The sequence below is a fragment of the Symsagittifera roscoffensis genome, unplaced genomic scaffold, assembly GCF_963678635.1.
Source record: "Symsagittifera roscoffensis unplaced genomic scaffold, txSymRosc1.1 SCAFFOLD_303, whole genome shotgun sequence".
Classification (NCBI taxonomy): domain Eukaryota; kingdom Metazoa; phylum Xenacoelomorpha; order Acoela; family Convolutidae; genus Symsagittifera; species Symsagittifera roscoffensis.
Window position 1 is genome coordinate 1 of NW_026971165.1, and position 70,030 is coordinate 70,030.

General features: G+C 37.9%; 1 protein-coding gene and 1 pseudogene across 1 annotated transcript; one reads left to right on the top strand and one right to left on the bottom strand.

Annotated features, from left to right (window-relative positions):
- Positions 1-19: 19 nt before the first annotated feature.
- LOC134856233 (uncharacterized) lies at positions 20-2,542 on the top strand. The gene is made up of 3 exons (XM_063872578.1): positions 20-285; positions 571-862; positions 1,842-2,542. Exons 1-3 carry the CDS (start codon positions 44-46, stop codon positions 2,133-2,135), a joined length of 828 nt encoding a protein of 275 aa, XP_063728648.1. The 5' UTR covers positions 20-43; the 3' UTR covers positions 2,136-2,542.
- Positions 2,543-24,270: 21,728 nt separating this feature from the next.
- Positions 24,271-49,910, bottom strand: LOC134856232 (putative ammonium transporter 1; annotated as a pseudogene).
- Between the last annotated feature and the right edge of the window lie 20,120 nt (positions 49,911-70,030).

Genomic DNA, 70,030 nt, shown 5'->3' on the forward strand with positions numbered 1-70,030 from the left:
TTGTTATTTTATAGGATCGAAATCGCTTGCGTTGCGCGACCCAATGACAATGGCAATGGCATGCAGCCCTACTTCAGCCAAGAGACGCAAGCATGACACCACATCTTCAGGCGATGGAAGTGACCCTAATTGCAGCAATGACGTGTTCTACATTCCAGTGAAGGGACAGTACTACTACAATCTGGTCTCTGCTCTCTATAAGCAACTGTGTGTGCATAATGGAGATGTGGCCTTGTTTGAGGAGCTGCAAGGGAGTTTGGGATCTACACAGTCAGCTAACAATCAGTGAGTTTTATCCTCTTCATTTGATGTGCTCCAGTGTTTCAGCCAGCTATTTGAAGGCGCTTTTGAAATCTGCCGCATTGCTTTTCAGTTTGATCTAGTAGCTTTTGACTGGTGTTAAATAAAATGAAGTAGAAAGGTAAGAAAAATTTTTCTTAACAGTAGCAAAAACTTTCAGTATAAATTAGATTTTGAAGAATTTTTTTGGGGGTTTAATTTTTCTTGTTGATTTTGAGTTTTTTAAGTATAGCTGAAAGAGATAAAGTAACATATTTAATTCTGTTCTAGAGATAACGAATCAGCCCTCTCTTCTCTCATTAAAACCGACCATCAAAATGAGAACCAACACAACTCCGAAGATAACAACGCGCCACCGTCCACCCCCGCATTGGCCGAGACACCGCCAGCCTCTCCGGGTCCACAGGACGACAACTTAGATTTGAATTTCGGAGATCACGGAGATTTCGCAGATACAAGTATTGCGGCTTTTTTGAACCGTATCGGATGTAGCTACGCGATTGAGTGTTTCATGTCGAGAAATATTTTACATACGGGAGAGCTGGCACATCTAGCAGATCACGTTAGTTTATTCCTAAGTATTTGATTTGAACCGAATTGATTGATCGCTGATGATGCTTGCGATTAGTTGGAAATCATCTAAATATAACGAATCAAAAAGTAAAAAAAAATCGCTCGGAAAATATTTGCTTAAGTGAAGCTATAACAAAAGTGAAGCTATAAAAAGTTAGGTTTATCGCTTTTTCAGTTTTTTGGCATAAACCGATCACTTTTGATATATCAATATAATATCAAGTAAATACCAATATTGTGATTGCTTGCCGAACAGCTGTCGCAAAAAAACGTTCTCTAAATTTTAAATTGCATTTAGATATCAATAAATCGAATCCAATCAAGACCTTACGTTGAATTTTAAATAAACGATTAAATAAACAATCTTTTGCACGTAACATGAGTTCTTATACAAACAATAGAAATACACAAAAATGATGTTTTTAGATTTCATAAAAAAAATGGTCACTTTTTCCAAAATAAGTTGATTTTCTTTTATTGGGTTGTCAAATTTAATTATACACTCAGGGGTGGATTTAGGGGGGGGGCGGACGCCCCCCCCCCCCCCCCCAGGGATTCGACCCCTGCCGACCCAAAGGCCCCCCCCCCTTTGATACTTTTTAAGAAATCCATTTTTGGCCGACCGACCCTAAAATTTTTCTAAAGGCGCCTTTGGCGCCAATATATACTAATTTTGAGGGTGGAGCGCACGCCGAAAAAACCCGATTTTTTGGTCAAAATTTTCCAAAAAGTGTCTAATTTTCCAAAAAGTGCCTTTTTTGGACTGTTTTTTTAAATTTTTGCCTGCGGCGCGGAAAATTTGGCCAAAACAGGAACTAAATCGTGCTTAGGGAGAGCTCAAATCAATTCGGTCGACCTAAAAAAAAAGGTCGTTAAAATTTTTTGAAAATCCGCCCCCTCCCCTCGAGAAAATCCTAGATCCGCCCCTGTATACACTTGATAGTTTTGATACAAAATTTATATTCCAGGAAATCATTGGAATGAATCTTGATGAGGTGACCCAAAGCAAAATTCTACAAGCGAAGAGAGATCTAGCTGCCAATGGTAGTCTAACCAACAGTACATACCCCTCTCAGCAGTTCAGCAATTTCGACGACCCAGGAGATCAATTAATGGTGGTTAGAACAGCGTCGAATTCCTCCATGACAATCTTACCAAATGGTGACATGCGCCAAACTAGATACACTCTCCATCACTCGGTATCCTTTCTGAAAAGCGCGGGAAACTCTTTCGAGTTGAAGAACAACTCAAGTTTGATATAAAGGTCACAATCTTGGACAAACTGCAAAAAATGAAAAAACTGTTTCGACAATTAAAGAAGTCGAGTCGAGATTTAACAAGTGCAACAATCGTTTTTATAGAAACTAAGTTAAAAGCAATTTTTGTGTCGCAGTAAAACTCAAATTTAACTTTAATGCTAAAGATACTTAAACTTATAGAGGTATTTTGCATATGCATTTATAAAGTTATGGTTTTATTTATATCTTCCTTTATTTTTTGTTTCACTTCGTTCATTTGTCTTTCTAACTATGATCTTACGAAATTATCCATATCATTTTGTGTTTTTACCCTTTGTATCTGTGCTCAATTTGTACAATTTACGGTTCTTTGTGCGTTTGTTTTCTATTTGAGATTCGTGCGCACGCGTCGGGCTGTTCCAAATGCCTCTTTCTACGTGTTCATCGATTTCATTCTTGCGTAGAAACATTCCTGCGTTATATTGCAAAGATAGTTTTTCATTTGCAACTCGCTCATTTTGAATAGAAATCGGATCTAGGACTAGAAACTGTTTTTAGGACCAATTTGGTTGAGCAGTTCGAATTCTGTTGCTTTTTAATGCAAAAATAGGTATCACAACACAAATTGGTATTACATGCTCAGTTGGTGACAAGTTTAAGTTAAAATAGCAAATCCTTCTTTAATACCGTCCATTGCAAGTTATTGTGCTGTAAGTTTAGTATTAGTTTTCTAATCTTTACCTGAAGACGAGTAATCGAATTTCAAGATTGTCAAATATTTCCGTCAGACATGGTTTTTGACTTACTGTGTATCGCGGAAGTCAACGGGTAATTGCTAGATTTGGCAATTCTGTTGAATATTGACTTGATTTAGCGATTAACTACTAGTTTTAACGATAGCCTTGAATTTTAAATGAAAACAAGACTGCTCGTATCAGGGCGAAGCCCTGAATGTTCCGACTGCCTTTTAAGGTTTATGGAGCAGCAGTAATAGCATGAAAAAATTAAATGAAATAAAATAAAATGAATTTTTTTTTTCTAAAATTTGAAATTTTTTATGAAAATCATTCCCCCACACGCCATGTAAAGTACAAAAAGTGAGATTTCGTTCCTTGCAACAAATCAGTTATGGCAAATAAGCTTCGTTCAACCAATTTGGAACGATTTATAAGACGGACTAAATCTCCGCTTACGCGTTAATAGCGAGAATTATATCGCGCGTTAATTGTCCCAAATTGCTCAAAATGACCAAAATGGCAATATTTAAACCCTCATAACTCTACGAAAAATGATCACAGGTGAAATATCTTTTCAAATTTAGGCTCAGGACAACAATATCTTTTGAATGATAAAAAAAAATCCGTCAAAAATGGCTAGTTGAAAAGTCGAAATTTGTCTGAAGAAAAAAAAACCCACCCCGAGCACAAATATTCCGTTACTTTCGTACCGAAAGTCGGAACAATTAGCGTGATGTGGCGATGAAGTCAAATATTTTCAAAGATAGCCTAGAATAGCCTATAACTCACTAGCGAAGCGTAGTGTGATACCACGATGCAATTTTTTCCAACCTAAGTCACAAATAAAAGTGTTCATTAAATGTATTGCCTTATTTGGTGGCACTTTTTCTATAATCACGATCTATAGCGTTGGAAGTTTCATAGGATCTGTTCTCAGCTCTATCGGTGACTAGTGTTTGCCGTTAGTTGAGCGTCCGTGACTCAAAGGGAAGGACGTGAAATTCCTATGTTACAAGGTGGAGGTTCAATGCCGCACTTCGCACTAGTTATTGTTCCGACTTTCGATACGAAAGTAACGGAATATTTGTGCTCGGGGTGGGTTTTTTTTCTTCAGACAAATTTCGACTTTTTATTTAGCCATTTTTGACGAAATTTTTATAATATCATTCGAAAGGTATCGTTGTCCTGAGCTCAAAATTGAAAAGATATTTCACCTGTGATCATTTTTCGTAAAGTTATGGGGCTTTAAAGATTGCCATTTTGGCCAATTTGGGACAATTAACGCGCGATATATTTCGCGCTATTAACGCGTAAGCGGAGAGTTAATCCGTCTTAGAAATCGTTCCAAATTGGTTTAACGAGGCTTATTTGCCATGATTGATTTGTTACAAGTAGCGAAATCTATCCTTTTGTACTTTATATGGCGTGTGGGGGGATGATTTTCATAAAAAAATTAAAAATTTTTGAAAAAAAAATTTTCTTTTTGTTTTATTACTTTTAATTTTTTAATGATATTACTGCTCCATAAACCTTAATGCCCAGTCGGAACATTCAGGGCTTCGCCCTGATACGAGCAGTCTTGTTTATCTTTGGTGGCAGTTTCGCCGGATAGGCGTCTGTTGCTTATCTTTGGTGGCAGTTTCGGCGTCTGTTGCTTAATGGAAAGGACACGAAATTCTTATGCTACATGTTGAAGTTCAAAGCCGCACTTAGCACTAGTTGTTCCGACTTTCGATACAAAAGTAACGGAATATTTGTGCTCGGGGTGGGTTTTTTTTTCTTCAGACAAATTTCGACTTTTTAACTAGCCATTTTTGACGGAATTATTTTATATCATTCAAAAGGTATTGTTGTCCTGAGCTCAAATTTGAAAAGATATTTTACCTGTGATCATTTTTCGTCAAATTATGAGGGTTTAAAGATTGCCATTTCGGCCATTTTGACCAATTTGGGATAATTAACGCGCGATATAATTCGCGCTATTAACGCGTAAGCGGAGGTTTAATCCGTCTTATAAATCGTTCCAAATTGGTTGAACGAAGCTTATTTGCCATAATTTATTTGTTACAAGGAACGAAATCTCTCTTTTTGTACTTTATATGGCGTGTGGGGGGATGATTTTCATAAAAAATTTCAAATTAAAAAAAAAATTCTTTTTATTTTATTTCATTTAATTTTTTTATGTTATTACTGCTGCTCCACAAAACTTAAAAGGCAGTCGGAACATTCAGGGCTTTGCCCTGATACGAGCAGTCTTGTTTTATTTATATTTGGTTGCATTTTTGCCGTATAGCATTGGCAATTTATTAACATCTATAACTGCATCATTGTAGCTAGTGTTGCGATATTTTCCATAACATGTGGTGCAAATGCTAGAACGTGATACTCCAAAGTCGCAGGTTCGAATCCGTCACATAGCAAAAGTTTTACAAATTTGAGGCTTCTTTCTTTCTTTTTTATTTAATCTTTAGCCGCTTTTTTGTTTTTTCACTTGTGTTTGCGGAGCGCATATTTGCCTCTGTATTGAAAATAGAGTAATGTGTTGATGTAGTTAAATTGTTTCAACGATATCCTAAAATTGATTATTTATTTTTAGGTCGTTTTGAGTTGCTATGGGCTCAATTTAACAATTATAAATTACTCTCAGCTGGACTATAAGAATGTTCTGCTTCTAGACTATTCCTCATGTTTTTTTTTTACAAAATCAGCACTCTAGGCAAGTTCAAATTGAATCAACTTCAAGGCTAGACAGTAACCGCCAAATTTTTGTCTGAACTTGAGTTTTTACGTTTCTAAAACGAGCGAATTAAATACACCAAACCTCTCTTTTGTCATGAAATAGCAATAATTTAGCTTCAAACTTTTGCAGTTTTTTCTAGCTGCTCGACTGGGATATGGAAATAGAGTTTGAATTTGAGCTTGATTGCTCGACTAGTTTAAGCTTTTCCGAACCGATTCTCGCCGTGAAACATTACTGAAGTTTTTCAAAGTTTTATCACATTGAGGATGTGCCGATTAAGGCTATGGAATTGGTCTGAAATGATTTGAGTTTCAATAACCTGGTGATATTGCTCAAAAGTTTCACTTAACGGAAAGCGATTCATGTTATGAAATATTTCAAAAGCTACTCAACATTTTTCAAACTTTCATATCGCTCGATGAGCTTGCTTGAGAACCTTAAATTTTTGAGAATCAATTCAAGCTATGGAAACAACTTGATTTTTTTCAAAGTTATATCACTCAATGAGCTTGCGATATATCACTTCAGGAGTTCTAATTTGAATCAATTGACGCCTGTTCCAATTATTTACAGATCTTACTCATTCATGAGGCAATAAAATTGGGAGACTTTAGAACGTACAATGCAACCCCCCTCCGCTTTTTTTTTCCTTTCTATTGTGCTCCATTAATTTTCTGAATTCAAACTATTTAAATCATCACTTTCGGAAAATCAGGATTTAAAAGGTCAGCGATCGTCGATTTGTTTTCAAGCTTTTTCAGATATGTTTTTAGTTCTAATTTGCGACACCGTTGCGACCCTATATTCAATTTAAGTACCAATAATGTTGAATTAGTTTTCATTGAAAACATAAGAAACCTCGTGTAATAAGTATAGAATTCTGATTTTCTTGTTGTTTTTGTATCTCCTTTTTGTCGTTCTTTTGTTTTTTAGAAAATTTTGTGGAAACTTTGTGAAAAAGTTGTGATAAACTTATTAAATAGAGAGTGATGAAACACTAGTTGCCATTCTTTGGGCACTGACTACTAACTTCAGCATATTATCCTTGACACCAACAGCACCATTATTCCTGGCATTTTCCTGGCTTCACACAATGTCAACACCAATGCTTCTGATGCTGCCCGACGACTTCACGAAACTCAATCCCGAACAAAAAGATAAGTACTACGTTCAAATATATAACCTTGTCAATGTACTAGCAACATCCAGTAATCCTCCAAACAGTAATCAAAACGCAAAAGGACTCAGAGCACCTATTGATTTTGCTGCCAAAGTAATCCCCACTGATACTCAAAACTTGATTATTGGTTCGAGTTTTTTAGCGGAGTTTGACACGAAGGAGCTGCCCAAAGACGTGGCCGTTCATTCTTACCGCGGGTCATTTTGCAGCGAGAAACAATCAGTTGTGAAAAAGTACGACGATACTGAGCTGAAATCAGTAACCTTCCAGGACGGCACCAATTCACTCACAAGGGAACTACACAAACCTGTAGATGATATATTTGAAACTTTTTGCGCCACCATTAGTGAAATTGAGACAAAGTTTTCACCTACAATAATCAATATATGCCAAGTCCCGCCTGTGAAATCGGGACCCGATTCTGTAAGTGGTAAACGTATAACTGAATTCAACAGCCTTATTGCTCATAAATTTAAGAAAAAAAAGTATCAAATTGTTCCTATATACGATAAAATTGTCAGCATAAACGACTATCAGTCAATCTTCTTTGATGAAGTACATTTGATGCGTTCTGTTAGTACTTTAAAAAATGCAATCATGGAAAAGGTGCTACCATTATCCAGCTTATCACCTCGAGTTGTTTCTCCGAATACTTCCAACTCTAGGGGCCCAGCGCACCCTCAGAGGAATCGTATGAAACCTGGTTCAAGCCAAGTCTCGTGGGGCCCCGAGCACCCAAAGAGTCTTGCGAGCCATGGTTTCAGCAACAATCAAACCTACAATTATATGAATACCAATCGTAGTAATTATGACTTACGCCATAATAGATACTATCCATACTAATGCTGTTTTAGTAGTCTATTACCCAATGATCTGGATCTATCAAATTTATGTTTAGCCAATGGCTTTTAAAGACTCTCCTTATTTTCTCCCTTTTAACTAGCCTTCCCATTAAGTACAATGAACCCAACAGCACCGCACTACTCAAAACTAGAAACATGACGTCTAACCTCCACTTTAGATTCACAGCTGGCATCTATTGCGCAGTTGTGATACTAACCTTTCAGATTGGAATATTGGAAATCCTGCTTCTTCAATGTGGGGACATCGAAGTCAGTCCAGGTCCCGCACTTTCATAGGAAATCCTGGCAAACAAAGCAAAGGAACACCACAACTTCCTCAAATATATAACTCTAAATTGTAGAAGCATAAAGAACAAACACATGGAAATGCGTTTCTTGTCAGAAATAATTGACTCAAACACAATTATCGGTCTTACGGAAACCTGGCTTGACGAAACATGCGATCATCAAACTTATTCATTCTGCAAAACAACCCATGAAATTTTTAGATGCGACCGTAACAAAAAATGCACTGGTCAACACGCAGGTGGTGGTACTCTTCTTCTTATTCCGAAAAAATTTAACCCTAAGATTCGAGAAGATTTAAATTATCTACGTCCCTCCCATTTTGAAGGACTCTGGGTGGAATATAGCCCAATCATCTCAAAAAAATCAAAAAGACAGATAATTGCTATTGCCTACAATCCACACAAACAATTCAAGGAAATTTTTATAGAAGATACACTAAAGGGTATCGATTACGCTGCCTCCGAAGCGCGAGATGTTACGATTTTGGGAGATTTCAATATTAACTACTTGAATAAACATGAAGCTAAATTTCTCAGCGATTCTATTAAACCATACAATTTGTCAATAACCAATAAGTCGATACCGACATACAACTCTAAAAACAGCCAATCCATTTTAGATAACATTATAGCAACCAAATCTCTTTGTAAAGAAACTATTGTAGCAGAACCACCTATAAACACGGACCATTTAATAACAATGTGTATTAGCAAACTAAAACGATTCGAAAAAACCATTCCAATTCGAACTTTTCGCTTCAACAAAACCAATTATTGTAAAAATAGGTTCTGCGAGGAACTTAAACAGAGTCCATGGTTTCTCGTCTACCAAGAAAACGATATCTCTAAAATGTTAATAAAATTTGAAGATATTTTCTCGCATGCCCTAAACGCTCACGCACCACTAGAGCAGAAGTATATCCGAAATAAACCGCAGCTACAGCTGTCTGGTAAAGTACTTAACTCAGTCAATAGACCTTTAAAACAGGAAAAAGAAAATCTTCTAAAGGCATATCAATTATCAAGAACAGATGCCAATTTTGAAAACTATAAACGAATAAGAAATAAATACAACAATCATCTAAAACATTTATACAAGAAAGAGAAAACAGCTCAATTCAAAATGCTTGACTGTCCAAAAAAACAATGGAATTTCATAAACTCTATCAGGAACACCATGAAACAGTCAACGCAAATAGGTGATCTACGGAATTCGTTTGGCGACACTATAATTGAAAATAAGAAGAAAGCAAATTTCCTTAACTATAGGTTCTCAACATTAGGAGAATACAAAAACGCAGATCCTCCCATAGATGTACCAACTGAGTACAGTGTACACAGCAAAACAAATAGGCACTTTCAATTCAGGTTCATAACTCACAAAGAAATGAAAGATGCAGTTTTATTACTTCCCTTAAACAAGCCATTAGGACCAAGCAAAATCCCTGCTTGGGCTCTAAAAGACAGCATTAATACTGTAAACCCAATTCTTACGATGATTATCAATGAATGCATCTCGAAATCCGTATTCCCATATACCTTAAAAAAGGCACACGTTTTTCCCATATTCAAAAAAGGCGACTCGACAGATCCAGTAAATTATCGTCCAATTTCTATTACACCCACTCTATCGAAGTTGTTTGAAAAAATTTTTTCATCCCAAATTCACGAATTTTTAGCAAATTCCAATATTCTAAATCCAAAACAATTTGGCTTTCGTCCAGGTTATTCAACTAATGATGCTCTTTTATACACAACAGAAAAAATCAGATTCCATCTCGATAAAAATAACATAGCAGCGGCTGCATTTCTTGATTTATCTAAAGCATTTGATTCACTCTCTCATTCAGTCCTTGAAAGGAAACTAAGTCACATTGGCTTTGAACAGTCAGCAACAACTCTTATTAAGTCATTTCTAGAAAACAGACAGCAATTGACAATAGTAAACGGCGAACACTCAGATTGGCTTAAATTAGAGCAAGGTGTTCCCCAAGGTACTGTACTAGGACCACTGCTGTTCAACTTGTATGTAAATGACTTACCACAAACAATAGACAAATCATGTACGTTAGTACAATATGCCGACGACACGACTCTGCTTAGTTTTCATTCAGATCCCGAAACAGCAACAAAGAGCATTGAAAACAATTTCAATAAAATTCTCTTGTATTTTCACTTAAATCGATTAATGATTAATATAGACAAAACTCAGTTCATTGTATTTTCTGCACCGTCGAAAAAGAAACTAACTGAAAATCTTTCATTGAAAGTTGGAAACTATCAAGTTAATTTAACAGAGACAGTTAAATTTCTCGGCGTCAATATTGACATAAGCTTAACATTCGACAAAGAAATTAACAAAATTTTACAAAAAATGGCTACAGCAATCCAAACGATAAAATGCATCCGTGACGAAATCCCTCTGCGTACTAGAATTCTCCTGTTAAATACTCTTGTACTGAGCCATTTGCACTATCCATGCATGCTCTTAAACGGATGTACGCAAGATAATATTGAGAAACTCGAAAAACAAATAAAATGGGGAATCAGGATAATAATGAATATAAGCAAACGAGATTCCGTTACACTTCTAAGGAAACAGCACAAAATTCCTACTGCTCGGAATATTATCGAGTACCGATCAGCACACTACCTTCACAGGTTATGCCGAAACGATGCCCCAGCTTTCACGCATATAAGATTCCCAAATTCTGAATTCCGCTATAACCATCGAACTGGAACATTACTGTTCCCTTTAACATGTAAAACTGATTTCCTTCGTAAGTCTTTCTTATTTACATCAATCAGGAACCTTAACACAATAATCCGAACCTTGTTTAATCGAAAACTGCCGTACACATTGACAAAAACTCTGATTAAAAATTTCATCATAGGAAAAGATGACACCCTGTTACCCAATAAGGAGAGTCTTTCCGTATCCAAGGACATTTATTTTGTTAAATCAAATATTTGATTCAACCTCGTAGTAATTTATGTTTTTTCTTGTTATGTTATATAACCATTGCGTAATATTGTACACTAGATTCTTATACAATCAGTTCTGCAACTGCATAAGTATATTGAAACAATAAAGTGTCCCCTCTCTCTCTCTCTCTCTCTCTATAGGTATTCCACGAACCCTTCAAACAGTTTTTTTTCATATCCTCTTGCGATATCTGCACACTGGCGCAACAATTGAACGGTCAAAATTTTTCTACAGAATTGATTCACCTGATTATTTTGAGTTGTTGTTATGCATACTATTTTAATGAGCCAGCTTTGTATCTCAGAGTCTTTTTGGAAGTCTTTTACTTATGTACAAATTTTTTTTTGATCGCTTGGATTGATTTTTGATATTTTGGCAGGCAAGGAGCAACGCTAGTAAATATTCTTATCGTTATTATAAATATGTTTTGCAATAGCTGTCGGAGGACATTGAATTACCTTTGTTAATCGCCTCGCAGGCACTGATGTCGCTCGAGATCACTTGATAGTTGATTGTTCTTTTAAAAAAGTCCCATATAGTTGATCACAGTTAGCTCAAAACTAATAGCTCACTTTCAATAGTCAGACAGTTTTTTTAGGCTGTACCGTTCCTGTTCACTTATTTACACGTTCCTGTTCAGTTATACTACAAGGCCATGTTTTTTTCCAATCCTAGTCGACAAAATTGGTTATCAAAAATTACTCTGCCAATCCTGACATTAAGACAATCAAAAGAACATGATGAGGGGATCTCCCCTGCATAAGCTGCTACGCTTTTATTTTTGTAGAAAACGATTTCTAGCCTTAGGCACACGTCTCTCATCACGATAGTCATGCGTTTGAATCCCACTTCGGTCACGGTTGGAGGGTCCCAGAGTCATCCGCCTCCTCCCACACGGTGGGTCCTGCACTGAGCTGGACCGGGGGTTAACAAAAAGCCTTAGATGATGCCCAACGTTTGAAAGTTTTATCGTTTCTTGGAAACTTCCTTTTTCATCGAAAACTACTTTGCCAAAAATCTGAGATCAAGTGTTCAATCGCACTAACTGGTGTTCTAAATTCTCCCTGCATGAACGGATACACCCTGTTTTTTTTAGTAGAAAAAGTTATAGCCATAAACTTAGTTCATTTTTTCATTTTTAAGGTTTGGCGATTCAAACGATTTTGTCATTTTTAAGTTTTGGCGATTGGAAACTTACGCTTTTCTTTAAAATACCCCAGACCTCAAAAATGGCTCTAAAACACTCGAAATATTCCAATTTTTGAACTGAAATTTGACCGTTTTTTTTCTAATTTTTCAAAGTTTTCTAAAACAAAATATCCCTTCGAATTTTAGGTAACGGTTTCAATCGAAAAATTATGCTCTAGGATGTTTACCTGCATAGCGGCTAAGCTCTAACTTTTGTAGAAAAGCTATGTTGGGCTCAGCAAATGTCCTTTTTTAAATTTCTCAAAAACGACCCTGTCAAATCTCATGTTAGTGTCCTAGTTGAAAAGAAAAGGAAATTGAAATTTTTCTGCAAAAGTAGCGACGCCCTAAGTTTTTGAAGGACCTTAGTTTTGGACCTACAAAGTCTTTTTTTAATTTTGACCTTTGGTGGCTTTTGTCGAAAACTACTCTACTAAATCTGAAAGAAAAGGTTCAATTTAAAAAACAGGTGCCGGGAACTATCTAAGCATGACAACTAATCCCTGATTATTGTATAAAAAAACAATCTTGAATCTGGAAATGTTCATGTTTTGAAATATTGACAGATTTTTGGAAACTTTTTCAATTATCTCAAAAACTACACCGCCAAATCTAAGATTAAGTTTAATTAAAAACTATAGGCTGGGAAATTTTTCTCAATATCTGTTGCGCTCCAAATGACGTATAAAAGATGAAAGCAATGTTAAACTTATTAGACTTAGCAAAAGTCCTTTTTTCTCGTTTTTGGAATTTTCTCAGATTTTTTTGGAAACTACGGTACCAAATCTGAAATAAGTTTCAATCGAAAGAACAAAGTATCCCCTATATTAGCAATTTCTCCATTTTTTGTACCAAATCTGCTATGGAATCCGCCATAACAAATAGGATCATTTGATATATTGACCCATTTTTGGACCTCGTGCAATTTCCCATACACGACTGTTTTTTTTTAATTTGACTTTTGGAGGCGTTTGTCGAAAACTACCCAACCAAATCTGAAATAAAAGGTTCAATTTTAAATGCAGGTACTGAGAATTTTCTTCGCATGACAACTCAGCCGTGATTATTTTTTATATATAAAAAAATAATATTGAATGTAGAAAGAGTTCATGTTTTGAAATATTGACCGTTTTTTTTTGGAAAATTTTTCAATTATGTCGAAAACTACACTGACATATCTTAGATTAAGTTAAATTAATTGACCTTTTTTGGATTTCGTTCAATTTTCCAAGGGCGACTGTGCGTTTTCTGAAACTAGGAAATCAATCAAATGGAGATGTTGTAATAATCTTTCCTGAGTAAAAGTTTTCTCCATAATTAATCCGAATATTTAAAATAGCGATGAAGTTTATATTCGGGTGTGTTTCAGTGTTTTTTCTTTTTTGTTGCCACGCTAAATCAGGTACCGCAAATAATCATCGGAATGGATCGAGTTAAAGCTTTTTCAGTCGTGATTTGAGCAATATTAAGAAATTTTAAGAAACTTGTCTCACTGTCGAGAAAATATGGTTGAATGGTTTTGAGTTATTGTCAAATTTCCAGCGAGTCAAGCGATCGAATAAATTTCCTTCTATATGAAAAGTAGTAACTTAGGCTAAAATTGATTTTACTAAAAATAGAGCTCTAGTTTTGGAAGCTTCAATTTGAACTTTTAAGTGCAAAAAATGAAGAAAAAAAATCTTTTTTTTTGTTTATTTATTTTGTGAACAATTGTAGTCGTTTATGCCTAAATTAACTAAATTTTTACGCGTTCTTGTAGTTCTATCATCACACGGCGTACAATTCTGAGAATGTGGTCGGAACATTTTGTGCTGCTTGCGCAGCAAACCGGCTATCCTTGTTTTGATGGAATCAGCTATGGACTTGGCAAGTGTCCAAAAGTTCCCATTTTTTTAGTTACGCATTATCTTCGACTTATCTTACGCATTATCTTACGCATAGTTCCAAAAGTTACGCGTTATCTTCGACTCTGAACATGTTCTTAAAAATTTTCAAAGACAAGACCAAAATCACGCTGGACTTTTAGTAATTTTTCAGTCGACTGTGGTGCAGATGCGATGACGTGAGACTCATATGTACAGGTTCAATCCCGGTACATTCAATTACTTGTGCTCAGAAGAGAATTAGCAAGTTATTAGCAATTGTAGCTGCTTCATCAATAAATAGTGTTGGTAAGTTTCCAAACGGCTGTGGCGCACATACCAGAACTTCTAATCTGCAGGTCATAGGTTCGATACTGGCTCTTAGCAAATGTTTTTCAAAGATTTTTCTCTATTTTACTTTGTTTTTGGCTTTTAGAGCTAATATATCCCGTTTTCTTGCTTGAGATTGCGAAGTGCAGGTTGCAATCTATGAATCGATTATCTCTTTTTTCAATGCACAAGTCTTTTTCTCCATTTTCTATATATGTAATATTAGTTTGATTTTCAGCTTTTTTTTTCCGCAAGAAATTTGAATAGACTTTTTATGACTTCACTTACAAGGTAACTACTTTTCCCAAGAAATTGGTTCGTCAGACCAGTATCTATCTCTGCCATATGTGTTAAATCAAGTTGAAACTTACTAAAACTCATAGTTATCAACATCTTTCAACCCCATCACCCTACCCCCTGAATCTGTTTCTTTACTGAATCATAATAAATTTAATGTACAACCGGGCAGATTTACAGTTGAGAGGGCCCTTTCTTCAGGGTTTGGCTACTTTGTCCACAAAAAAGATCCCTCCTCTGATAAAATCCAATTTAATGCCTTTGACGCCAACATATACTAATTCAAGGAAGAGTATCCGCCAAAAAACTAATGGTTTTGTCCAAACCTTTAGCAAACGGCCCAAAAATGTTGTGTTTGGCCAGTTGCTTTCACAAAAAAGAAGTTAAAACTTGGACAGTTTTTGTTGATTTAGTAGTAAAAATACAAAACTGAAGAAAATTTGTTCTAAGATGGAGCCGACAAACTTATCATTTTAGTGTTTTGAGGCAAACCTAGTAACTCTTCTATGTGATATAAAAAAATTAAGGTCAAAACAGTTAGAAATCGAAAAGAATCACTAAAAGTACACTGAGCTGAAATTTTCTGTCACTGTTTTTGTAAGTCGGAAACATAACTAACAGATATTTGGAAAAGTAAACTATTTTAACGAATGCAACGCAAAAATGTTTCACAGAAAAACTTTTAGCCGGAATGTCAGTCAAATTATAGACTCTTTCATGACAGCTCTTTTTCATCGAAATCACTTAGTTTGAGAAATTTGATCAATACGTATTTTTTAGTTCCTCTGTGAAATTTTAAGAGCTGAAGTTTTAAAATCTCCGTTTTTGAAGAAAAATAATGTAAAATTTAAAATCCCTTTTTTGGAACTACCAGAAAAGCAGATTTTTTTGGGTCATTTGCAACTTTATTTTACGAACAGCGTAATTTTTCCGACTTTCAAAGAAAAGAATTATTTATGCTTGGGGTAGTTTTTTTTTATTCAGTCAATTTTTGGCGATCGAAATAATAGTTTCAACAAAAAATGTTGAGACCCCATTGAAGATATCTACTACCTGAAATCCAATTTCAAAAGATGTTTTACCGACGGTCATTTTCATCAAATTTTTTGGAGTTTGAAAGAGCCAATTTGGTCATGCTCTGAACTAGTTTATGCGCGCTTTGAAGAATTTATCCATAACTCAGAAAGCCTAACGCGTACTATTTATGCGGACAAAATATTTTGTACAATTAAATCGTTTAAAATAGATTGAGGCTAGCTAATCTTTCGTAATACTTTATACTTGTACACTTGATCTTTCATATTGTCCAAAATTTGTAATTTTTTGCAATTTTTTTCCCCAAAAACTGTTCGATATAGATTGAGGGACAGTCGTAACATTCAGGGCTTTGCCCTGATATACGAGCAATCTTCTTTTCTTTTCGTTTTGTAAACGTGTAACGAGTATTTTAAAAATAAAAGCAAATCCGCGAAGAAATAGATTCAGCACGAACAACTACGACGTTTCTTGGAATAAAACCACGCGATTAAAATACGTATCATCATATTATTCAAGAGCACGTTGCCTGAAACAAAATTCAAGAGCACGTTGCCATGTTTTTTTTTTCCAATCCTAGTCGACAAAATTGGTTATCAAAAATTACTCTGCCAATCCTGACATTAAGACAATCAAAAGAACATGATGAGGGGATCTCCCCTGCATAAGCTGCTACGCTTTTATTTTTGTAGAAAACGATTTCTAGCCTTAGGCACACGTCTCTCATCACGATAGTCATGCGTTTGAATCCCACTTCGGTCACGGTTGGAGGGTCCCAGAGTTATCCGCCTCCTCCCACACGGTGGGTCCTGCACTGAGCTGGACCGGGGGTTAACAAAAAGCCTTAGATGATGCCCAACGTTTGAAAGTTTTATCGTTTCTTGGAAACTTCCTTTTTCATCGAAAACTACTTTGCCAAAAATCTGAGATCAAGTGTTCAATCGCACTAACTGGTGTTCTAAATTCTCCCTGCATGAACGGATACACCCTGTTTTTTTTTAGTAGAAAAAGTTATAGCCATAAACTTAGTTCATTTTTTCATTTTTAAGGTTTGGCGATTCAAACGATTTTGTCATTTTTAAGTTTTGGCGATTGGAAACTTACGCTTTTCTTTAAAATACCCCAGACCTCAAAAATGGCTCTAAAACACTCGAAATATTCCAATTTTTGAACTGAAATTTGACCGTTTTTTTTCTAATTTTTCAAAGTTTTCTAAAAAAATATCCCTTCGAATTTTAGGTAACGGTTTCAATCGAAAAATTATGCTCTAGGATGTTTACCTGCATAGCGGCTAAGCTCTAATTTTTGTAGAAAAGCTATGTTGGGCTCAGCAAATGTCCTTTTTTAAATTTCTCAAAAACGACCCTGTCAAATCTCATGTTAGTGTCCTAGTTGAAAAGAAAAGGAAATTGAAATTTTTCTGCAAAAGTAGCGACGCCCTAAGTTTTTGAAGGACCTTAGTTTTGGACCTACAAAGTCTTTTTTTAATTTTGACCTTTGGTGGCTTTTGTCGAAAACTACTCTGCTAAATCTGAAAGAAAAGGTTCAATTTAAAAAACAGGTGCCGGGAACTATCTAAGCATGACAACTAATCCCTGATTATTGTATAAAAAAACAATCTTGAATCTGGAAATGTTCATGTTTTGAAATATTGACAGATTTTTGGAAACTTTTTCAATTATCTCAAAAACTACACCGCCAAATCTAAGATTAAGTTTAATTAAAAACTATAGGCTGGGAACTTTTTCTCAATATCTGTTGCGCTCCAAATGACGTATAAAAGATGAAAGCAATGTTAAACTTATTAGACTTAGCAAAAGTCCTTTTTCTCGTTTTTGGAATTTTCTCTGATTTTTTTGGAAACTACGGTACCAAATCTGAAATAAGTTTCAATCGAAAGATCAAAGTATCCCCTATATTAGCAATTTCTCCATTTTTTGTACCAAATCTGCTATGGAATCCGCCATAACAAATAGAATCATTTGATATATTGACCCATTTTTGGACCTCGTGCAATTTCCCATACACGACTGTTTTTTTTTAATTTGACTTTTGGAGGCGTTTGTCGAAAACTACCCAACCAAATCTGAAATAAAAGGTTCAATTTTAAATGCAGGTACTGAGAATTTTCTTTGCATGACAACTCAGCCGTGATTATTTTTTTATATATAAAAAAATAATATTGAATGTAGAAAGAGTTCATGTTTTGAAATATTGACCGTTTTTTTTTGGAAAATTTTTCAATTATGTCGAAAACTACACTGACATATCTTAGATTAAGTTAAATTAATTGACCTTTTTTGGATTTCGTTCAATTTTCCAAGGGCGACTGTGCGTTTTCTGAAACTAGGAAATCAATCAAATGGAGATGTTGTAATAATCTTTCCTGAGTAAAAGTTTTCTCCATAATTAATCTGAATATTGAAAATAGCGATGAAGTTTATATTCGGGTGTGTTTCAGTGTTTTTTCTTTTTTGTTGCCACGCTAAATCAGGTACCGCAAATAATCATCGGAATGGATCGAGTTAAAGCTTTTTCAGTCGTGATTTGAGCAATATTAAGAAATTTTAAAAAACTTGTCTCACTGTCGAGAAAATATGGTTGAATGGTTTTGAGTTATTGTCAAATTTCCAGCGAGTAAAGCGATCGAATAAATTTCCTTCTATATGAAAAGTAGTAACTTAGGCTAAAATTGATTTTACTAAAAATAGAGCTCTAGTTTTGGAAGCTTCAATTTGAACTTTTAAGTGCAAAAAATGTTTATTTATTTTGTGAACAATTGTAGCCGTTTATGCCTAAATTAACTAAATTTTTACGCGTTCTTGTAGTTCTATCATCACACGGCGTACAATTCTGAGAATGTGGTCGGAACATTTTGTGCTGCTTGCGCAGCAAACCGGCTATCCTTGTTTTGATGGAATCAGCTATGGACTTGGCAAGTGTCCAAAAGTTCCCATTTTTTTAGTTACGCATTATCTTCGACTTATCTTACGCATTATCTTACGCATAGTTCCAAAAGTTACGCGTTATCTTCGACTCTGAACATGTTCTTAAAAATTTTCAAAGACGACCAAAATCACGCTGGACTTCTAGTAATTTTTCAGTCGACTGTGGTGCAGATGCGATGACGTGAGACTCCTAATGTACAGGTTCAATCCCGGTACATTCAATTACTTGTGCTCAGAAGAGAATTAGCAAGTTATTAGCAATTGTAGCTGCTTCATCAATAAATAGTGTTGGTAAGTTTCCAAACGGCTGTGGCGCACATACCAGAACTTCTAATCTGCAGGTCATAGGTTCGATACTGGCTCTTAGCAAATGTTTTTCAAAGATTTTTCTCTATTTTACTTTGTTTTTGGCTTTTAGAGCTAATATATCCCGTTTTCTTGCTTGAGATTGCGAAGTGCAGGTTGCAATCTATGAATCGATTATCTCTTTTTTCAATGCACAAGTCTTTTTCTCCATTTTCTATATATGTAATATTAGTTTGATTTTCAGCTTTTTTTTCCGCAAGAAATTTGAGTAGACTTTTTATGCCTTCACTTACAAGGTAACTACTTTTCCCAAGAAATTGGTTCGTCAGACCAGTATCTATCTCTGCCATATGTGTTAAATCAAGTTGAAACTTACTAAAACTCATAGTTATCAACATCTTTCAACCCCATCACCCTACCCCCTGAATCTGTTTCTTTACTGAATCATAATAAATTTAATGTACAACCGGGCAGATTTACAGTTGAGAGGGCCCTTTCTTCAGGGTTTGGCTACTTTGTCCACGAAAAAGATCCCTCCTCTGATAAAATCCAATTTAATTCCTTTGACGCCAACATATACTAATTCAAGGAAGAGTATCCGCCAAAAAACTAATGGTTTTGTCCAAACCTTTAGCAAACGGCCCAAAAATGTTTGTGTTTGGCCAGTTGCTTTCACGAAAAAGAAGTTAAAACTTGGACAGTTTTTGTTGATTTAGTAGTAAAAATATAAAACTGAAGAAAATTTGTTCTAAGATGGAGCCGACAAACTTATCATTTCAGTGTTTTGAGGCAAACCTAGTAACTCTTCTATGTGATATAAAAAAATTAAGGTCAAAACAGTTAGAAATCGAAAAGAATCACTAAAAGTACACTGAGCTGAAATTTTCTGTCACTGTTTTTGTAAGTCGGAAACATAACTAACAGATATTTGGAAAAGTAAACTATTTTAACGAATGCAACGCAAAAAAAGTTTCACAGAAAAACTTTTAGCCGGAATGTCAGTCAAATTATAGACTCTTTCATGACAGCTCTTTTTCATCGAAATCACTTAGTTTGAGAAATTTGATCAGCAGGTATTTTTTAGTTCCTCTGTGAAATTTTAAGAACTGAAGTTTTAAAATCTCCGTTTTTGAAGAAAAATAATGTAGAATTTAAAATCCCTTTTTTGGAACTACCAGAAAAGCAGATTTTTTTGGGTCATTTGCAACATTATTTTACGAACAGCGTAATTTTTCCGACTTTCAAAGAAAAGAATTATTTATGCTTGTGGTAGTTTTTTTTTATTCAGTCAATTTTCGGCGATCGAAATAATAGTTTGAACAAAAAATGTTGGGACCCCATTGAAGATATCTACTACCTCAAATCCAATTTCAAAAGATGTTTTACCGACGGTCATTTTTATCAAAGTTTTTGGAGTTTGAAAGAGCCAATTTGGTCATGCTCTGAACTAGTTTATGCGCGCTTTGAAGAATTTATCCATAACTCAGAAAACCTAACGCGTACTATTTATGCGGACAAAATATTTTGGACAATTAAATCGTTTAAAATAGATTGAGGCTAGCTAATCTTTCGTAATACTTTGTACTTGTACACTTGATCTTTCATATTGTCCAAAATTTATAATTTTTTGCAATTTTTTTCCCCAAAAACTGTTCGATATAGATTGAGGGACAACCGTAGCATTCAGGGCTTTGCCCTGATATACGAGCAATCTTCTTTTCTTTTCGTTTTGTAAACGTGTAACGAGTATTTTAAAAATAAAAGCAAATCCGCGAAGAAATAGATTCAGCACGAACAACTACGACATTTCTTGGAATAAAACCACGCGATTTAAATACGTATCATCATATTATTCAAGAGCACGTTGCCTGAAACAAAAAGTTTTGTCTTTAGTGTGGCTTTTTTCCAGACAAATTTCATCTTTAGTGCTGGCCATTTTGACAGTTTTTTTAATATCTGATAAGTTTTGACGTTTTGATGTCAAATTTGAAAAGGAAGTTCAGCTGCCATTTTTTTCTAACAGAAAGTTTAAAAAATTTTAAAAACTGCGCTTTTGGGATAATTATTGCGCTATATATCCGTCCAAATGACGCGTACGCGGCAAATTAACGAAAAAATTGTTCCAACTTGCTTTGAGATAAGCTATTTTGATTTATTACACCTTTTTAAAGACCATTGAACAATCGGTAATTTGAAAAGAATTGTAGGTAACTTCTATTGAAAGAACATTTTTTTTCGTAAGTTCTAAAGATTAGAAAAATGATAGAGTGCTCACAAGTGACTTCAATTGAAAACATGTTTTTTTAAATGAAAAGGACAGAATATAATATACAGAACCAACGGTTTTTATGCAACATTAATTGTTCATTCATCTATTTCATTCCTGGCCAAACAATCCGGGATATATGTCATCGTATGGTTGTACCAACCAACACATTTCTGTGTGGTAATATCACAACTTGTTCGTTCCACAATAAATTTGACGTGATATGTTCCCAAACAGTCGGCCAAAGCTATGTAATCTTCTCCACGCGAATCCGATTCGATTAAACGTCGTTTGTCCATACATGAAATTTTTTTATACTTGCCAATTTTGAATGTGAATCAATTGGAATTTCACGATTTCAGAAGAACTTATGAACACACATTTGAGCATGCATTATTTCTTGACTTTCAATTGAAAACACGGTTTGTTCAAAAGATGTCACCAACATTTCAAAAGGCTTTGAAATGGTGTAATACTTTGCTAGACGCTAATTTTAGTTATTGCCAATTTATTGGCAATATCTTTTCGGTCAGCGAAATTAAACGAAGTTAATTAACCTACAATTGCGCTTTTTGACGTCAATTTTCTGTTTTTCACTAACTTCCACACGCAAAAACTATTACCAAAAAATACTAATTAACCTAACATGCAAGTTTTTGACCGGTTAAATTGCTCACCGATATTGCCAACAATTAGCATTAAAAATACATCACTTAGTACTTCACATACAGGTAGGAGAGTTTGTATCTTTTTTTGTTTCAGTCTTTATATATCAGTTTCTTGACACTTTATTGAGTTTTGCACTTCCTTGTTTGTATCAATTTTCAGAGTATCATCTTTCAGGGAAATCATTTTTATCATTTTTCGGGGAAGTCAGTGTTAGTATCTTTTTTTTCAAAACTTCATCGAATTCTAAACTTCTTCTGAGATGACTTGTTCCTTGAATATGAAGCACTCGGAAAATTTTTTGCTTTGTTTTGATACGAGCAGTTTGATTGTTCCAACTTTCGAAGAAAGTAAAGAATATATACGCTTGGGGTGGTTTTCTTATTCAGACCATTTATAAAAAAAATTTTCGCGGGGAGCGAACCATGGATCTTCGTAGTATCAGAAGTGTTGTGCGCACCACTAGATTATCTTGACGAAAAATTTGTTGTGAACCACTCAGTAACAGACTGACATGACAAAAGCTCTGTGATACTTTGATGCTGGAAGTTTAACGCGCATAATTTAAGCGTGGCAAATTATCCCGCACCCACCACAAAATCTTTCCGAACTCAATTGAGGCATTATTATTTCAACACAAGATTCTTAATATTCAGTTTAAAATTCTTAGTTTGTCAATATTTCATTGACCGGAAACTATTCGAGACCATTTTATGGACAGTTGGAACGTTCAGGGCGCAGCCCTGATACGAGCACTCGTGTTTATACTTAACATCGTGTCAGGCAATAAAATGAAAGAAAAAAACCTGTTTGTTGTATGTTTTATCAGTTTTTTTTATTGATTTTTTTATCGGGACATTAAAAAGCAGTCGAAACAACTAAGGTTTTTCCACGATATGAGCAGGTTTGTCGTTGAGTTGAGTGTGAGATTTGAATCATTGTTTAAGACGATATTGGTTCCATTATCAAAATTGAATTGGAGCAAAGTTTGTCGTTTAATTTCCCCTGAACAAGAAGCGTTTCAACGGCTCAATTAGTCCATTGAAATACAAAAAAGACAGCCGGTTGCTGTGATTCCAGAACGATACGATCGCAAAAAAATTGTTCATTTAGGCATGAGCGACAACATTTGTCTTCAAAAATTGAAGAAAAAAAATTTAAAACTTTTTTTTCTTATTTTTTGCGCAATTTTTTAAAATTCTTTAGTGCAAAATTAAACATCCAAAACTAAATTTTGCTTTTGTAAGGTAAAATTTTTATCCTAAAAACCTGAAAAACAGTTAAATTCTTTATTACGGGCCTCACTAGATTGCGTTACGCGCTCGAAATTGAAATAAATCTCAAAAGTTTCACAAAAGGATTTATTATGATATATCACCCGATCCATTCCAATGATTAATTCTGAAACTCGACTTTGCGTGGAAACAGAAACGAAAAAGAAAGAAAAAACTTAAACACTCCTGAATACAAACTTCCTTCCCATTCTCGGTATTCGGATTATTTATGGAGAAAATTTTATTCAGGAGAGATTAATAAATTATCTCCATTTGATTGATTTCCAAGTTTCAGAAATGGCAGAGTCGTTTTTGGGAAATAAAACGAGGTCTAAAAATGGGTCTATATGTCAAATATTTCTATTTATCATAGCGCATTCCATAGCGGATTCGGTACAAAAATGTGAGAGTTCGCTAATGTAAGGGATACTTTGTTCTTTCGATTAAAACTTATATCAGATTTGGTACCATAGTTACCAAAAAAATCAGAGAAACTTTAAAAACAAAAAAAAAGACTTTCTCTAAGTCTAATAAATTTAACATTGCTTTCATACGTCAATTGGGGCGCAACCTATGTTGAGAGAAAGTCACCATCCTATAGTTTATAATTTAACTTAATCTTAGATTTGGTGGTGTAGTTTTTGAGATCATTGAAAAAGTTTCCAAAACATCAGTCAATAGTACTAATTTTCATGTAGAACGAACTTTACTAGATGGATTTACTCGCTCGAAATTTAACAAAAATCAAAAATATTAAACCATTTCTTGCTCGACACTGGGGCAAGTTCTTGAAATTTATTTAATATCGCTCAAGTCACGACTGAAAAGGCTTTAATATGATCTATGACTCGACCCATTCCGATGATTAGTTGTGGTACCTGAATATGCCTGGAAAACAAATTAAAAAAAGAAGTTAAAACTAAAACACACCCGAATACAAAGTTCCTCCCCATTTTCAATAGTCGGAACAAAAAGCGGATACACTACTCATTGTAATGATTTTATGAAAACCTTTATAAAATTAAAAGTCTACAAAGTTTATATTTTATAAGATAACAGCAATAGCAGAGGGAAGTGGAATTAAGCAGTTCGAAAAAAATACAAAAACTGTTTTAAGATAATTCTTTTTCTTTATTCGTCCAAATTGTTGGTTGTTTCGCAGGTTTTGACACCGCTGCACTAATTTTCGTCAGTCTAGAGTTCTTCGGCTTTGAAGTTCTTGTTCGCCTGCCCCAGTTCTTCTTTAGAAGAATATTTTGATCGTGATTGTTTTTCGTTCATTTCTTGAAGAACGCCTATTAGATCAGGTTCATAAGCTTTCTCACCGTGTTCTACTTCGTCCAAACCCGTCGTTTCGGTTTCTCGACTCACTCTCAAAACTTTAGCGAATCTCATAATCCAAAACATGCCTCCTGTGAGGACCGAAGCCCATGCACAGATCACCTGAGCTCCAATTATATTCCAGAGCAGAAACTGAAATGCCCTGGCATCCCAATTATAGAAAACCCCTAGTCTCGTGGCGAAAAGAGGCGCGGCTTTTATTCCCCACAAACCCCCGCCGAGGTGCACCGCGACCGCGTCTAAAGGGTCGTCAACGCCAGCGTAGAAAATTCCTTCGCTCCAGGCTTCAAATGTCATCCCGGCTACTGTTCCTGTAACCAGAGCACCCCAGGGTTCCACGACATTGCATCCGGCACAAATTGCAAACCATTCCAGTTAGAGTTCCGTTGATACACTGGAGCAAACTGAATTTTTTAGTTCTGATTTTGGACACCAAAATAGCCACTATTCCTCCTCCATATCCCGAAAGAATAGTGTTCAGAATTGCCTTTGAAACCACTTCGCCATCACCTTCGTTTGATATTGCGAGCTGCGATCCTCCGTTGAAGGCAAAAAATCCGAAGAAGAGTATGATTCCTCCGAGGCACATCAAGGGAATCGTATGTCCTCGGATCCTGGAACGTACTTTCGTCTCGGCGTCAAACTGTCCGATACGAGGACCCAAAGCGATTGCTCCCATCAAGCCTGCGATGCCTCCGACGGCATGAACAACTGTGCTTCCTGCGAAGTCCATATAGAATACACCATCCCATGGGGCCTCTGCAGCCAGCCAACCTCTGGGATCCCAAACCCAATGAGCCACGACCGGGTAAACAAATCCGGTGATACATATACTGTAAACGAAGTAGGCGTAAATGTTAGTTCGTTCAGCCATCGCTCCCGATACTATTGTAGCAGCTGTTGCAGCAAACACGAATTGGAAAAAGTAAAAGGCCACTTGGTTCGTAGGAAAATGCGCCAAGAAAAAGTGTAACATTCGCCCGGAAGATACATATCGACGGATAACAAAACTAAGTCTTAAGACGACTGGCTAACGTCTAATCAGAGCTTTGCATGCTTTTCACCGTCTCTACCAAGCCAGTACTTTTCGGCGGTCTTTCCAACATCGGGTCGACAAAAACGTTACTGTTCTCCGGCTTCGACCAGAACGCTCAAATTAACTTAATTACATGCAAATAGTGAGCTCATGGCTGGGTCTCAGTATCCCCAGACCACGAGGTCACTCCTAAAAACAGGGCTACTGCTTATTATATTACTATTGTTTTTGTTCAGTAGATAAAAATCATCATCTCCATCGAAGATGGATCAACCCTTTCCCCCAACTCCTAGCTTCTCATCCTTATCAAAATGAATCTAGATATTAATTAAATTCAAGTCAGGACATGACAGGAAGCTAAAAGTTTATGCAACAGGATAAAAGTTCCAGTTCCTTTACCCTTCCGGATTGACGAATCCACTGAATCAAGCTCGTTAATCTTGATTTCCTCCTAATCCGGAAGGCTATCTCTTACCCTTCACCGTTGTTCGCAATGGCCTTGCGACTATTGTAGCAGCACAATAGTTGCAACTCGGAACGTTCTCTGCTATTCCTGCAATCTGCTGCTGTTTTTCAATCACGATTATCGTTGTTATCGTCAGCGCAACTAATGTTGTTGTGTTTTCTCTCTCGTTTTTTGTTAAAATGGCCGTTTCAGCATTTCTCAGAAATGTGACGTCATCATTCGAATTTTTGAAATTTTAAAATACTAGAATATTCCAGCCCTCACCGTCTGGCCAAACGTTCCAATAACGCTCTTAGTTCTTAAAAACCACCAATCCGGAAGGCTTACTGCTAAAATTCCGAATTCTGCAGAGATTTCATTTTTCACATTCTGGTCGAATGTCACATACTCCCCGGACAGTCCGGTCAATGTCCTCATTGAATCGCGCAATGTTCATAAAATGGTTACAGTGTCATCGAACAGAATTTACAAAATGCACGAAATTACTTTTATCCACGTCACATCGACTCACTACAGAATATAAATGGCATCATACTACATCATTATAGCCTTCAAATTCTCTCATTAATCTGCACATTGAGGATACAACCTAAGATAAAACATTTTTTCTGACTTCCAGTGTCAATGTCCCGATTAAAACTTTTTCTCTTAGATTTAAAAGGTGTTGGCTTGCAGGACAGTCCTGCCAACCAACAAGCTAAAATTATCCTACTATGCTTCTTCCCTTCGGAAATCTTGCTTGTCATTGTCCTGAATATTAAAACTAAGAAACTTTGTGGTTAGAAAGAACAATGAAACAATCTCCCTCTTCGAGAGATTACTCAAGCCTTCCACGTCACCACAAAGTGATCAGTCTTCCTAAGTGATTAAAAACAATCATGCAGGCTGGAATATTTAATTATACTCTTCCCTTAAGCCTTTCTAAATAAATAATAAGTGAGTGTCTCTAAAGCCACTTCAACTAAAATCAAAATGCAAATTCATAAATGCAACAATTTCAAAACTCAACTAAATGTTTCAGTTTTCAATTACAACTTGGTTGCTTGGTTTCTCACTTGAGTTTTTCACACACATAAAACAATTCTGAGTTTCAACTTTTCTTCATCACTCCTTTGTTCTCTTCTTTTTTCGTCGTTTAGAAGTTCTAAAACTTCTAAATTCTTCTAATTTTCTTTCTTGTTGCCTCTTGTTTTCTCGACCATTCATCAATGTTCCATTTCTTCCTCCTGTGATACTGACTCCGCACTTTCGGTTTCCGTGTCTTGTAGCACATCGTTGGCTATCCTGACGCTGTTGGAAGCCGTCCTCCAACACTTCTGCTCTTCTACCCTCTGTTTACAACAAGGTAGGGGATCCACGTTAGATTCTCTGTTCCTGCAGAAGCTGTTGTGGAGACACAACGTCACGTTTCTCTCCAAATCTTCTTTTAGCATCTCTGCCTTCTCCTTTTCACTACGTTCACTCGTCCTGGAAATTCTTTTCACAGCGGTGGTCACTGCATTCCGATGAGTCACGAGAGCTCGCTTGAAAGCTCCTGCTCCAATGTCCAGCTGATATTCACTGTACACCCTGCCGTGCTTCGACATATGCTTTTTCGCATACTCGTACAACCATGCAGTCATGTTAGCTCTGAACCATGGCATCAATCGTTTTCTCGCCCATATCTTCTTCACTTCCATCGGAATGTTTAGGACTTTGCACATTGTCTCAAAAAGATCCAAATCTTTTAGACAATCTAATTTCCGCAATTGTTCTCTCATCGGCGCCTCCTGTCTATTATTTTCTCTCACATGAGCTTCCAGCCATCGTATCGCCATCATAACTCCCACTATCACTATTGTTACGGGCTGTGATGAATCTGGTAAACCCATGGAGAGCAGCTCTCCAGAGTCCCAGATCAACATCAGATTACTACGCTTGGGATACCACCAGGTCTGCAGCAAGCAGTGGCAAGGAAACTCGTCATGCGTCAACATGATGCTCCTCCAATTACGTTTTCCCGAAGCTTCCAGCAATGGTTCCACTTCCATCATCACTCGGTGGACTTCATCATTCTCATCTACTGCATTGTAATCTGTGACAGTTGATCCTCTCTGTTTCTGTTTTTCGAAGTCACTGAAGTTCCCGCTCACATATCCCATGAACTTCTTTCCTAGTATTGACTCCAACTCTTCTTTGGTTCTCTCTGGAATTGCTGAGAACATCTTACATAGTAACTCGTAAGACTTTTCAGACATTCTCGCCAATCTCACACACTTCGGCACTGAGAAGGCTTGATCCACAATCGTTCTTGTATATATGCCAAGGAGACGGTATGGACCTCGACCACAACAATGAGCCTCTGCTCGGTCTTTCCTCTCGACTGGTACTCGTCGTCTCCGATCTAGTGTCCGATCTAGATGCGCCTGCTACTTCTTCGATTGGTTGGTTGACAGGTCCTATCCTTCTCCTAGGATGAATTTTTCTCCTCATCGGTGCTTCTCCCAACCGATCCTGCACGTCTGTTCTTCGACCTGGTTCGCTGGAGCTTTGTTGCCGGTAATTCGTGACGGCTGGGACCGTACCCAGGCGTGTTTCCAGGTTAGGAGGCACAAAGGTGGTAATTACCGCATCACTCACCGTTCCCTCTTCCTTCAGCACTCCTGTGTCAAAGAGTTCTGCTTCCAGCTCCTCCAACCGTTCTTGGAAGACTCGATTCAACCAAGCTTGTCCTTCGATACTGTCGAAGTGGATGCCATCCGTGGTCAGTCTGGCCTGATCCATGGCTCTCAACTCATGTTCAATATCCATGAGGATCATCCTTCCGCATTTCGATTTGCTAGGTTCCTCAAGATGTTGTTCCATCTCATGACTCCCTCGTTGTGCCTCCTTCCTGATGCTGTCAGGCTTCTCGTATTCATTGGCACAGTGCAAACGGTCAGTACCGCGCAACTGAACTTCTGCCAGAGGGTAGTGAACAAACACACCATCATTGACTCCCACAGTGCTTCCTGCTCGTCTGATCCTCTGGAGATGTCATTCGTCCCAACTAAGATCATCACATTGGGAATCTTCCCTGGATTCATCAGTTCCACCATCCGATATAATTGGGCTATCGTCGCACCTCCAAAGGCCATCACCGTGGTGACCCACGAGGTCCTCAAATTCGACAGCACTCTGACCAAACTGTCTCCCAATATCAGGTGAGATGTCCCGAGTGGTGGTTGCTGCAGGTTCACAGCCGGGCTCCAGGTAGCTCGATTGAAGCAGGCCCTCGGATCTGTCTCCGGAACTCCCGTGAAATTATACTTCAATTGATTATTCTTCTGCACGTCTATTACACGAGACACTTTCTTCGCTGGCATCTTTCGTACTTTCCTCTCTGGGATTCTCGAGTTCCCCATGAGTGGTGTCACATTACTTATCCCTTGTCTGATCACGGTCTGGGAGAGTTGTACTCTGCTCGTATCGTCAATCGTTCCATAGGGTGCAGTCACCCCGGAACCTGGCGCATTCTTGTTAGCGACCAGTCGTCCAGCTGTCTCTATCAGTTTCCTCACTGTCTGTTCTACGACGGGGTCACCCAAGGTGTCACTAGGATCCGGGATAGTTACTCGATTTGTCTCTGCTGGAGGTCGTGTCTCCGTTGTTTGACTCATTTCTCGAGGCGTCAAGAGCTCCATCGGGGACTGCCCACGAGGAATATCCCTTGCAGGTATCACTTTCTCCGCGGCCGTTGTCAACGCCACCTGCTCCGATCGCTCTTTGTATTCCTGCCTTAAGCGTTCGATCTCTTGACCCAGCTTTTTGTTGCAGTCTTCAAACAACTTTCTCCACATGTCCCGATCTTCCTCCATCTGGAGCATGCTTCTGGTCATCTCGTCCAGCTCCTTCTTCGTACTTCTCAGCTGATCGTTCATCTCGTCCAGATCTTGTATGGTTTGGTTCGTCTGAACCTTCTGTGTTACTTTCGCCCTTTTTGGTGGCACAGCTGCTCTCAGTGGTGAACCAGACGAGGTTGCCTCGCTGTTCATCTCCTGATGCATTCTCGTCAACCCAGGTTTAGGCTTAGAGGGCATTGGCATCTCACCTGGTTGGTAAGTCCTAGAACTTCCCAATCCAGGCTCATTCGCCAAGTCACTCCCTGAGAGAGCCCCGTTTCTCCACCTCATCACTCTCATGTTCGGGCGGTCTAGTACTCCTCTTTCTCCATATGCTGCCATCAACAGGACTTCCGTGGGGCGGTCCCCACGGTTGTCGTGCCCCAAGATGTTGATCAGGGCGGTCAGCAACATGACCACCTGTGGGTCCTCCAGAGCGAAGTCTCGTTCGATCAGCCGACGATAGATCGCATCTACCATCGATCCTACATATGCCTCTGCCAGGTCCATCAATTCATCCAGGTTGAAATTGTCCATACTGTTCTTTCCAAGTTTGATTTGATTCAATTTGATAATTTGACTCAAGTGAGTAATTTAAACGATCAATCAGGATCTAGAAAAGAAGTCACGAATGTCACACTTGTCAGTTTCACCTTAACATATATCGTTAAAATTTGCTTAAAGACAGTTCAGATAAAAAGATATTTATCCTAAAATTTATTAAAATCAATTGGTTTCTAAAATTTTGGAATTCGACCTAAGATTGGACAGTCCAAACTTTGGATCTATTCCCAAGATCGTCATTTAGTTGTTCATGGTCACTAACCCCTACTTACCCATGATCTTAATAACATAACACACATATCACATGCAACTTAGTCTTTGACCTAACACTCTTTCGCACATCACTCAGCCTATACTTAAGTAATATTTCTTGTGTAGATATACTTGTATGTTCGTATCAGAGAATATCACGTGTACAAGCGCGTACGATTCCCGAGGATGCAGTCTTCCTCTGTTTGGATCGTACACTGGAAGCGAGAGCTCCTTCACGTCCATTTCTACAAGGAAGTCCCTCAGCCTCGTCAAAGACAAGACTAGGTTTTCTGGGTCCACGTGCTGCTTCTCCGTCGCCCTCGTTACCAAGAAGCATAAGTACTTTCCCGGTATCTGCGACACCGCCGGAGGTAAGGCTGCTACGCCCCCTATCCCTGGTCTTTGCTTCCAAAGGAATTCCACGTTTTTGTATTCTCTCTTAAAATCTGCCGCTAACGCTGTCCTAAAACTCATGTCTGCGGTGATTGCTATCGCACATGTTCTGTTTGTGAGTATGAAATCACTGTCTGTTAGTATTATGTTACTTGAATATTCATTTGGTAAGTTAAAATATGACTCAACCACCCTGCCTATGTCAGGTTTCTTAGGTTCTTCGCCTGTTTCTGCTTCTAACTCTCCTGTTTCTCTTGCTATTCTCAATTTTTTTATTATCAGGTTTTCAGTGTGGGTAAGTCCTACCCCCACTCCCCGGACAAAAACATCCATCGGCGTCCCCGTCGATCGCATACCGGATATCAAGTCAAGGTTAGAAGCTGGAATGAGAAGTTGTCCTTCGTGGGCAGCCCAGGAAGGATCATCTCGTTCGGTCTTAATGTATTTCGCGCTTTCACGATCTACGTCTTGAATCGTAACGCTGGTCTCTTTAGGGTCTGATGTCATTTCGTTCAGCCACTCTAAGACACGCAGGTTCGTCAGGTCTTGTTCATTTGACTGCTGTTGCTCATCGTCGAATTCTACCTCGGGTTTCGACCAGTCGTCAACCCACTCATCGTCGTGATCATCGACTATGTCAATGTCTTGTGACACAGTTATTTCCTCTAAACCCACTACTTCCTCCACTATTTTCTTTAGATCTATCCTATCCACTACAAAGTCGTCACCGTAAGGATTGTATTTCTTTCTTGGTCTCGTCCCGTCCTTCTGACGAGTCTGCATCGTGAACGGAAGATCTGGTTCGAAGTTCTTGGGAACCTCTGTCTGTTCGGGATCCTGCCAATCTTCCTCTGCGTAGGGTAAGGTTTCATCGTCCGCTTCGATCTGTTCGTTTGGATCTAGGTCCAATGGTGTATCCGTGCCTTACTCTACGACTTCGTTTCCATCGTTCTTCTCCCTGGTGCCTTTTTCATTGACCTCACAAGCAGGGTCCATCATTAGATAATCCCCTTCTTCCATGTCTGCAGGTATACACCAGTCTTCTGTCGATGGATTGTGTGGCTTGATGTTCTCGTAGTGGGCGGCTCGGCCAGTACTCAGTCTATAAAAACGTCCCTCCTGGTGCACCTCCGTAATCATGAAGGGTCCCCTCCACTTTTTCAGAAGCTTCTTTGTTCCTTTCGGTGGTATAACGTTCTGAAATACCCATACGTAGTCTCCCACCGAGTAGGCCTTTGCACCAGCTGCTTTCTTGTCGAATCTTTTCCTCTGCCTTGCCTGTGCTTGCTGAGTGTTTCGTCTACACAAATCGTTCAACTCCTGTTGGCGTCTGATCACATCCCTCACGTAGACCTGTGGGGACGTTTTCTTTCCCTCATATTCTGGGTAGAAGAAGGTTAAGGGTAAAGACTTCTCGTGTCCAGTCAACATCATGTGTGGACTGACTCCAGTGGTGGAGTGTTGCGTGCTGTTATATGCCCCCATCACCTGTGGAAGGTATCTGTCCCAGTCGGTCATATACCTGGAACAGTATACTCTCAGCATCGACACTAACGTCTTTCCACTAAACCATTCGTTTGAGGGTGGTATGTCGTGGAGTGGGCCTGAGCGACCTGTGAGCGTCTCATAAGCTCTTTCGTAAGCTCTCCTACGAAAGCTGTTCCATTATCCGATTGAAACGTCATCGGACAACCATGTCTTGCTATCCAAGTGTTGATCAGGTGGTCGCATGTCTCTTCCGCCGAGGCAGTTAAGCAGGGCACGGCCTCTGCATACTTCGTGAAGTGATCTATCATGACCAAGACTTGGTTATAACCGCTGTCTGTCATGCATATCTTCTGGTGATCTATCTGCACCACCTCGTTGAATTCAGACGACTCAATCGATTGTAAAGGAAATCGTAATTTCCTTGGATTCTTGACCTGTTGGCATGACAGGCACGCTGTTACCCATTTCTCACATGCCTTTTTCATTCCAGGCCACTCAAAGCGCTTCAGAATCCTCTGATACACTTTGTCGATCCCTTGATGGCCCATCTGATCATGCGACCTGAATAATAGTTCTGTCTGATAGAGTTGTGGCAACACTATCGCGTTATATTTGTATAAGACCTTGTATTCTTCTCTTCTCCTGCAAGCCACGATCCCGTCCTTGTTCAGATATAATCTCCCCTCCTTCTGCATGAAGTATTGTCTCAGGATCCTATAGCTGTCTTCTTCCAGGTCACCTTTGTCAGGTGCACCGTTTTCTATCCACCTTTTTAGGTTGCTTGTCATGCGATCATTTCTCTGCGCCCTTAGAAGGTCCGAGAGTCTGTATCTCGCCTTCAAGTACGTCTTCATGACCCTCATCTGACTATTCAGCTCGTTGGGCTGATGTGTGTCTTCTTCCATCTTAACGCACCAAATCTTCGCCAACGGTTGTGTTTCTTGCTGAAACGGTTGAAGATCAGTCCTGACTGCCTCTTTCTGCGGCAACAGGCTTATCGAGCGTTTCGATACCGCTATCGTTTCTAAGTCATCCGCTGCGTTGTCAAAGACTCTTTCGCTTGGTATTAGGTAGCGATCACTGTCAGGATCCTGGTACACTTCTCTGTCCAGGTCCCTTGCCCGAGTTTCCACTAGTAGCGTGTGTATCGCTAGTTCTGACAGTTCGGATCCCGAACTCGAGTTCCTGTCTGAATAGGTGTCCATTCCTGAGTTTCGGGAAGCATCATCCGTCGAAGAGGTTGTGCTCGAGACTGCACGCTCCTCCAGATCATGTCTGTGCTTTCTTCGCATCCATCTGAACTCCCCGGACAAAACCTTGTTCTCTGGGTCCTGTTTCTCATCAGGAATTTCCTCGTTTATCTCAGACTCCCCGGACAAATTTCGTTGTCCCGGGTGTTGATCTTGTGATCGCTGGTTCTTCTCATCATCCTTCTCCCCGGACAAATAGTCTTGCGGCAGTTTTTGTTCTACAACTTCACCCTCTTTATCCCGGTCTACAAAGGTGACGGTTTTCTTTCGCTTGCTGCTCCCCTGTTCTTTCTGTCCGTAAGAAGTACTTGTTAAAATCTCTTGGGGTATTGAGGATACTAGTTGCTGAACTATTGTCCTACAATCCCTTTCGTTCTCTTCGTGCTGTCGTCTGGACGGCATGATCTTCACCTTCTCACTGACTGTTAGCGATGCCACTGCTGCTGTCCACTCTGGGTCATCTCTGGTCACTTCTCTTTCTAACAATCCACCCAGCATCCGCATTACTTGTGGTGTGACTTGCACCGTTTTATCCAATAATGAGAGGCTGTTTATATTCATGCGAGAGAGTTCTTGCTGGACCAGGTTCGAGCGCAGCAACAAATCCAAGGGGACCGGGTCCTCCTTGGACAGGATCTTTATCTCGGCTGCTTTCTCTACAGGTAGCTCAGGGTGCCCTGGAATTGGATGTCCAGACTTATCCAACCATCTCGTCAAGGGAAGCACTTCATAAGTTTCTTTGTCCAGAAACGAGAATCCCTCTTTATTTCCGCCTGATTGGCCTGCTTCTGCTCCAATCTTTCATAGAACTCAGTTTTCTTGCTGAGGCTGTCAGCATTCTGGTGTTTATCACGCATCCTATGTTCGATTAACATATGGTAGCCATCCAATCTTACTATCCATCTACCAATATAACTCTGATCCATCGAGTAGGTCTTCAACCAGGATAACGCTCTGTTGTCCACGCGTAACTTGAAGGGAGCGCTCCCCAAGTATGCACGGTACTTTTCCACGAAGGTGACTACTGCAAACATTTCTGCTTTCGGTGCGCCATATTTCATCTCTGTGTCACTCAAGACCTTGCTGCCGTATGCAATGGGACGGAGAACCGTTCTTCCGTTCCATTCTTGCTCTTGATGCAAGATTCCTGAGAATGGCCACCACCGATGCGTATGTGTCGAGAACATACATGCCCTTTTCTGTAGGCATGCTCAGCACTGGAGCTTCGCACAGTTCCCGCTTTATGTTCTCGAAAGCAACCTGTGCCTCATCGTTCCATTCGAACTTTTTCCCTTTGTTGCGCATCAGCTTCTGCATCGGGTACACCTTATCCGCATATCCTTTAATGAATTCACGGTAATAATTGGCAAACCCCAGGAAGCTCATTAGCTGTGTGTCCATCCTCGGAGCCTTCCATGTCAGCACATCCTCTACTGCTTCCGGATCTGGCCTCACACCATGCCTGTCTACCATCCTCCCTAGGTACTTTATCGAATCCCTAAGGATTTCACATTTCGATGGTTTGCACTTTAATCCTGCTCTTTTCATGCATCCAAAGACCTCATCGAGCCAATCAATGTGATCCTCCAGGGTCGGTGTCGCTATGACTACGTCATCCACGTAGCACATCAAGAGAATCCCGTACTTTTTGGTCACTCCTGTCCAAGCCTGAGCCATCAGCCTTTGAAAAGTTGCTGTTGCATTGCACAAGCCGAAGGGCATCCTCTTCCACTGGTACAACCCCAATTCGCACGCGAATCCGGTTTTCTCTCTGTCCTTCTTTCGCAGAGGGACCTGCCAGAAGGCAGAACCTAAGTCCAATGTGGTGAAGAACTTGGCATCACCAAGTTTAGATAGGCTCTCATCTATTCGCGGTATCGGGTACGCATCTTTTATCGTTACCGCGTTCAAGTAACGAAAGTCGCAAAAAAATCTAAGCTGCCCCCCTTTCTTTTTCGCCATTACTACCCCGCAAGCCCATGGCGATTTCGAGGGTTCTATCATGTCGTATTCAAGCAACATTTCTATTTCCGCTCGGCACGCTTTCGATTTGTGTGGGGTCATTCGTCTCGCGCCCTCTCTGTGCGGAACGGCACCTACTTCCAGCTCAATTTCGTGTTCTACGAAGTTACAGCAACCGATGTCCGCTTTATGTTTCGAAAATACATCTGCATTCCGATATAAAACGTCCCGCAATTTTTCAAAATCTCCCTCACCTATTTTCCCTTTTAAATGTTCTATTTCTGGCAAAACCGGTTTGTCAGAATCTAGTTCATATGACGAGGGGCGTTCCGGAAAATTCGAGCAGCTTGATAAGCCGTCGTCCGTTTCGGATTTCATTGAAAACAATTTATGAATAGATTTTAATTCATTAATTCTCTTTAAAATTTTATCTTTATTTGCATGATAAGGACAGTCTTTCACACTATATTTCTTCAAGTTTTGTGTCTCCTCATAGTCGGTCCTCATCGGCAAAGCGTAGCCAAGCTTCTTTCCACGCTGGATTGAAACCATGGTTTCCAGTGTGTTCAACAACACACTGACACACAGTCCGTTTCGCGTTACCGAGAAGCTCCGGCCTAAAATCACCGAACTCTGACTATTTGGATTCGGTACTAAGCAAACCTGTTTACTATCACTTAACGAATTTAAATTTCTCATTCTAAAAATTGCTACTACAGCTTGTCCTGGTTGTAATTTTACTTTTCTATCCAAAAAAACTGGTACCTTATTTTCGTCTGTTATTTTCCTATTGATTGGTCTCTTAACATACTTTCGGTCCGGGTTTCTAATCCGTATTAGACCGTTGTTCAAGTCAATCATCACGTCAAAATTCCTGACAAAGTCTCTGCCCAAGATGAATTGGTCGCCGTCGTCCAGATTCTCTACCACCAGGAAGCTCATCCAAAGATCTCGTCCTCCCATGTGAAGGACCGTTATCGGTGTTCTTCCGGCTACGTAGATGGCTCCTCGATTTGCGGCGGCCAGTCGGAGATTCGTAGGAATCAGATCTTCCCGCGCGAAGCCCATCTTTTCCCAGGTTTTTATCGGCATCACACTCACCACCGCTCCTGTGTCCAGAAGCCCTGTGACTCCGATTTTTGTTCCGTTGGTGTCGAGCAGATGTGCTGTCACATCTGCTTCATATCCAATGTGTACTGCGTCTTGTTCCATCATGGCGTCATGGCCTATCTTGCGGACCTTGAGTTTCTCTTCTCCCAAATAGATCTGCCCTCTTTGGTCATCATCTGTTGTACATAAGTCCTGGTGTAGATACTGATCCCATCCACGTTCAGCATCACTTGATACGGCCCATAGACTTCTAGGTAGCGTCCATGAAGTTTCTTCATGCGAGGGCCACCCGTCGTTAGTAGTGCCCTCACAGCCCTCGACTCGGTGCGTGGCTCCATCTGCCTCAGATAGTCTGCATATGTGTCCAAATGCATCAAAGTGAACTCAGACGGTTCACTCAGATTTCTGATTACCTGATGCCCTGCCACCGAGATTATCGACTGTATTTTACTTCCTTGCGGTGCCATACCGAACCTCTGACCAGAGATAACATTAAGTTTCATGCTCAAGCTGCTTGGTGATTTGCCTCTTCAACTTCCGTTGCTTCGAAGGCGTTCAGTTGCTCCTGTAATTTTTCATTCTCCAGCTCGAGTTTCACCTTTTGTTCAATCTCTTTCGTCACTAGTTCCTGCTGTACTCTATTTATAGCATCCCTCGCAGCTGCCCTATAATCGATTTTGAAGTCATCGGCCGCAGTTGCTGGTTCCGGTTCACGTGCTTCCTCTGTTACCGCTTGCATCTTCTTTGCCACCAGCTCTTGAGGTGGTATAACGTTCTGAAATACCCATACGTAGTCTCCCACCGAGTAGGCCTTTGCACCAGCTGCTTTCTTGTCGAATCTTTTCCTCTGCCTTGCCTGTGCTTGCTGAGTGTTTCGTCTACACAAATCGTTCAACTCCTGTTGGCGTCTGATCACATCCCTCACGTAGACCTGTGGGGACGTTTTCTTTCCCTCATATTCTGGGTAGAAGAAGGTTAAGGGTAAAGACTTCTCGTGTCCAGTCAACATCATGTGTGGACTGACTCCAGTGGTGGAGTGTTGCGTGCTGTTATATGCCCCCATCACCTGTGGAAGGTATCTGTCCCAGTCGGTCATATACCTGGAACAGTATACTCTCAGCATCGACACTAACGTCTTTCCACTAAACCATTCGTTTGAGGGTGGTATGTCGTGGAGTGGGCCTGAGCGACCTGTGAGCGTCTCATAAGCTCTTTCGTAAGCTCTCCTACGAAAGCTGTTCCATTATCCGATTGAAACGTCATCGGACAACCATGTCTTGCTATCCAAGTGTTGATCAGGTGGTCGCATGTCTCTTCCGCCGAGGCAGTTAAGCAGGGCACGGCCTCTGCATACTTCGTGAAGTGATCTATCATGACCAAGACTTGGTTATAACCGCTGTCTGTCATGCATATCTTCTGGTGATCTATCTGCACCACCTCGTTGAATTCAGACGACTCAATCGATTGTAAAGGAAATCGTAATTTCCTTGGATTCTTGACCTGTTGGCATGACAGGCACGCTGTTACCCATTTCTCACATGCCTTTTTCATTCCAGGCCACTCAAAGCGCTTCAGAATCCTCTGATACACTTTGTCGATCCCTTGATGGCCCATCTGATCATGCGACCTGAATAATAGTTCTGTCTGATAGAGTTGTGGCAACACTATCGCCTTATATTTGTATAAGACCTTGTATTCTTCTCTTCTCCTGCAAGCCACGATCCCGTCCTTGTTCAGATATAATCTCCCCTCCTTCTGCATGAAGTATTGTCTCAGGATCCTATAGCTGTCTTCTTCCAGGTCACCTTTGTCAGGTGCACCGTTTTCTATCCACCTTTTTAGGTTGCTTGTCATGCGATCATTTCTCTGCGCCCTTAGAAGGTCCGAGAGTCTGTATCTCGCCTTCAAGTACGTCTTCATGACCCTCATCTGACTATTCAGCTCGTTGGGCTGATGTGTGTCTTCTTCCATCTTAACGCACCAAATCTTCGCCAACGGTTGTGTTTCTTGCTGAAACGGTTGAAGATCAGTCCTGACTGCCTCTTTCTGCGGCAACAGGCTTATCGAGCGTTTCGATACCGCTATCGTTTCTAAGTCATCCGCTGCGTTGTCAAAGACTCTTTCGCTTGGTATTAGGTAGCGATCACTGTCAGGATCCTGGTACACTTCTCTGTCCAGGTCCCTTGCCCGAGTTTCCACTAGTAGCGTGTGTATCGCTAGTTCTGACAGTTCGGATCCCGAACTCGAGTTCCTGTCTGAATAGGCGTCCATTCCTGAGTTTCGGGAAGCATCATCCGTCGAAGAGGTTGTGCTCGAGACTGCACGCTCCTCCAGATCATGTCTGTGCTTTCTTCGCATCCATCTGAACTCCCCGGACAAAACCTTGTTCTCTGGGTCCTGTTTCTCATCAGGAATTTCCTCGTTTATCTCAGACTCCCCGGACAAATTTCCTTGTCCCGGGTGTTGATCTTGTGATCGCTGGTTCTTCTCATCATCCTTCTCCCCGGACAAATAGTCTTGCGGCAGTTTTTGTTCTACAACTTCACCCTCTTTATCCCGGTCTACAAAGGTGACGGTTTTCTTTCGCTTGCTGCTCCCCTGTTCTTTCTGTCCGTAAGAAGTACTTGTTAAAATCTCTTGGGGTATTGAGGATACTAGTTGCTGAACTATTGTCCTACAATCCCTTTCGTTCTCTTCGTGCTGTCGTCTGGACGGCATGATCTTCACCTTCTCACTGACTGTTAGCGATGCCACTGCTGCTGTCCACTCGGGGTCATCTCTGGTCACTTCTCTTTCTAACAATCCACCCAGCATCCGCATTACTTGTGGTGTGACTTGCACCGTTTTATCCAATAATGAGAGGCTGTTTATATTCATGCGAGAGAGTTCTTGCTGGACCAGGTTCGAGCGCAGCAACAAATCCAAGGGGACCGGGTCCTCCTTGGACAGGATCTTTATCTCGGCTGCTTTCTCTACAGGTAGCTCAGGGTGCCCTGGAATTGGATGTCCAGACTTATCCAACCATCTCGTCAAGGGAAGCGCTTCATAAGTTTCTTTGTCCAGAAACGAGAATCCCTCTTTATTTCCGCCTGATTGGCCTGCTTCTGCTCCAATCTTTCATAGAACTCAGTTTTCTTGCTGAGGTTGTCAGCATTCTGGTGTTTATCACGCATCCTGTGTTCGATTAACATATGGTAGCCATCCAATCTTACTATCCATCTACCAATATAACTCTGATCCATCGAGTAGGACTTCAACCAGGATAACGCTCTGTTGTCCACGCGTAACTTGAAGGGAGCGCTCCCCAAGTATGCACGGTACTTTTCCACGAAGGTGACTACTGCAAACATTTCTGCTTTCGGTGCGCCATATTTCATCTCTGTGTCACTCAAGACCTTGCTGCCGTATGCAATGGGACGGAGAACCGTTCTTCCGTTCCATTCTTGCTCTTGATGCAAGATTCCTGAGAATGGCCACCACCGATGCGTATGTGTCGAGAACATACATGCCCTTTTCTGTAGGCATGCTCAGCACTGGAGCTTCGCACAGTTCCCGCTTTATGTTCTCGAAAGCAACCTGTGCCTCATCGTTCCATTCGAACTTTTTCCCTTTGTTGCGCATCAGCTTCTGCATCGGGTACACCTTATCCGCATATCCTTTAATGAATTCACGGTAATAATTGACAAACCCCAGGAAGCTCATTAGCTGTGTGTCCGTCCTCGGAGCCTTCCATGTCAGCACATCCTCTACTGCTTCCGGATCTGGACTCACACCATGCCTGTCTACCATCCTCCCTAGGTACTTTATCGAATCCCTAAGGATTTCACATTTCGATGGTTTGCACTTTAATCCTGCTCTTTTCATGCATCCAAAGACCTCATCGAGCCAATCAATGTGATCCTCCAGGGTCGGTGTCGCTATGACTACGTCATCCACGTAGCACATCAAGAGAATCCCGTACTTTTTGGTCACTCCTGTCAAAGCCTGAGCCATCAGCCTTTGAAAAGTTGCTGTTGCATTGCACAAGCCGAAGGGCATCCTCTTCCACTGGTACAACCCCAATTCGCACGCGAATCCGGTTTTCTCTCTGTCCTTCTTTCGCAGAGGGACCTGCCAGAAGGCAGAACCTAAGTCCAATGTGGTGAAGAACTTGGCATCACCAAGTTTAGATAGGCTCTCATCTATTCGCGGTATCGGGTACGCATCTTTTATCGTTACCGCGTTCAAGTAACGAAAGTCGCAAAAAAATCTAAGCTGCCCCCCTTTCTTTTTCGCCATTACTACCCCGCAAGCCCATGGCGATTTCGAGGGTTCTATCATGTCGTATTCAAGCAACATTTCTATTTCCGCTCGGCACGCTTTCGATTTGTGTGGGGTCATTCGTCTCGCGCCCTCTCTGTGCGGAACGGCACCTACTTCCAGCTCAATTTCGTGTTCTACGAAGTTACAGCAACCGATGTCCGCTTTATGTTTCGAAAATACATCTGCGTTCCGATATAAAACGTCCCGCAATTTTTCAAAATCTCCCTCACCTATTTTCCCTTTTAAATGTTCTATTTCTGGCACAACCGGTTTGTCAGAATCTAGTTCATATGACGAGGGGCGTTCCGGAAAATTCGAGCAGCTTGATAAGCCGTCGTCCGTTTCGGATTTCATTGAAAACAATTTATGAATAGATTTTAATTCATTAATTCTCTTTAAAATTTTATCTTTATTTGCATGATAAGGACAGTTTTTCACACTATATTTCTTCAAGTTTTGTGTCTCCTCATAGTCGGTCCTCATCGGCAAAGCGTAGCCAAGCTTCTTTCCACGCTGGATTGAAACCATGGTTTCCAGTGTGTTCAACAACACACTGACACACAGTCCGTTTCGCGTTACCGAGAAGCTCCGGCCTAAAATCACCGAACTCTGACTATTTGGATTCGGTACTAAGCAAACCTGTTTACTATCACTTAACGAATTTAAATTTCTCATTCTAAAAATTGCTACTACAGCTTGTCCTGGTTGTAATTTTACTTTTCTATTCAAAAAAACTGGTACCTTATTTTCGTCTGTTATTTTCCTATTGATTGGTCTCTTAACATACTTTCGGTCCGGGTTTCTAATCCGTATTAGACCGTTGTTCAAGTCAATCATCACGTCAAAATTCCTGACAAAGTCTCTGCCCAAGATGAATTGGTCGCCGTCGTCCAGATTCTCTACCACCAGGAAGCTCATCCAAAGATCTCGTCCTCCCATGTGAAGGACCGTTATCGGTGTTCTTCCGGCTACGTAGATGGCTCCTCGATTTGCGGCGGCCAGTCGGAGATTCGTAGGAATCAGATCTTCCCGCGCGAAGCCCATCTTTTCCCAGGTTTTTATCGGCATCACACTCACCACCGCTCCTGTGTCCAGAAGCCCTGTGACTCCGATTTTTGTTCCGTTGGTGTCGAGCAGATGTGCTGTCACATCTGCTTCATATCCAATGTGTACTGCGTCTTGTTCCATCATGGCGTCATGGCCTATCTTGCGGACCTTGAGTTTCTCTTCTCCCAAATAGATCTGCCCTCTTTGGTCATCATCTGTTGTACATAAGTCCTGGTGTAGATACTGATCCCATCCACGTTCAGCATCACTTGATACGGCCCATAGACTTCTAGGTAGCGTCCATGAAGTTTCTTCATGCGAGGGCCACCCGTCGTTAGTAGTGCCCTCACAGCCCTCGACTCGGTGCGTGGCTCCATCTGCCTCAGATAGTCTGCATATGTGTCCAAATGCATCAAAGTGAACTCAGACGGTTCACTCAGATTTCTGATTACCTGATGCCCTGCCACCGAGATTATCGACTGTATTTTACTTCCTTGCGGTGCCATACCGAACCTCTGACCAGAGATAACATTAAGTTTCATGCTCAAGCTGCTTGGTGATTTGCCTCTTCAACTTCCGTTGCTTCGAAGGCGTTCAGTTGCTCCTGTAATTTTTCATTCTCCAGCTCGAGTTTCACCTTTTGTTCAATCTCTTTCGTCACTAGTTCCTGCTGTACTCTATTTATAGCAACCCTCGCAGCTGCCCTATAATCGATTTTGAAGTCATCGGCCGCAGTTGCTGGTTCCGGTTCACGTGTTTCTCTGTTACCGCTTGCATCTTCTTTGCCACCAGCTCTTGAGGTTTATCCTTTCTGCGTGCCTCCGCTTCACTCAAAATTCGAGCCTTGCTGGCTTTCACTCCTGACAAAGCTTCTTCATGTCTTGGATGCTTGATGTCTGCCACTGCATCCCAGAATTGCGGACAATCTGATTTAAAATGACCTTCCAAGTTGCAAAAGAAACACCTCGGGCCGAATTTCGCATATTACTCCTCTCATGAAATCCTCATGGTCCAATTCTGACGCATCTTCGTCCTCGAGGCTAAAGCCTATTGCTTTCATGCCTTGTTTGTAAGCTTGGCATGCTGACACATGATGGTCTGTTGAACTGCAATTAGCACAAGAACGTCTCTTGTCCATATCATCCCTCGGTTTGTACCAATTGTTCCCTTGGTTTGCTGGTCCGTTGTTAAAATTTCCATAATTGTTCTTGTAATATCCAGATCTCGAAGGAGGTTTCAACAAAAGAAATCTTTTGATTTGAGCCTCAACTCCTCCGGTGTTGGCGCATTAGTTGATAGTGGTGTGTAATGCGTTGCTAGCATTGTACGAAGTTCATCATTTTTCACACCATCGATAAATTTTGAGGCTACGGCCAGGTTCATCCTTCGGTTTGACTCATCCGGTTGGCTGCGTCTTCTCAGCATTTCCAAATCATCGAGAAACTTGTCTATGGTTTCATCCTCTCGTTGCCTCCGTTTCTCGAAGCGCATCATCGCCTGGTGCCCCTGCACCCCTGATCCGAAACGGTTTAACAAGATTTCGAAGATTTTCTCAGCAGTGTCACGTTGATACTGTTTCTTGGCCATGACACAGTTCAGGGCTGTCCCTTCTAAGTTGCTGGTGAGCGCGCTGCATTCCTGTCTCTCCGACAAGTCCTCTTCCTCGAAATGCAGCTTCATTACCTCTATCCAGGTATCAATACAGCCATCAGATTCGTCTTTGTAGCATCTTGGCTTCTTAAAGACTCTTCTGGACTTCTCACTGCGTTCATTGGTCCTAGATAACCTCGTCAGGAATGTCTCCAAAGACCTGTTCAGGGGTTCAAATGCTGTGGCCATTGCCGTAGCATCCCTTGAGTGTCCCGCTTTAGTGTCCTCACACCTCGTCGAAGGCTCTGTGTGCGGTGCATCCCTGCAATCCGAATCACCGTGAGCGTTTCCCGCTTGGCCCACATGACTCCTCCTCGGGCTTGCATGCCCCCTGTTGCCGGAATCACTTCTCCCAGTCGCATGCGTGCTTTGCGTTGGTCGTTCGTTAGAGGTTTGTCTGTTCCCCGTTGAACTTGCTCTACTGTTCGGGCCCCATGCTGTATTACCCCTTGTGGCATAGCCTGATGAACTGCCCCTGCCTCTAGTGGATCCATACGTCTTCCTCCTTTGATGTTCATTGAAGTTCACCCTCGGTTCCCTGCTGGGACCTCCCGAGTTCGGCTCTCCTTCTTTTGGTCCACTCTTGCTGCTTAGTAGCCCGTCCAACCCATCCATGATAGCCTGAGTTCGCCTCTCCAGCATCGCGTCTATCTTTGTGTCAAGAGTCCCAAGAGACTGCTCTTGCTGAATTCTTAACTTCTCCATGTCGGCTCTTAAGCGTAACTCCCTCTGTTCCGCCTCTCTTGTCATTCGCGACAAGTTCCTCGTCATATGTTCGTCCGTTCTTTCTTTCAAGCGTTTTTTGCTTCTGCCAACTTCTTGTCTGTTGCGGTTTATTTCTTCCCGCAGACTTTCTCTTTCAATGTGAACTGCTCTTTCTAGTTCACTCATCCTTATCGACATCTGTTCATTTTGTTCTCCTAAACTGCCCACTATGTTGTTTAAGGCTTCCTCTAGTGCTGCCCCGTTATCCATGAGTGGCGTCACTAGTGGTGGTGTAACCCTGTCGGTCCCAGGTAACTTCGTGCTTGTCGAGATCCGGGCCTTGACTCTCTGCTTCAACGTCTTTTCACTATTCATTTCAGGATCCATTAGCGCGTTGCCAAGCCCTCTGGTTCTACTCTCTCCATGTTGTGGCTCCCAACTTGTCCTAATCGCGAAGTCCTTTGACTGGCCCGGTGTGTTTGCCTCTTTGCTTATCGTTGTCACTACACCAAACTTGTCCATGGTTCCAGTCTCTCTTCCGACGTGTGTCTCACTCTCCTGGATCGAACTATTGAGGCTGACTTGAGATCCAAAGTCCCCTTGCTCCTCTTCATCCTCTTCCTCCTGGGTTTCAACTTCGTTCCCCGCGCCTCCTCCCATGGTGAATGGAAAGATGTTTCCGAAGGTGTTCTTCATTCTTTCTGAGAACGATGATGACGTTGTTTGTTTCCCAGTTCCGCCTGCCATCATAGTGTTGTCTGTCGGAGATATTCTCGTTGCCGCTACTTCAGTTGAGATGTCGGACAGTTCCGACATCTCCTCCCGATCCAATGTCCCGGTGGAAGTGGCAAAATCATGGCCTTGTTCTACCGGGGTAGATTCACTCGCCTGCCTTCTGCCTCTTCCTTCCAGTCCATTTACTTCCTGGTTATCATTCATGGTCTGGTCCGTATTGACCTCCACTTCTAACAGTTCTCTTCGCTCTTCTGAGGTCTTTTGACTTCTCGTTTCAACCATTCTGCCTGAAACCGTCCCCCTTTTGTCAGACCGGGATCGCTTGATCCAATCCACAAAAGGATCGGTCATCGTTTTTCTTTACTTTTCAGGTATGAATTTCCTAGAGCTATTACCTCGTTTTGGTATCCTTGACTTGTCTAGACTCATTCTCTATTTGTCACTTTCCAATGCCTACTCTTGACTCAATTGCTAGAGACCTTATAGTTTTAACAATAATAATGACACAACACAATAAATTTCACCAGATTCTATTAAATAGTGACCACGAATCCCTGTATGTTGTCAGAGTACAGTTTGTATAAAATTTATTCACACTAACCGATTATCGGTCCAAAGATTTTGAAACTAGTACAATATGATGTTATCAGTCAATTTAAAAGATAGTGTACTCACTACCCAATCAAGCACAGCTTACGTTGATTTAAAATCAAAAACAAATAATTTATTTTGACACAATATGAATGTATATATAAAAAAAACGTATGTGTCTTGTACTCTTAGTCGGTCGCAGTACAATAGTCGAACCTGTCTTTTAAAGAAAAAGCTTTCCCTGCTCGGTGCCGCACCAAACAGACAAAACTTTGAAGGCAGTAATTTTCTCAAGTGGGCGTCTATTGCACCCACCGAGTACTGTGTTACCTATCTGCCTTCGGACTGCCCGAGCTAGACCTACTAAAATCCTCAGGGCAGTCACTTTCCCCAAAAACGTATTATGTTTCAATCCACACCAATGAGTCACGCTCTTTTTAATTTAGACTTAGTGTCGCGAATATCCGAGTTCGGACCTGTTCTGTATTAGTCTGGTTCTTATTGAAAGGCAAGTTACCAGTGCAGTCACTGATACCTAGCCTGTGTGCTAATAACCTAATACCTCTCACTTTTAGTCTACCTAAGTCCTTAATAAAATAATACCCCTCCGGATTGGCACAAATAGGACCCTTCCGGATTGATAGAATCTAGACCCCTCCGGATTTGGACCCCTCTGAGTTGGTTAATAGAAGACCCCTCCGGATATGGACCCCTCCAAATTAGCAACTATAAGACCCCTCCGGATTCGGACCCCTCCGGATTCGGACCCCTCCTAACTTGAAAATGTTTGACCCCTCCGGATTGGGAGCCCTCCGGTTTTGTAAAAAGTAGCTTTTCGGAGATTTCCTTTTTTCAACCTATACCCCTCCTGATACGTTCTCCGATGCAATTATGCTCTTTCAATTAACTGGGAAGGGTATGTGCTACCTTCCTAGACCCTTCCGGATTGAAGTTAAGCTTCTTATTTGACAATTCACACCAACGGTGAAGGGTCTTATCGCTGGCCTAACTTCGGCTCGATTAAGCTTTTGCTGTGCCTTTAGCCCTCCCTTTTGGTCTAGAATGGCCTAAAGTTACTTTATTTAACCGCTATTACCTTTTGGTAGGGGTCTAAGGATTTTTCAGAAAGATTTATAAAACGTGAAAGGTGTACCCCTCAGGATTTGTGTAATTTGCTAAAAACAATCTCCAAAATTTTCTCGCTCGCTTTTTCGAGTAATTCTCTTTCCTACTAGTAAGTTCAGCTAATTTCTGATCTAATGGTACCAAGATTAACCGGATCTGTCCAGTTGTCGAAAAGTTATTAGCCAAAACGTCTTTCTTGCAAACTCAAAAAATTTCTCACTTATAGGTTCCACCTAACTTTTTCCGCAATTCTGGTCCTTCCGACCTAAAAATTATTGATCCGAGCTCAGAAGGCCTATACTCTTCTAGTTCAATGCAAAAGACCCGATCTAAAACGCTTTTATAGAAAAAATTTGCGAAAAACTATGCTACCTGGACCCCTCCGGATTGATGAATCCACCAAATCAAACACGTTATGTCCGATTTCTCTGCAATCCGGAAGGCTTTCGGGTAGCGGGTTTTAAAACTTGTAGATTCACTAGTGGACGTTGTCCGAACAACTAATTTTACTGTCGTAACTCAAAAATTTCAAAAAATTTTCTAAATTTATAGTGTTCCGTTTTCTCAAAAATCACGAAATTTCAGTTTTCGGTACCAAAATAGTTCCAACCACCTTCGGACTTAACTTAACCGGTTCTATCTATTATGGTAGTGCAGTTAAGATGTAACACACTAACTTAGCGCTTTTTTCCGTTTCAAAAAATATCGATATCTCAAAAATCGCGACTTGTGGGGGGATCAAAATATCGCTATTTTGACCCTAAAAACCGGTCTGTTTTCGTTGTTTTTCACTGAAAAACGATATAAGACTTTTAATATAGGCTATATAAATCATAATATTAGTAATACTATACCCCTCCGGGTTTCCTTAATATCCGAATTAAGGTGCTTAACTCGGATATTCGCAGTTCGGTGAAGGGTCACTACAGTGCAGCACTGTCGAGCCCCCCACAGATTACTATCTTACTTTTTGTACCAAAAGGGATACAAAACTTGTTAACGATACCCAACAGTCGATTGTTGTTGTAGTTGTGCCCCTTCTTGTTGCTCCTTGTACTGCTTGCCGGATCTGTCTTCACCCAAGACCCTTCCGAATTGAGCGCAAATCAGCCGACCCTTCCGGATTGAGCGCAATTTATCATTAACGTGCTTAAATGCTCAAATAACCCTTTAGTACAAGCCTCACAAACGGGCTACAAAACTGATCGTAACGATCCTGACTGATATAAATGCCTGTAACAACAATATATCTATCAACAACAAACGGGGGGGTCGGATCACATCTTGTCTGGGGGGATGATTTCTACTGATTTTTTACTTTTTTACTGTTTTTGGTTTTTTCGGCAATTTTTTATGTTTTTTGTTTTTCTTGGGTACTATACTACTTTTTGTTTGGTTTTACTTATATCTTTAAGTGTTTTTGGTCACAAACCACTCAGGGGATGAGGGAATGGCCGATCCCCCCACCCTTCCTGGTTCGTGAATTTTCGGTCTTAACTAAGTTAAAAAGCTATTCACGGTAATCCGGAGGGCTTCCGCGCTCCGAACCACCCCTCCGCCCCGGCGGTTTAGGCCTAATAAGGGCGTTAATGTGAGCATCCGCTCGGCGCGGAGTGCTCGTTAACGGTTCTGCCGGTCATGATGTTAAAAAGAATAACACCCAGGAGCGCCATAAAAACATGTATGTAACATTCGCCCGGAAGATACATATCGACGGATACCAAAACTAAGTCTTAAGACGACTGGCTAACGTCTAAACAGAGCTTTGCATGCTTTTCACCGTCTCTACCAAGCCAGTACTTTTCGGTGGTCTTTCCAACATCGGGTCGACAAAAACGTTACTGTTCTCCGGCTTCGACCAGAACGCTCAAATTAACTTAATTACATGCAAATAGTGAGCTCATGGCTGGGTCTCAGTATCCCCAGACCACGAGGTCACTCCTAAAAACAGGGCTACTGCTTATTATATTACTATTGTTTTTGTTCAGTAGATAAAAATCATCATCTCCATCGAAGCTGGATCAACCCTTTCCCCCCACTCCTAGCTTCTCATCCTTATCAAAATGAATCTAGATATTAATTAAATTCAAGTCAGGACATGACAGGAAGCTAAAAGTTTATGCAACAGGATAAAAGTTCTAGTTCCTTTACCCTTCCGGATTGACGAATCCACTGAATCAAGCTCGTTAATCTTGATTTCCTCCTAATCCGGAAGGCTATCTCTTACCCTTCACCGTTGTTCGCAATGGCCTTGCGACTATTGTAGCAGCACAATAGTTGCAACTCGGAACGTTCTCTGCTATTCCTGCAATCTGCTGCTGTTTTTCAATCACGATTATCGTTGTTATCGTCAGCGCAACTAATGTTGTTGTGTTTTCTCTCTCGTTTTTTGTTAAAATGGCCGTTTCAGCATTTCTCAGAAATGTGACGTCATCATTCGAATTTTTGAAATTTTAAAATACTAGAATATTCCAGCCCTCACCGTCTGGACAAACGTTCCAATAACGCTCTTAGTTCTTAAAAACCACCAATCCGGAAGGCTTACTGCTAAAATTCCGAATTCTGCAGAGATTGCATTTTTCACATTCTGGTCGAATGTCACAAAGTAAGAATATCCTATAAAAGCGTTGGACTCTTTTCCGAAGGCCAAGGCATAGCCAATCGCCCAGTAAACAATAGCAGCTATAGCACAATCCATCATGTTTTTCATGAGAATGTTAGTCGTGTTTTTTATTCGCACTGCGCCCGCTTCTAAGAAAGCGAAACCACACTGCATAAAGAAGACTATCATTCCCATTATGATCAGGAACAGTTGGTCCATGTTTGAGTTCAGTTTCAAAAGAGCTTCATTGACTTCGTCCGCGTCCATTCTCGGTGCACTTTTAAAAATGAAATAAAAATTTTTTAAAACCAAGCTTCAGAAACTAGGTTGCTCAGTTTTGCTAAAAATTTATAGTTTCTAACAAATTTATTGAACGTCCTTATTATATAGAGAGTTGCAAAAAGTTCGGACAGACAGAAATAATTAAAAAGAGCAATAGTACCATTTTGACAGATTTTTGCATGCAATTTCTTTTTTCATGCAACCTTGAGACACAAAATCGGACTGAAAAATTAGATTTTGCATGCAAAGTTTCTCGAAAATAGGTCAATTGCTCTTTTTAATTAATTTTGTCTGCCCGAACTTTTGGCTACTAATTATAACTTCATAAAAGCTGACATTGAGAGTTGCAAAAAGTTCGGACCGACAGAATTAATTTAAAAGAGCAACTGTCTAGACATCAAGGGAAATTAAAACTAAATTAAACATAACGTCGGAAGTTCATAAAGCAGAGTTACGGGGTCTACTTAACAATCTCCCTTTCAATGGGGGAAGAGATCGTTAATAAGATTACTTGCAGCGAAATTTCGACCAATCAGAATGCAGCAAAATTCGAGTGTACATACAATGCTCTGGTGCGAAATTACAGTTTTTATTTACAGGGGTGGAGATTCTTTAGTAGATTCAATAGGGGGGAGATTGTTAAGTAGACCCGAGTTTCGCTCAAAACCTATGATCACGGCGGCCTATAACCACGGCAGCAAGTCAAGGTTGTTCGGCTTCAGATTTTGCATGCAAAAAAGCGCCAAAAAGCACTAACTGCTCCTTTCAATTAATTCTGTCTCTCCGAACTTTTTGCTACTTATTTTATTTCAGAAAACTTTTGCATCCAAAAGCTAATTTTTCAGAAAGAAAATACGACTCAAGGTCACCTGAAAAATTAAACTTGCATGCAAAAATGCTCAAAATTGTCAGATTGCTCTTTTTAATTACTTGTCTGTTCCAACTTTTGCTACTTATTATAATTTGCAGCAAAAATATGGAGCAGACAAAAAAAATAAAAAGAGCAATCTGCTAAATTTGAACTAATTTTGCATGAAAATTTTATTTTTTAGGTGACATTGAGACAGCCTTCTTGTCCGAAAAAAAACTTTTGAATACAAAAATTGTCTAAAATAAGTCAGTTGACCTTTTTAAATAATTTAGCCTGTTCCAATTTTTTGAACTCTCTACATATAGAGAGTTGCAAAAGGTTTGGACGGACAGAAATAATTAAAAAGATCAATCGTCCCATTTTGACCAATCTTTTCATGCAATTTCATTTTTCAGACATCTTTAAGCCACAAGTCGGTCTGAAAAATTAGGTTTTGCATGCAAAACTTTCTCAAAATAGGTCATTTGCTCTTGTTAGTTATTTTCTCGGAGTTGCAAAAAGTTTTAGCTCGGGGGTTCAAAAATTTAGGACATTGCTTAATAAACTTGTTAAAAACGAAATAAGTTTTCGAAGCGCAAACTACTGACGAACGGACTACACAGTTCAAATTCGTAAAATCTTAAAATGACCAGTGATTAGCTTGATGCAAACTTTCAAATAAAAATTAAACTATGTCTACTTCTAAAATAAGAAAAAAAAGTAGGTCTACTTCTAAAATAAGAAATAAAGTAGGTCTACTTCTAAAATAAGAAATAAAGTAGGTCTACTTCTAAAATAAGAAGTTTGTTTTCAATTAGGTTAGTAATTGAATTATATTGTCTAATGCCGAGGCCAAAATTGGTTTAAATCGCAACCAAGAATATAAGCAGCTTTTTTATCATTGAAAGATACTTTATTGTTAAGTCGGTTTTTGGACAATAGCTCGAGTCACATTAATTTTTTTGACGAGATATTTACTAGAGCGAATACGAAAAACTTGGGGAAAAACAACTTTGATGGTGAATTGATCTAGGCGGTCAAATACAGCGTAGTTCCACCACAAATCCATAATCGGAAAGAGCGCTCGGGCTTCAACGTCCTCAATGAAAGCATAAAAGCAGCTGTGAGTTGTATTTAAAAGACCCAATCAGTTTTTTTCAACTATAACAACGGGTTTATAGAATAATAGGCAGCTTGCTATAGAATAATAGGCAACTTGCAGGGGCGGAGCGACAAGAATTAGTATCAAATTGCAAGCGATAATTAATAACGATAATGATTCAATGAAACGAACAGTGTAGCCTGATTTTTCAAAAACCTTTTTTTTAAAGCACTTCATGTTATGAAGTAATAAAAAATCAATTATTGCTAAGTTTTGAACTATTCCAGTTTCAATTTCTCTTTGATCGAATCCTGAGAAACCGACTATAATTGTTTGATGGGCAAATGAATCAACGATTATGCTAAAATCCGGTTCCCACAACTTACGAGCAAGAATTGAGCGCAAAATTTAATTTGTTTGGTTCCAGTATACCAACAAAAATAAAATACCAGATTTTTTGACTCTGCTAAAGCAGTCAAATATTGTTCACTTCGGAAATACTACAATTATGTGCGTTTTCAATTCAAGCTAGTTAATTTATGTTGGTAATTTTTTTCTGAAAAAAAACACTGTATGAAAATTGAAGATACAAAATCTTGTTGGGCTAATGGAAATAATGGTGTAACGCGTAGCTTAGTCCAATTTTTGGTTTTACAAGTAAACAATTTAAAGAATAAACATGAAAAATTAATCAAACGTTGCAATTTTCAAATCTTAAGTCTTTAGCTCAGGGGAAAAACTTACCCATATGAAAAATTAACCTGCAAAATAATTTAAACAAAATCATGTTAAATAAAATCATGTTTAACATTTAAGCATCGTTATATTTTTGCCAGAAAAAAGTTTGGCTAACAGTAGACAAAACAGATATACTTAATTTCCTGAAAGTTCAAAAATCCTTTGGTTAGATAGTTTTCGAAAGAATGTAATCGTTATTTACGGACTCAGGACGATATATTGGCATTATGCAGGTTACTATTTGTGTTCTGTAAACCAAGTAATTGAGTGTTTGAGCAAAATATCTTACAATTTTTTGGTCAATTTAAATTCTGAAGCGAGAACTGCCATTATTTTTTCTCATTTTTGATTTCAAAATTTTCATTTAAGCAACCTTAGTTATAGCGCATTTTTTCCTTAGATAAAAATTGAAAATCTGATCTTTTAATCATTCAAATTAACAGCTGAGGCGTGATAATAATATCAATTGTGCTCGTATCAGGGCGAAGCTCTGAATGTTCCGACTGCCTTTTAAGGTCTATGAAGCAGTAATAACATCAAAAAATTAAAAGTAAAAAAAAAGAAAATAGAATGAAAAAAAAATTGGATTAAATCTCCGCTTACGCGTTCATAGTGCGAAATATATCGCGCGTTAATTGGCCCAAAGTGGCCGAATTGGAAATCTTTAAGCCCCCATAGTTTTGCAAAAAATAACCACAGAAGAAATATTTTTTCAAATTTAAGCTTAGGACAACAATACCTTTCGAATGAAATAAAAAAATACGTCAAAAATGGCTAATTATAAACTCAGAGTTTGTCTGAAGAAAAAAACCCATCCCGTGCACAAATATTCTGTTACTTTTGTTATGAAAGTCGGAACAACAACATTGGAACTATTTTCAGAATCAACCGGAACTTCATTGTTCGAATAGTTTCGATATGAGTAGATGTTTACAAAAAGTATCTTGATAATATGGAATAAGGAAATCTTTTGATTACATTTTTTGTCGTCAGGTACTTTTACGATAGACATTTTTCGTTTTATCCAGATGTTTTCCCTAGTCATCAAATTAGTTTTAAAACATTAGGTGGTTACTTGAAATAAAACAATCATGGATAGGAGATCGCTGGTAGCGCGGGTTCCAATGGTTCTGGTGTTTTTGCTCATTCAAGTTTGCATACTTGACGTAGAAATACTTATTCTAAACTACGTTTTGTAAGGGGTTGGGCTAATTGTGCCGAACAACTTTTATTTAAGTGTATATCGTAGTAAAAGTTACCGAAAGAATACGTGCCCAATTTTTCATTTCTTGTTTTAGTCTTGTTCCGATTTTCGTAAAGAAAGTAACGGAATCTTTGTGCTCGGGTTGGGTTTTTTCTTCAGACAAGTTTCAACTTTTTAACTAGCCATTTTTGACGAAATTTTTGTTAAAAAATCATTCGAAAGCTATTGTTGTCCTGAGTTTAAATTTTAAAAGATATTTCACCTGTGATTGTTTTTCGCAAAATTATGGGGGTTTAAAGATTGCCATATTGGCCAATTTGGGACAATTAACGCGCAATATATTATGCACTATTAATGCATAAGCGGTGATTTAATCCGTTTGAAAGACGGATTGGTAGAAAGAAGCTTATTTGCCATTATTGATTTGTTACATGGAGCGAAATCTATTTTTTTTCTAGTTTATATGGCGTGTTGGGGGATGATTTTCTGAGATAAAGTTTCAAATTTTAGTAATTTTTTTTTGATTTTTTATCACATTTAATTTGTTAATGATATTTATGTTATTACTGCTCCATAAACTTTAAAAGGCAGTCGGAAAATTCAGAGCTTCGCCCTGATACGAGCAGTCTTGTTTGAATTTCAAATTGGCTGAATTGTCTTTAGACGAATTGTCTGTGCACCATGTCGCGCGTTAATGGTCATAAATTGGCCAAAATGACAATTTTAAGACCCTCATAACATAATAAAAAACGATCACAGGTGAAATATCGTTTCAAACTCAAGCTCGGGACAACAGTATTTTTTGAATAATATTTAAAAAAAAATCCCGTCAAAAAAATGGCTAGTTAAAAAGTCGAAATCTGTCTGAAGAAAAAAAACCCACCCTTAGCACAAATATTCCGTTACTTTCGTATCGAAAGTCAAAAAACAATAATAATAAATTCTTTCCAAACGATATCTAGTTACAGAGATATTGGAATCGTTTTGAAGAATACCAATTTGTAATTATAAGTTTTTATTGGTTCGTGGTTTTTTGTTTAAGTTCTGTTTCTGAGCCAATCTATTAATGACGCAATTTTTCCGCCTATTATTATTGAAACCTGATTGTTAAATATTAAAAAATAATGAGATTGTTTTAATTAAAAATAGATTGATCGACGTCGTGGTACATTCTAGAAACCAGTGCTTCTATTTTTTCATAACAAAAAAATGTCCTTTGAGAAGCTTTGATCTACTAATTGAAAAAGTATAAGCAGAACGTCTTTAGATCAAAAATTAGGTGAGCAATTTAAATCACGTTAAAATTTTATCGCATAAAAACAATTTTCTAAAATATGGCGTAAAACCATTAGGTTTTTTTATTGTTTCCGGTGTTAAAGTTTTATTAAAAATATTAAAATTGGTGTTATATTTAATTTGCCTCAAGTTATATGCGCAAAGTTTTAACAGTTGAGAACTCTGAACAAAAATTTTCACCGCAAAAGCATGTGCCAGGAAATTTGGAAGTTGACTAAACCGAAGACAAGATATGCAAAAAGAAAGAATACGTTTTTAGTAAAACTTCATAAGCATATTTTAAAACATATCTCTACGGCGTTGAAAATTAAAATATTAGTGTATTAAACTAAGTATTAGATGCTCGACATAATTTTAAAAGTAAATGGCTCATAAACTAGTTCAAATTAATCTCACTTAAATCAAAAGACAGTTTTATACTACCGCAGATATATAAAGCGGATGACATCAAAAATCACTATGTGAACTATCAAGATTAATTGTGTTTCTGGTGGAGACCGTTCGTTTAGAAGACCAATCTTTTAGCATTTAAAGTGAAAAATGAGTCTTTTAGCGGACCAGCGTAATAAAGTGATGAATGATTGATTGACAGACTCAAAAAGACGCTCAGTCTGGGGCCAAGCGTCCCCAAATAAGACAATTATCTCACAATTTGTCAACAAAACTATCAACCTAAGAAAATCAACAGTCTAAAATAGCGGCAAAACAAGGACCCTTTCTGGTTATTGGAAATAGACCAAACGACGCCAAAAATGTATTCTGTGGAGTATCAATTGAACCAGTTGTATTTTCAGAATTCAAGTGTCGGAAAATTCCGTCATCTGTTTCACGAAAAAAAAAATCACATACCTAGGAGATGTTTTAATTCAAGCAAAACTTAAAACAGAATGTTTCACATCACTTGAACATTGCCTTTCAACTCTCAGTCATAATACGCGATTAAATATCCATAAAGAATAACATAAATACATGAGATAGATTTAAAACACTTGAAACTGAAGAACAAACAATTACTCCCTAACAATCAGCAATAAACGCAATTGAAAAACTGTTACCACTAACCAAGAGGCAATCACACTTTATAATTGTTCTGAGTCTGCTAAAAAACCGGTCTGCTAAAAAACCGGTGTGCTAAAATCCCTAGGACCATTTCTGGGCCATTGGAAATAGACCAAACGACGGTAAAATATTTATTCTATGGAGTATCAATTGAACCAGTTGTATTTTCAGAATTCAAGTGTCGGAAAATTCCGTCATCTGTTTCACGAAAAAAAAAATCACATACCTAGGAGATGTTTTAATTCAAGCAAAACTTAAAACAGAATGTTTCACATCACTTGAACATTGCCTTTCAACTCTCAGTCATAAAACGCGATTAAATCTCCATAAAGAATTACATAAATACATGAGATAGATTTAAAGGACTTGAAACTGAAGAACAAACAATTACTCCCTAACAATCAGCAATAAACGCAATTGAAAAACTGTTACCACTAACCAAGAGGCAAAAACATAAGTTTTTTGAAATTGCCATACCCCCGAATTGAAGACAATAAATTAATTTAATAAACATATGACCCTCAAGACCACTTTTGCACGACGAAATTGTTTCGAAAGAACAACTGAGCACTAAAACAGATTTAATAAAACAAGTTTTATAATATCATAACAACTTTCAAAGACAACATCAGATTCAAACTAATCTTTTTACACGAAGTGTTATCACCAACTTTTAGTAGTCACATATTGGATAAAGAAATTGATCTTAATATTAATAAACTCTGTTCTTTTAACAAGTCGAAATCCAGCAATAGTAATTTAGCAATTAACAATTTATCAATAGTTTATGCAATGATACTTTTTTTTTATTTTTGGGTTTAAACATCCCACAATGTTGGTTACAGACCACAAATCAATAATATTTTCATTCAACTAAATTGCTAACCCAATTCATAATGCTTATGTATTTCAAGGATTTTTCGGGGAAAAGCTAATTTTGTGCGGTCCACAGGTGCAAATCCTACAATTCATGGTACCCTCAGAAGTGATCCATCACCGATCTCTTAGCATTATAAAACTCAGTTGAAATTACTCATAATAAAAAAACATTGTGATTTACAAACAAATTAGATACGCAAAGTCAAAAAACGAATTATAGGGTTTTCCAATAATTTGATTTCGCCTAGGTAACACCACTAATGAGCAGAGATAACAGAAAACTTTTATCTAAACTAAAGCCAAAGTTCCAATCAACACAGATTTATACCAAGATAAAATCACTTTAAACCTATGAAAACAGAAAACACATTTCCTAAGATCTCATCCATCGATGAATCTAAAGATGATATCAGTCTTCCTGCGCTTAGTCTTAGAAATTTAACATGAAAATAATGTACAACCAAAAAGACCGGACCAATTATTCACCCTTGAGAGAAAGATCAATTTCGAAACGATTTTTATTTCGGGAGATAATCATCTAACACAAAAAAATGAAAAATCAAACCAAGGTCAAAACAAGCTAATGATGACAAAAAAATATAATACTAGACTGATGTTTTAGACATTATAAAGAAACGCTACTTAGTAAAATGACGGGAATTTTGTTTCTCGTGCAGGAAAATGCATGTTTACCTTTTTTTCAAGCTAGCAGCGTTCAATCAAACTCAATTCAGGCACAAAAAGAAAAAAATAGTTTAAGGGTACAGAAAAATAAAACTTCCAGGAAATTCTAGTTAGGTTAGGCTATTTAATTAATGCTGCTTATGACAATCATCGAAACCATTATCAAACCAAAAACAAATAACTGAAAAACAAGAGTTTAAATAGGAAAGTCCATACTTTATCACCGATTGTCACCACACAAAAAAAAAAACGGAACGGACCGAAAAACAAAGCAAGAAGACTGCCCAAATCAAGGCGAACCCCAGAATGTTCTGACTCCTTTTGAAAGTCTATGGAGCAGTATGAACATCAAAAAAATTCAATGTGAAAATCAGCCATATAAAATACAAAGTGATAGATTTCGCTCGTAAGTAGTATAGTAAAAGTGGCTAGGAAAATGACCCCTTTTAACCCCCCCCCAATTTGTTGGTGTGCCGTTGTACTTACCACTTTTAGCCCCCAAAGGGGTTAAAGCCCCTACTTTTTCGGGCACGCATGTTTTAAGGGGGGGTTAAAATTGGTAATTTTCCAGCCACTTTATGGAAACGGGAATGGAATTAAGTTTTGGTTGGTGCATGTTTTCCCTTCTAAAGTTTGGGGGTATTGGCTTGTTTACATGTAAAAAGACGTTATATACCTATTATATGCAACCAAACTTTAAGATATATAGGAAAGCACAAGAATTTGGCAGCGTGGCTTAACTGTTGGCTGCGGTGAACGATTTCCTTCAAAAAGGCATGTTTTATTGCTGAGTCTCGAAGAAAGGGAAATCGTCAAGTGCGGCGGCCGCCACCTCTATTTAGGCAAAAAATAATGATCAATTTGACCGAATTAAGAATGAAAAATTACTTTAAGCCAAATGAAGGTAAAAAACAAAGAAAAATTACGAAACACTGAAAACTTTAAAATAATGAAATTGGCTTGAAAATTTCGACATTTCCATTTTCCGTGCCTAAGGGAGACTGAAAAAACGTCTGAAATCTATGACAAAAGCTTTCATTTTATAGAAAGATTTAAAGAGCTAATAAGTTGAAGTGGCTAAAGGTCTTGAAAAACGAGAACACTGATGAAAGCCAAAAGTGCCCATTAATTTTGCTGCAGCCATTTCTAAGACTTGCATTTACCACTTTTTATAATAAAAAGGAAACAATTTTCGGGACTTCTAGAAAACGGTCAGTACTTCCTTTTAACTTTATCGTGCTAACCGAACTTTTGAAAATATTCATCGAAGCGGACCTAGAAACTGGGCGAAAACTGTTATTTGTGTGCCAATATATACGACAAAACAAAGTGACCATCGAATAAAGCAGGTGAAAATTTATTTGCGACTTTTAAGGAAAGCAGTTATTCAAATTAGAGCAAATTCAATTGGGAAAGACTAAACGCAAACTAAGACAAGTTATGGATACAAACTCGAAACTTGATATGAATTCGGAGTTATAATTTGAGCATCCAAATGTTTTGATTTTTCCATTAAAAGAATATGCAATTAAATAACTTTTTATTTTGATACTACAATCTGGTCAACTGTTCTCAGTATCTTCTAATTAAGTTCAAATTGGTTTTAGCAAGAGTTTTCTCATGAAAAGTTTGAAGCGCTATCAGTTATTATCATTGATCAACCCTCGGCTCAACCAATTAAATTTTGAGTTTTTAAATATAAATCTGATCTTTTGAATATTTCCATGATTACGCTATTGCCTCTCAAAATACGGTAAAATATTTGATTACTCATCTACAAATAATTGTGTTATTGAGAAATCAACCTTTCTTTCAATCTATGTCTGAGGTGATCCAAGCTTTTACATTCACGTTCTGATCACTAGCAGGATCAAAACAGTTCGCATCATGATATTTCTTCTCATTTTTGCATCGATATTAGTCTTCTTTTTTAACAAGACTTGTCTTCGAAAAACCGTTAGTTGTTTGAAATTGTGAGAAAAAAAATCAAGCCTTATCAGCAGCACTCTACCTGAATCTTCGGATTCCGTCAGGACGATAGCTGTTTCACACTAAGCAATGGTTTCACACCAATTTGGCTAGAGCAGTTTCCGAAAATTTGTAAGTGCCATTTTGTAGTTTCAATGCATTTCGATAAACGTCAATTATGTTGTGTTATCTTAAGCTGGAACGACTAACAAAGATATGTTTAATTTGCCAAAAAAAAAATTTGTTAGACATTTTCACTTTGAGGAATTAAAATTTTGAGCCTCAGAAAGATTTACTATTTATTTCAAAGACAAAAGGCGTAAGCATTTTGAGCTTTTTCTTAAAAAACTCTATCGACTAAATAAATCTTGAATATAAAAAAGTTGTACTGACTGTTTATCTGATTACACAATTGCTTCACTTCTGTGGGCTTATAAGTTTAATTCAAAATTATGATTTTTCAAATTAAAACCATTGCAAGTTTGTGGTTTTTAGAGATTGATCAATCATCTTTGAAGTATACAGTACCTGTCACTTAGACTTTGCTCGCTTACCGTCTTCAGCTCTACCAGCCGCATGTCATTTTCAACCATTCTTCTATCGATCGTGTTCGTCTGCACGATCAATGATTTTCCTCAATAAACCATAAAATTTTTCTAATAATTTTGTTATCTCGATGAACAACAGTTCATCAAACACTTTGGACTCCATGCTGTCTCCAATTGGATTTGTTGTTTGATGCTTCCATCGACAAACTTTTGTGAAAACTTGAAAATTGATCTTTCCTGTTACAATTTTGAAACATTTTTCATAATCATTGACTGCAGATAAATTGAAATTATCAATGCAGCATATGCCGCTTTTTCAAATTGAACTGTTCATAATGAGGATACCTGGAATATCAAATAATTTAAGGAAAATTTTTTAAAAAAATTTATCAAATTGTTTTGCAAATCAAGAAAATGAAAAAAACTGTCATTGAATTGTCTGGTTGATTATTCTAGAGTATTCGAGAAACTTAAGACGGAAGATAAGAAAGATTTGGATTGAGTTACATGTATAGTTTTATATGAAACAAAGTAAGCGATTACAACTATACTCAAACATACATACCCCACCAAACATATAAAGCTGCATACTTGTATACATAAGCACAAACTTACATGAACACATACATACATACATACATACATACAGACATACATACATACATACATACATACGTAGATACATACAAACGTACTTACATATATACATACAAATTTAAAGTTACTTAGAGACATTCATTCAACCATACGTACAAAAGTACATACATATATGCAAAAATACTGCCACACATACATGAAAATTAAAATATTAGTGTATTAAACTAAGTATTAGATGCTCGACATAATTTTAAAAGTAAATGGCTCATAAACTAGTTCAAATTAATCTCACTTAAATCAAAAGACAGTTTTATACTACCGCAGATATATAAAGCGGATGACATCAAAAATCACTATGTGAACTATCAAGATTAATTGTGTTTCTGGTGGAGACCGTTCGTTTAGAAGACCAATCTTTTAGCATTTAAAGTGAAAAATGAGTCTTTTAGCGGACCAGCGTAATAAAGTGATGAATGATTGATTGACAGACTCAAAAAGACGCTCAGTCTGGGGCCAAGCGTCCCCAAATAAGACAATTATCTCACAATTTGTCAACAAAACTATCAACCTAAGAAAATCAACAGTCTAAAATAGCGGCAAAACAAGGACCCTTTCTGGTTATTGGAAATAGACCAAACGACGCCAAAAATGTATTCTGTGGAGTATCAATTGAACCAGTTGTATTTTCAGAATTCAAGTGTCGGAAAATTCCGTCATCTGTTTCACGAAAAAAAAAATCACATACCTAGGAGATGTTTTAATTCAAGCAAAACTTAAAACAGAATGTTTCACATCACTTGAACATTGCCTTTCAACTCTCAGTCATAATACGCGATTAAATATCCATAAAGAATAACATAAATACATGAGATAGATTTAAAACACTTGAAACTGAAGAACAAACAATTACTCCCTAACAATCAGCAATAAACGCAATTGAAAAACTGTTACCACTAACCAAGAGGCAATCACACTTTATAATTGTTCTGAGTCTGCTAAAAAACCGGTCTGCTAAAAAACCGGTGTGCTAAAATCCCTAGGACCATTTCTGGGCCATTGGAAATAGACCAAACGACGGTAAAATATTTATTCTATGGAGTATCAATTGAACCAGTTGTATTTTCAGAATTCAAGTGTCGGAAAATTCCGTCATCTGTTTCACGAAAAAAAAAATCACATACCTAGGAGATGTTTTAATTCAAGCAAAACTTAAAACAGAATGTTTCACATCACTTGAACATTGCCTTTCAACTCTCAGTCATAAAACGCGATTAAATCTCCATAAAGAATTACATAAATACATGAGATAGATTTAAAGGACTTGAAACTGAAGAACAAACAATTACTCCCTAACAATCAGCAATAAACGCAATTGAAAAACTGTTACCACTAACCAAGAGGCAAAAACATAAGTTTTTTGAAATTGCCATACCCCCGAATTGAAGACAATAAATTAATTTAATAAACATATGACCCTCAAGACCACTTTTGCACGACGAAATTGTTTCGAAAGAACAACTGAGCACTAAAACAGATTTAATAAAACAAGTTTTATAATATCATAACAACTTTCAAAGACAACATCAGATTCAAACTAATCTTTTTACACGAAGTGTTATCACCAACTTTTAGTAGTCACATATTGGATAAAGAAATTGATCTTAATATTAATAAACACTGTTCTTTTAACAAGTCGAAATCCAGCAATAGTAATTTAGCAATTAACAATTTATCAATAGTTTATGCAATGATACTTTTTTTTTATTTTTGGGTTTAAACATCCCACAATGTTGGTTACAGACCACAAATCAATAATATTTTCATTCAACTAAATTGCTAACCCAATTCATAATGCTTATGTATTTCAAGGATTTTTCGGGGAAAAGCTAATTTTGTGCGGTCCACAGGTGCAAATCTTACAATTCATGGTACCCTCAGAAGTGATCCATCACCGATCTCTTAACATTATAAAACTCAGTTGAAATTACTCATAATAAAAAAACATTGTGATTTACAAACAAATTAGATACGCAAAGTCAAAAAACGAATTATAGGGTTTTCCAATAATTTGATTTCGCCTAGGTAACACCACTAATGAGCAGAGATATTAGAAAACTTTTATCTAAACTAAAGCCAAAGTTCCAATCAACACAGATTTATACCAAGATAAAATCACTTTAAACCTATGAAAACAGAAAACACATTTCCTAAGATCTCATCCATCGATGAATCTAAAGATGATATCAGTCTTCCTGCGCTTAGTCTTAGAAATTTAACATGAAAATAATGTACAACCAAAAGGACCGGACCAATTATTCACCCTTGAGAGAAAGATCAATTTCGAAACGATTTTTATTTCGGGAGATAATCATCTAACACAAAAAAAATGAAAAATCAAACCAAGGTCAAAACAAGCTAATGATGACAAAAAAATATAATACTAGACTGATGTTTTAGACATTATAAAGAAACGCTACTTAGTAAAATGACGGGAATTTTGTTTCTCGTGCAGGAAAATGCATGTTTACCTTTTTTTCAAGCTAGCAGCGTTCAATCAAACTCAATTCAGACACAAAAAGAAAAAAATAATTTAAGGGTACAGAAAAATAAAACTTCCAGGAAATTCTAGTTAGGTTAGGCTATTTAATTAATGCTGCTTATGACAATCATCGAAACCATTATCAAACCAAAAACAAATAACTGAAAAACAAGAGTTTAAATAGGAAAGTCCATACTTTATCACCGATTGTCACCACACAAAAAAAAACGGAACGGACCGAAAAACAAAGCAAGAAGACTGCCCAAATCAAGGCGAACCCCAGAATGTTCTGACTCCTTTTGAAAGTCTATGGAGCAGTATGAACATCAAAAAAGTTCAATGTGAAAATCAGCCATATAAAATACAAAGTGATAGATTTCGCTGGTAAGTAGTATAGTAAAAGTGGCTAGGAAAATGACCACTTTTAACCCCCCCCAATTTGTTGGTGTGCCGTTGTACTTACCACTTTTAGCCCCCAAAGGGGTTAAAGCCCCTACTTTTTCGGGCACGCATGTTTTAAGGGGGGGTTAAAATTGGTATTTTCCAGCCACTTTATGGAAACGGGAATGGAATTAAGTTTTGGTTGGTGCATGTTTTCCCTTCTAAAGTTTGGGGGTATTGGCTTGTTTACATGTAAAAAGACGTTATATACCTATTATATGCAACCAAACTTTAAGATATATAGGAAAGCACAAGAATTTGGCAGCATGGCTTAACTGTTGGCTGCGGTGAACGATTTCCTTCAAAAAGGCATGTTTTATTGCTGAGTCTCGAAGAAAGGGAAATCGTCAAGTGCGGCGGCCGCCACCTCTATTTAGGCAAAAAATAATGATCAATTTGACCGAATTAAGAATGAAAAATTACTTTAAGCCAAATGAAGGTAAAAAACAAAGAAAAATTACGAAACACTGAAAACTTTAAAATAATGAAATTGGCTTGAAAATTTCGACATTTCCATTTTCCGTGTCTAAGGGAGACTGAAAAAACGTCTGAAATCTATGACAAAAGCTTTCATTTTATAGAAAGATTTAAAGAGCTAATAAGTTGAAGTGGCTAAAGGTCTTGAAAAACGAGAACACTGATGAAAGCCAAAAGTGCCCATTAATTTTGCTGCAGCCATTTCTAAGACTTGCATTTACCACTTTTTATAATAAAAAGGAAACAATTTTCGGGACTTCTAGAAAACGGTCAGTACTTCCTTTTAACTTTATCGTGCTAACCGAACTTTTGAAAATATTCATCGAAGCGGACCTAGAAACTGGGCGAAAACTGTTATTTGTGTGCCAATATATACGACAAAACAAAGTGACCATCGAATAAAGCAGGTGAAAATTTATTTGCGACTTTTAAGGAAAGCAGTTATTCAAATTAGAGCAAATTCAATTGGGAAAGACTAAACGCAAACTAAGACAAGTTATGGATACAAACTCGAAACTTGATATGAATTCGGAGTTATAATTTGAGCATCCAAATGTTTTGATTTTTCCATTAAAAGAATATGCAATTAAATAACTTTTTATTTTGATACTACAATCTGGTCAACTGTTCTCAGTATCTTCTAATTAAGTTCAAATTGGTTTTAGCAAGAGTTTTCTCATGAAAAGTTTGAAGCGCTATCAGTTATTATCATTGATCAACCCTCGGCTCAACCAATTAAATTTTGAGTTTTTAAATATAAATCTGATCTTTTGAATATTTCCATGATTACGCTATTGCCTCTCAAAATACGGTAAAATATTTGATTACTCATCTACAAATAATTGTGTTATTGAGAAATCAACCTTTCTTTCAATCTATGTCTGAGGTGATCCAAGCTTTTACATTCACGTTCTGATCACTAGCAGGATCAAAACAGTTCGCATCATGATATTTCTTCTCATTTTTGCATCGATATTAGTCTTCTTTTTTAACAAGACTTGTCTTCGAAAAACCGTTAGTTGTTTGAAATTGTGAGAAAAAAAATCAAGCCTTATCAGCAGCACTCTACCTGAATCTTCGGATTCCGTCAGGACGATAGCTGTTTCACACTAAGCAATGGTTTCACACCAATTTGGCTAGAGCAGTTTCCGAAAATTTGTAAGTGCCATTTTGTAGTTTCAATGCATTTCGATAAACGTCAATTATGTTGTGTTATCTTAAGCTGGAACGACTAACAAAGATATGTTTAATTTGCCAAAAAAAAAATTTGTTAGACATTTTCACTTTGAGGAATTAAAATTTTGAGCCTCAAAAAGACTTACTATTTATTTCAAAGACAAAAGGAGTACGCATTTTGAGCTATTTCTTAAAAAACTCTATCGACTAAAAAAATCTTGAATTTAAAAAAGTTGTACTGACTGTTTATCTGATTACACAATTGCTTCACTTCTGTGGGCTTATAAGTTTAATTCAAAATTATGATTTTTCAAATGAAAACCATTGAAAATTTGTAGTTTTTAGAGATTTATCAATCATCTTTCAAGTATACAGTACCTGTCACGTAGACTTTGCTCGCTTACCGTCTTCAGCTCTACCAGCCGCATGTCATTTTCAACCATTCTTCTATCGATCGTGTTCGTCTGCACGATCAATGATTTTCCTCAATAAACCATAAAATTTTTCTAATAATTTTGTTATCTCGATGAACAACAGTTCATCAAACACTTTGGACTCCATGCTGTCTCCAATTGGATTTGTTGTTTGATGCTTCCATCGACAAACTTTTGTGAAAACTTGAAAATTGATCTTTCCTGTTACAATTTTGAAACATTTTTCATAATCATTGACTGCAGATAAATTGAAATTATCAATGCAGCATATGCCGCTTTTTCAAATTGAACTGTTCATAATGAGGATACCTGGAATATCAATTATTTTAAGGAAAATTTTTTAAAAAAATTTATCAAATTGTTTTGCAAATCAAGAAAATGAAAAAAACTGTCATTGAATTGTCTGGTTGATTATTCTAGAGTATTCGAGAAACTTAAGACGGAAGATAAGAAAGATTTGGATTGAGTTACATGTATAGTTTTATATGAAACAAAGTAAGCGATTACAACTATACTCAAACATACATACCCCACCAAACATATAAAGCTGCATACTTGTATACATAAGCACAAACTTACATGAACACATACATACATACATACATACATACATACATACATACATACATACATACATACATACATACGTAGATACATACAAACGTACTTACATATATACATACAAATTTAAAGTTACTTAGAGACATTCATTCAACCATACGTACAAAAGTACATACATATATGCAAAAATACTGCCACACATACAAGCATTCAAAATGAAGTCTTATATAAAGGTATGAATACAAACGTACATAGTCTTATACATAAGAAGAATGCAAATAAACTACCATAAATATATAAATTTTACATACTTGCTTACATATTTTTTAACCTGCAATCAATTATACGAAAAGTTTTGCTTACACACATGCAAAGATTTTGACTTAAAATTTCTGCTGACCTTTAAAATAGAACCACATTTAAAAACACAAGCCAGCTTACATTCACTTCACACTTGCAGGACAAATAAATACACACATTCAGACAAAAAGAGTGAGGCATTACAGTCTGGCATTCATATGTCTTTACATAAAATCATATACACGTATAGGAAAACCCATTAGTATTTGCCTACAAACAGACATGGATTGTACTTTACAAGCATGCAACGACTCATGTGTACACACTTTCATTTTAAACAGACATAAAACTTCTATCATAAATTTGTTCAATTTGCAAGAAAAAGCAAATTTTTAAATGATTTTCCACCAAAAAACATACCTTGACACAAAATAATTGCTGGTCTTCATTCACTCAATCAAGCGGACATACATGCAATCAAGAGTTCTTCTCACATAAAAACATACAAATATACATAACTTCTAAATACTCAAATGAATACACACAACTAGTATGAACATACATGATTAGTTACAGTTATACATGCAAAAAGTTGTACACTTTTACATAGATACATAGCTTACATAAATACACACATACGCAAGTTTTGCGTACACACAAGCATAGATTTTTATTATTACTTCTGCTGATCTTTAAAATACACACATACACACAAGCCAGCTTACATTCACTTCACTCTTTCAAGGCAAATAAATACACTCATTCAGACAAAAAGAGTCAGGCATTACAGTCTGGCATTTATATGTCTTTACATAAAATCATATACACGTACCTTTCATACTCATATACGAAAACCCATTAGTACTTGCTTACAAACAGACATGGATTGTACTTTACAAGCATGCAACGACTCATGTGTACACACTTTCGTTTTAAACAGACATGAAACTTCTATCATAAATTTGTACAATTTGCAAGAAAAAGCAAACTTTTAAATGATTTTCCACCAAAAAACATGCATTGACACAAAATAATTGCTGGTCTTCATTCACTCAATCAAGCGGACATACATGCAATCAAGAGTTCTTCTCACATAAAAACATACAAATATACATAACTTCTAAATACTCAAATGAATATACACAACTAGTATGAACATACATGATTAGTTACAGTTATACATGCAAAAAGTTGTACACTTTTACATAGATACATAGCTTACATAAATACACATATACGCAAGTTTTTCTTACACACAAGCATAGATTTTTATTATTACTTCTGCTGGTCTTTAAAATACACACATACATACAAACCAACTTACATTCACTTCACACTTTCAAGACAAATATATACAAACATTCAGACAAAAAGAATCACGCATTACAGACTGGCATTCATACGTCTTTACATACAATTAAATAAACGTGCCTTTCATACTCATATACGAATATGCATAAGTACTTGCCTAAAAAACTACATTGATACAAATTATTTGCTTGTATTCATTCACTCAATCAAGCGGACATGCAGTCAAGAGTTCTTACTTACATAAAAAAAACACAAATTTACATAACTTCCAAATAATCAAATGAATGCACATAAAAAGTATAACATATAGTAGAATCCAATTAGTAGAATACAGTATAACAAATAGTAGAATACACACAAGTATAACAAATAGTAGAATACACAAAAATGAATATAACATGATTAATTATCTTTTTACATGCAAAAAGTTGGACACTTTAACATAGATATGTACAGTTTACATAACTACACACATACGCAAAGCATATGTGCGTTTATATATACTATGCATATAGTATCTTGTTGAATCTTCAATAAAACTAGAAACAATAGTAAAAATCAAGGTGGGTTATAGTTATTCTTCTAGTTACAACTGTTTTATTTTACAAGCGCATAAGGGAAAAAAATTGTAGTTATATATACAAACTCATCAACTTGCCTACATACACGCATACACAAAAGATATTTACTTGCATTTGCTTTTAAACACAAATTTTCAAACAAAATTTAATCATTACGTTTTACGTATAAATATATTCAAATACAGTCAAACCTACATACACAATTTAATTTTACAATGCAAAGGTCGCAAGCAGAGATTTGCAAAGTAATGCCAGCTTTCAGCCAAGTCATCTACACAATTAAGCAATTTTTTCATCTCTAAAAAGTATAAAATTTTGATAAACAATTTTTCAATATGTCTGTTGATCTCCTCCCAAACGAATTTTCCAACGGTATCAAACTTCTACTCAAATATGACCAGTGAGTCATGAGAAGCATTTTTAGTGGTCAAAAGGAAAAACCAAGGCTTACTAACTGACATTCGACGAGAAAATTTCAAAACAAACTGTTGAAAGTTTTTTGTTCGACAGTCGAATAGATTTTTTTGACATAACGAAAATTGCTCTCAAGTAATTTTTTAGTTTGGTATAGAAAATTTTGGACAGTGGAAGTTTTGGTTCGAAACAAAAATTTTAGTCATTGTTTTGAGATTTATAATCTTTTGAGAAAATTTGGTTTTTTCATTTTTTTTTGTTGGTTCTGTAGGTTGATATATCTTCAGTTGACTATTAGGCTGGAGGTTTAACCGTAGACTAAGTTACATTGACGAGAGTTGCACATTATGTTGTTTTCTCGCAAAACCATCAAAAATTTTGTTGATCGAGAAAATGTATTTAGTTCTGAAAAAGCTATTTAACACAAGTTCAACTGTTGTTTTTTTCATCTTTTTCCCCGTATTTATGCAAAATCGATCGTTTGAGCTAAAGTATTAAGAAACTAATCTCTTAACTATGATAAAATTAATGGTAAAAAATATGTGTTAGACAAAACATAAGTGAGATCTAAGCTGATGTTCAACTGATTTTTTTAGTAATAAAAAAACTTTCAAAAAATTTTTAATTTGTGCAAACTAAACAACCTAATCTTGTTTTGCGAATTTGAATTTTCTAGAACGACGGTTTTTTAGACATGATTCTAAATGAAACACAGTTTTTTTTAATTTTAAAGAATTAAGAGCAAAAAAAATTTTCTTTTAGTTTTATTTAATTTAGATTACAAAACAAACAGCTAAACATTAATAAATTCAACTTTACTATTTGAAAAACAGCACAGAACAGAGAGAAAACTTTTCAATTGACGCCACGTATAACAGAGAATGATGCGTTCCGATCCTTTTTCTTGTTTTTTGCGAGCAACTGGCGTTTACCTTTGGCCAATATCGGTTGTCTGCCGACTGCACCAAGGGCTCACTGTTACACTGATTTCTGCAACGAGAAAAACAAGGTGAAGCTGGTGGCTCAATTTCCAG

Bases quoted from the DNA above. Each gene is read 5' to 3' on its own strand.
- LOC134856233 (XM_063872578.1), top strand. From the start codon at position 44: ATGACAATGGCAATGGCATGCAGCCCTACTTCAGCCAAGAGACGCAAG. The intron at 286-570 runs GTGAGTTTTATC...ATTCTGTTCTAG, and splicing joins ACACAGTCAGCTAACAATCA to AGATAACGAATCAGCCCTCT. The intron at 863-1,841 runs GTTAGTTTATTC...TTTATATTCCAG, and splicing joins TGGCACATCTAGCAGATCAC to GAAATCATTGGAATGAATCT.